Genomic DNA, 72,089 nt, shown 5'->3' on the forward strand with positions numbered 1-72,089 from the left:
TGGAGAATGTTGGTCGGTGGTCTATGCTCGATTAGGAGTAACAGGCGTAAGTAAGTAACTCTGTAATGTTATGCTAAATATAATTCAGTTGTCCTCAACTGTGTTCTCCTTCAGTACAATATCATATTTAATGACAAACAAAAACAAATTACCGCAACGATTAGTCCATTTCAATGTAATCTAAACACATATCAAAACTTCCATTTGAAATACTAATAAACAGAAAACGGATTTATTATTTTAATTAACCATTCTGAATATAAAATTCCTCTCTTTTTTGGTCCTTTTTCAATTAAAATTCTATAAACTTACTTTTGACGTTTAAATATATTTCTATGACATGAGTGTTGGTATGAAATCCATTGGAAAACAAAACACTAACATACTTACTTACTTACGCCTGTTATTCCTCGTGGAGGAACATAGACCGTCCACCAGCAACTAGCATTCACACATACACACACACAAATGCTCAGTAATAAAAATTCAACCTAAATAATGATCCAGATCATTGGATTTGTAGTTTGTAAACAAAATTGAACAGATTGTTTTTAAATAGGAATCAGTTTGTTGTTGTTGTTTAATGAATATATTCACAAACTAATTATTTGAACAAAAACAAAGGATTGCTCAAGATTATGGTTCAATTGAAGTTAGACATTAACACCGTTGAGAGTTGGTTTATTGGTCTAGAGGTTAAGTGTTTGCACGCGAAACTGATCGGTTCTGGGTTCGAGTTCTTCGCGTGAGATCATAGAAGTGTACTACTGTGTAGTCCGATACTAGGACAAAACGGCCGTTCAGTGCATTCGTGTTTGTAATGATGGTTTAGCTTTAATCGATTAATGGATTCAACTAATTACAATACAATTTATTGATTCGTAAAAAAAATGTTATTTATTAAATTCAGCAACACAATCTGTCTAAAATCGATTCGAAATGAAAAATTGTTATGTTACTAACTAAGGGATTTACTTCCACAATTATAAAACAATTAATGAAGCTGAACTATGCATTTCTTAACACATATGTTTGTTTAGTATATACAGTTACTAGACTTACACAATTTGTTATAGTGATAAAAAGGTTCTGCATTTCAAGTGAATCTTCTTAATTGCTTTAAGAAGTTAGTTCATTAGGTGATACCGAGTTTATATTATGCTGATAGATGTTTACAGTATCAATATATTGTATCAGCAATACGTGTTTTAAAAATCGTTAATTTTCTGACAGACTAATCACCAGACTTGGTCATATACAACGCGTTCCTGTTTCGAAATAAGATTTAGATATGTCTCAGTGATAATGGGACAACGTGGAGATGATAAAACGTGAAACCGCAATGCAGAAAATGAACGCAACTGAGACGGTTAGCTTAACCATGAGGGTTTAATCGTACGTGTGAACAACATGATAAACACAAACTTCAGGTAGAAATTAGGTATTCGAATCTCTCCACACATGACCACATATATCTTGCCAACCTCGATCTTGATTAGTGAAAGGTCAACATTTCGAGTCAATCTTCAACTTTTTATCAATCAAGATAGAGGTGGACAGGACAAAATGTTGATCATATGTAGAGAAATTCAAATACCAACGGTCTACCTGACGTTTGTATTGATGATGTTATTCAGATGTGAACAGAGTCAGAACTAGTATATTTTCATATGGTTCATTTATTCTTTACTTAAAAAAATGCAATTTATACACTCTATTTGGACTTACTTCACAATACTCAATTATTTATGGAAATGTGGTGCGTGCTAAAGTCATTTCATATATAGAAAGGGTTTTCAATGAAAAAAACTACACATAAAATGCTCTGGATTTTTTTTTATTTTTCAAACGACAATGTTTATCAATCAAAGAATACCATTTTATTCATCAGGTGAATAACGTCATAGATCCAGAAACATAAAACTCTATTAAATCTATGTGAATAACAAAACAGAATATCAGTATTCATTTGGTCTTGTTTGTTTGAGTTTTCCCACTTCATGTTTGTGAGTAAAATTGATCAATCTAACGAGTACCAAATAGGACGTAATGTACATCCTCGATTTCAGTCCTAGCAACTATTTATTACTTATCCTTATTAGATATTGGTAATAAACTGAATACCGAGATTCACCATGCAAATATATAACAGAAAGAGGTTTTATGGAGATTGTAGTAATTTTAATAATTGAGATCATGAGTCAATTGAAACTAGACCACCATAGAAAACCTGGAAGCATTGGATGGCCGTTTTGTTCCAGTGTGGGACTCCTCAGCAGTGCGCGAGATTAAACCCAGATCCTAGGTTTTCTATGTAAAAAATTTTAGACATTTATCATTGAAGAAAAAAACTATTTACAGTCTGTCTTGGTTTCATGTTTTACTTAAGTGTTTCATAAAATAAATACATTTTGAAAATAATCTGATGAATGAATTTACTGAATAGTTCCAGTGTGAATCAGAGTGAATCGTTATAACGGTTGATTTAATGTTTATACTTTCAAACATTCTTGTTCTATTGTTTTGTTCTGACAGTGTAAATTAAAACTTAGATACCTTGATGTTTGGCATGTTTCTTTTTTAGAATAAATGGTATAATCAACTAGTGTTGGGGACGTTAGATCCCCAGAACTCACTTGAGAAAGGACCTAATTTAGCAATTTAATTAGAAAATTTAAATTTCTATGCTTTCGCGCCAAAGGCGCTCTTGTCACCTTCATGTCGTATTTCCTGCTGCGAAATATTTTAAATGCTATTGGTCCGTTGCGTCTTTTAGTATGCTATTTGGTAACTTTCCCGAAGGACGTTTTCGCACTGTATATATACGTTTTGAATTGTGTTTGTTCTTATCGCTCGTTCCTGGCTGTTTGAAGAATACACTCCCATTCCAGACTTGGACTTCTCCCTCTAGTTAGCGGGGCTTGGATGTAACAATAGCTAGCTTACTGGCCTTGGTCACTGAGTCTTTGTTCTCGTTCGCAGATCAAGTGAACTCGTTATAGCTTCAAACCTAGCAAGCCTATCGAGTATCTGAATCCTTGATTCTTTGTTCCGTTGCGAGTAAGACGGATCAGTGGTAGCAATCAAGTTAGCGAACATAACAAATGAGAAACTGTAATAAATTGATTAGTTACTTGCTTACTTCTGTTACTCCTTGTGGAGGAGTATGGGAGAACCACGCAACAGTACTCTCCATTCAACATTATCCTGGGAAATTTGTTTAAAACACAAAAAAGATTAAACAGATAAATTGATTAATAGCATAGAGATTCAGAATTGTAAAATAATCTGAAAGCGTTTAATAAATCTAGGCAAACAATCAAAGACATTGAAATGTTCCATTTCTCATATATTATCATTCAGTTGACTGATATCTCAAGAGGATTAAATATTCATGTTTGGAATCGCAAAATGGTTAAATATTAAAGTAAACAGTTTATTCACAGAAATGTCGGTTTAACACGTTAGTATATTAAATTACAATTTGAAATGGGATATAGACGAAGATGGATAGTGGCTAGCAGTGGAATCCAGGACGAGCATTTCGTCCCATTTGAGACTCGTCATCTGGATGTAGCTGCATCTCACAGTTGATGTTCACTCTGAGACTCAAACCCATTACTGTTCGCTTCAAGCGCCATCACGTTGAGGCAATATCAAGGCAATACGTAAGGTATACAAACACGTTCATTAGAGAATAATCAATTGCAGTCCTAAACATCATTCGGAAGATTCAAGTAATTTTGTGATGAAAACTCTGCATTTATTTCCCGACCCTACTCATCAACTGTAAATCATAATCCTTATTCTTAGCACAAGGTTATAACCTTTATTAGCCCTAGTAAGTGGGTGGACAGTTCCAAGGTCACTAGGTTGTCACGTAAAGGTTGTCCATATATTTTAGTCACACAGTAAACTGCTTAGGAAATAAAAATAGGGTTGTGAAGATTGTGGAGTTTTGATTGAAATCATGAAATGATCAATGTTAGACCACCATTACAAACCTTGAAGCACTAATATGTCATTTCATCCTAGTATGCGATTACTCAGTAATGAGCATACACTTGCATGAAGTATCGTAGATGCTTACTGCCAAGGAGTTTCGTACCAAGACGAAAAGGTGGTCAAGTGTGCTCTCAGATTTTCACTGGTGATCTAACATGGTTCGATTCATGATCTGTAATAAAACTGACATTTTAATCGAATTAACAGCTCAATTCTAAAACATTAAATAAATTCTGTTTATATGGTTTTGTAAAGTTAAACAAGTTGAGTAAATGCGACAAAACAAAAGAGAATATGGATCACAAACATTTAAACAAAACTTCTAGAAATTCACCAAACCAGTTATATACGCTTTCATCTTGTCTAACTTTAAAGCTTGTCAAAATCATACTAGAAAAAAGTTGCACTACTCAAGTTTATTTAAACTTGACGATTTAATAATGGTCAATTCTTTCATAGGATTAAAGAGATTTAACAATTTATCGTTTGTCAATGATCAAAAATGGGATCAAGAAGGCCTGCCAACATTTGAGTTTAGATTCTTTGATCGAATGCATCTATATCCTAAGGTTTACATTCAAGTTTTATTGATTTCGATGTTCATTAACAAGTATAGTAAGGTCCAAATATTTTAAAATAAAGAACCCTGATTAGAACGAATAGGACTTATTAGTTTGCCTGCCTATTTCTTTCAAAATATATTCAATTACTTATCATAGACAGTTATGAGGCAATTATTGAAGTAGTACATTGATTATAATAAATGAATGGATTTTGATTCAGATTATCAACCATGAGAAATTCAAATCTCCTCCCCTGAATGTACATCATTAAATATTGATATTTGATCAAGTCGTTTGTATCACGAATGTTCAGTATATATGCCAAATTAGGTCATAAAACTGTATTCTACCACAACATGGTCATTCTAATGATGTATTATAATTACAGTTTAAACAAACTTCTTAACTGTATAGTTCCCATGAATAATTTTCAAGGTTCTATGAATTTTCTACTTAATATTTCGTATAATATTTCATCTAAAATTTATAAATAAGATTCATCCATATAATCACAATTGATTAATCACTGGGTGGCGATCAATGTCACGTGTGTCAAGTCCTTCTTAGTGCAGATCGGATGCTATCGATCATGTGGCAATGTGGTCACCAGTCTAGGTGACTCGACACTGGGTGCACTATATATTGAGATTAGATGGTGGTTGGAGGTAGTCGACAAGAAACCCTAGACCCGGGTTTCGTGCCACTTGACACTCATCAGCAAGGTGTACCTGTAATTTTGCGGGAACTGGTGCTCCCTGACGGATTCGATCCCGTGTCCCCCAGCTTCAAATTCAGCGACGCGTCCCGGATATTTCAGTGGTAACGTCTCTGACTGCGAAGCTGGGTGACACGAGATCGAATCCACCAGGAAGCGCCAGTTCCCTTAAAATCACAGGTACACCTTGCTGATGAGTGCCAAGTAGCACGAAACCCGTGTCCAGGATTTCTTGTCGACTACCTCTAACCATCATCTATTCATCCATATAGTAAGTATACATTGACATTATAATATGCCATATACAATTCGTAAAAAACGATTCTTTACCACTTATATCAGTACACAAATATGAAAAATAAAGTAAATGTAAAATTGTTTCACATATGTTGATAGTATTAATATAGTGTGTACTACTGATGTCGACAGATATAAGTAGTATTTATCATTAATCGAAATGTGAAATGTCTGACAGTAGAAGGTTAAGAAAATCAAAGAAAAGAGAGTGATTTTATTTAGAAACAAAGGAACAATCAAGTTTCAGACAAATAATTGACAATTTACAAATAAAGTATTCATCATATAGTTCTCGGATTCTATTAAGTGATTCTATAATTTTGTATTGAAATACGTTTGATTGTCCTCATCTGTATGTTCTCGTTCACTACACTAACATGTTTTAATTCATCACTATTCCATTAACATTTAATGATATAAAAAACAACATACTGACTTCGATTACTTTATCATAAGTTGAAGAAAGGAAGAAACAAACAAACAAAAGGAGAACAAAAATGGGACATAGAATTTATTATGTCACCAATACATGTCATCTTTAAAACCTTTTTCTCTTCTTTTCTTTTCTTTTTTCTTTTTTGTTGTTGAGGTATTATACATATGAAAAGGAGAAAAGATTTCTTCTCCCAAAATCTTTGAAACTTAAACAGAATAGTTACATTCTTCATACATGAGATACATTTTCATATTAGTTATGTAATAGTTGAATAAGTTTATATTATAAATAGTTAAAGTATATTATTCAATTGTGAAAATTGAAAAGATTATTGTTATTTCTTATAAAACTATTTAGATTTTAAAGGATTGCACCCCTCTTTTTGTTTTAAATTTTAAATTATTCTGTGAAGGATAGAATCGATTATAATGTAATAATGATTACATAAGTGACTGATTTCAAGAGATACTCCTGGAGTTCTAGTGAGAATACGTTACCAATGGAGTTCAACTAGGTCTGTTGTGAGATATCAACTCACTGAAGACAATGGTGTATAGTGGCGCAACTTCGTGGATTGGTTGAAGTTAGACATTAACACCGTTGGATGCCGGCTCAGTGGTCTAGTTGGTTAAGCGCCTGGCGCGAGAGTGGTAGGTCCTAGGTGCGAGTCTCGCGACGGGTGGGATCGTGGACGCGCACTGTTGAAGAGTCCCAAAATAGGACGAAACGGTCGTTCAGTGCTCCCAGGTTTTCCATGGTGGTCTAGCTTCAATTGACTCATGATTTTAACCAGTGAAATTTCTAAAATCTCCACAAAACCCCTTCTGATTACATAAGTATTTGTTGTGTAATTATTGATCTTTCTGTGGAAAAAAAATGCAATATGTATTTGATTTTCTCTTTGATGTTTATAGATTATGTCAAGTATTTAGAATGAAATTGTTCCATTCAGTTCAAAGTTATGTTTCAAATGGAATGAGTGGATTGAGTGTTTGGTTGAGAGCTATTAGCATTACATATATAAATAGCCTTGATTAGTTTTAAGCATATTTTTAGTCATATCATGTATATGCAACGTTGTGTTAAAAGACCTATATGAAATATGTTGAGGATAAAATTTACTTGGTGTTGTTTGTTTGAATCGTTAGATTGATGTTTAGGACTGCAATTGATCAGTTTTATGTTGGCATATGTGCATCCTGTACTAATTGTCTTGAAATAGTCTTGAGTCACAAGCTTTTAAAAAAACATCAAGTGAATTTTGATGTCACTCCATTGCACAAGCAGGTGGCTATCAAAACGCAGTAGCTAAGTGGACAACGTGATGGCGTTCGAGTGCCGAAGTGAACATGAACTCTGGGATACAGGTACATCCAGCTGACGAGTCCTAAATAGGACGAAACGCGCGTCTTAGATTCCACTGCTAGCTACTATTCATTTTTACTTAAAAAGCATATGTTGAGGATAGGTTTTTTTCAAGCTAACATATTATCAGACAGACTGAGAAACCAAATACATTATTGAATTCGTCATAGAAATTGGCATACTATCCAAAGTGATTAAGCTAAGGCATAACTCAGCTCACTTACAAAGACAATGACAAGCACACATTATTCAGAATAGTATAACATGCCATCAAGTACAATAGACCTAACTATGATGACAATACGGAAACTTATTTTCATAGAAACTTACAAAGTATGATGTGTCGTAAGAATTGCTACAAACGTAAGAATCAAATGGTTAACAAAGTTACATTTCGTCACTTTAACCTGCGAGATCCAACTAGTAGTTGTAGTCATGTTGTTCTCTATGCCATATGTTGAAGAAAACATCAAGGGCAATATTATTACATAAGAATGAGTATACTAGAAATGATTATTTCGACATGCTTTACGTAGATGTGACATGATTCAATGCCTATATGGTACATATTAGATGTAATTTATTTATTTATATTATAAGAAAAGGGAAGAGTAAAATTGAGTTGAATTAGATTTAAATACAATTAGACTAAATCTGATCAAAAGCAGATGGTCTTACGTTATTTGTTGTGACTTGTAGTAACTGAGATTGTTTGTAAACAAGCAAACATTTTATTTTATGTAATTAGATTTTAAATACATGTTTTGACCATTATAATTTATGGACGAGCCAATCAGAAGCGTTTGGGGGTGGCTCAAGTTCACGGCGCCCATTTCAGTACCTGATACTCACATATGATCAGTTCACAGCTGATTTCAGAGAAGACGTTATCATTACGCAACTATAATAAATGGGACTACTAAGAAGTTTCTCTCAAACAAATTTAATAAACATTCATATTTGCTTCAGCAATATTGATAATCATAATAATAACAGGGAGTTTGATCAACAGACATTTCGTCAAAACAAGTAGTGAAACACTGAAATCAAACCAGTTGTCAAAAGCTAAATACAAACCCTTGAATAAACTTAATATAAGTAATAAGAAAAAAAACCTGTCAACCTCTCCATGCCCTTCAGTAAATGACATTTCGAGACAATAAATTGCCGTAAACATCCACGTATTTATTTGAAAATTACCTTAGTCAAACAACTAAATGAATAATGAGAAGCTCTAAATAGTAAAGAATAATATGAACTTAGTTTCAGTCATGAGTCTTTACAACTGATTGATCACTGGGTGGTGATCAGTGTCATGTATATCAGACCCTTCTTAGTGCAAATCGATTCCTATCGACCGAATCGCAATGTGGCCACTAGTCTAGGTGATTGTATATTGCGTTGATAAAATTCGATCTGCACTAAGAAGGACTTGACATGCATAACATTAATCATCACCTAGTGATCAGTCGATTGTAAATGCATCACAGTTCTACAGGAGGTTGTTTACGGACCGGATAGCTTAGTGGCAACGTCTCTGACTGTGGAGCTGGCTGACGCGGGGTCGAATACATCAGGGAACATCAGTTCTCCCAAGGTTACAATTGCACGTTGCTGACGAGTGTCATGTACAATGAAACCTAGGTTCAGGGTTTTCCTGTTGACTATCTCCAACCGCCATCTTATGTCATGAGTCACCTCAGAACTTTTGCGGTGCGAATGAGAAGAAGAGGACTGTAAAGTGTGACCTCTGACTTCGGTGGATGACAGTCAAACGGTGTTAGGAATCAACTAGCTATTTAAGTGGTCCTCTCACTTTGAGATCTGAAAGGCTTGAGTCTAGGCGCGTAGTAGGAGAGAATTATGTTGATAATAATAATAATATAATTATGTGAATAAAATATTTAATAATCCAAATGTAGTTGGGATAATAATTTGATTTTACTAAGAGAAATAAATTTGCGAATCGAAGAAGAGACCGCAGAGATAGGAAGATTTTGAGTAAATAGTACAAGTCTTTATTAAGTCTTAATATGAGATGAAGCAATGCTAAGTCACGGAAAGCAGAGTGGTTAAATATATCTTTGGTGAATACATACATTCAGCTTTTAAGTTAATCCCCATGGCTTGTAATTTGTAGAGAAACTGTAACCTTGTTCCTATAGATGAAGCGTTCGCAACCTGATTTAGAATCGAGAATGCCTAAAGTGTTTGATATTATGTTCGTTATCGACCAAGGGAGAAACGACAGCATCGTTGATTGACTTGGTGAAAACTTTTCCTGACCACGTTGATACATATTCACCAGCACGTACGATCTTCATAACTAGCTTTCTTAATGAGGTACAAATGGTATTCACAGGTGAATGAGTTCATCAACAATTCGCTATTATTGCTTCTTTGCTTAAGTAATGGCTTAACTGAGAACACATAAAAGTTGAAAGTCTATTCAATAATTCCTATAAGTTGACATGCTAAGAAATTACTAGTTAAATCCCTTAAAACCTAAATCTTAGGTGAAAAGTTTTTTTTTACTGACTGTGTCAGCCTTTATCCTACTGTTAGTTCAGACACACGTATCGACGAAATCAGCTCAACAGCCGTTGTCTCGTAATAGATTCTTTCATGTGCTTATTTCTTTATCTATACTATACTCAGAGTACAATAAAGTGATTAGGTTTATGTTTTACTGAAGGAATATGAAGCTTTCAAAATTCGTATATAGATATCATCATGTATTCTTTCTGAATATATTCATTTATATGAACACATCCATTATTCTGTAAATAAGGGAACATACAAATGTTATGCTATCTTCATATATCTCTTCAAAAGTGAATTTATTAACTGGATGAACATAATTGAAACTGCTTAGCAGCTCTCATTTATCAACAGTATGTCATTTGTACATGGAGAGTGACCATGGTAACACGATTATTATGAAATTTTTTTGTTGACTGTAGAACGTGTCGATGAATTTAACGAAAATTATTAGATGGTCAAATATTCTTTTTTGTTTTTGAATAATAATTCTGTTGTGTTTATTTTATATACACAAGTATTCAAAAGATAAGATAGAAAATTCATGGAAGTCTATTCTGTAGTAAGAAACGATACTTGCAAAACATGTTTTGTAGAAAACAAGAATCAAGGTAGAGAAACCAATTTGAAGTTAGGCAATAACACGGCTGGATGCCGGCTCAGTGGTCTAGAGGATAAGTGTTGGCGAGCATGACCGAAGGCCCTGGATTCGAATCCCGTGGGTGGCATTGTGGATACTTACTGCTGAGCAGTCCTACAAAAGGACGAAACGGCCGTCCGGTGCTTTCAGGTTTTCAATAGTGGTCAAACATCAGTCGGTTCATGATATCAATCAAGATTTCATAATTCATTCATAAAATGTGTAAACCATATATTAAATACTATATTTTTCATCAATTGTCTTTTACATCCCTTATGAATCGTCCATTTCTCAAATCCTCTGTTTTCTTTTTTTGTTTTTTTCAATTCAATCTTCTCAAACTTCTTTTGACAAGTATTCCATGTCTGGTTGGTGTTATATACTACTTATATTGACAGACATAAGTAGCTTACATCAAAGTAGTCTTGCGTTTCTTGAATTACACTGAATAACATTACTATAAGTTAATTAAAGGTGATTTTTACTTTACAGTTTAGTATATGCAGTAAATATTACATGAATAAGATCTGAATAGTTTATAATGGAAATTAAGCCAAACCAAAGGACACTATAATTCAGACGGAATAACATAAAATCGATTCATTTCATTTTGTTTAATCTTATCCTTCCTACTAGTTTACAGTTATCTGTCTATGCAATTTTCTTCTGATGTCAGAATTTACTTAAATACCATGGCCAAATAAAACGTTTCACATACATACACTTACTGAAAGATATGAAAGTCTCAGACTTGATCCATGACAAGGTTGTGAATGCACACTGCTAATGAATCGTACTTTATAAATATTCAGCTAATTTGTACACCCTGGTTTTAAATGTATCATTACATGGAATTAATTTATGAAGAAAACCACAGCATGTTGCATGTAGATATGGCCTTGAGGTCGAACCCCGGACTTAAGTGAGTTTATGTTTTACAATTACAATCAATTATAACATAGTTCGACGATTTTTAACTATAATTGTTTACAGCTGTCTAATTTCAGCTACGTCTGATATCTAGCGTTTATGGCTTTCCACTATAGCGTTCTATCTCTCAATGACATTCAATATCAGGTTTATGTTCACAGATATTATGTGGTTATTAATTAGAAATATAATCGTGTACTCATTAGTCGTTTACTTTATATTGATTTCCTGAAGTTCTGATGAGAACTTGTGTTTAGGTGAATTAAGTTATGTCTAGAGCAAAACAGTCACTGAGAAAGAGAGAACATTGGCCTATATAACAAATAAACTAGACTTAGAAATCTAATCCGTTGAACTAGAGATTAATGGTCTAATAGTTATATGTATGGGATTTTTTCGGGGATTGTTGAATTTTCACGATTAAATTGACTAGTCGATCTAACCTAGGACACCATTGAAAACCTAGAAACACTCGATGAACGTTTGTCGTGGTATGGGATTTTCCTACAGTGAGCTCTCACGATTCTACACATGAGACTCGAACCCCGGACCTTCGGTCTCGCGCACAAACGCTTAAATTTTTGACTATTAAGCCTGGATTCAACCGCGTAAATGTCTGACTTCAGTCGATTCATGATATTATCCAACTTTTTATTCATAGTCTCACACTACACACAGATCAGAGTTCAGTGATCACGTCTGCTCACTAGAGACACTTGTTCACCTCATACAATGGTTTAAGAATTGCATAATATCACCGGTCACCAGAATGCCAATAACAGACTCCAATATGCGAATCATTTATTTCAAACATGCTGGGTTTATATATCAACAAAACAGACCGCATCGCACCATAAAATATGGAATAACATTTACACACAATAAAGCCAAAACGTTGCTGTGAACATGGGGGACGGTAATCAAATAACTGAGTATAACTTAAAAACAGTATATCGTACAATAATAATCTGTAGTGACCGACTTTTACCAAGAGAACGCGATTGGTGTAATGGAAACAATCATTATTATAACCAATTGTACCAATGATTGTTTTACTGTGCTTGTTTGTTTAACTGTACTAAAGACATCCCTTACTCCTCCATTATTCTTCCGTTGACTGTAACCTTGTACGCTAGCACGCTCGCCCATTGATTCTATTTGTATCTCCTTTGGCACAATCTTGGTATACTTTCGATACCAAGAGATCGTCAACGAATAAACCTAGTTACAATTTCCTTTTGTCTTCCGATTTTCTGGTACGCGCTCATCTTGTAACGGTGATCATAGTCAACCTCGACTCGACACCACACTACAAATCCATAGATCAAAATGAAGTTTATAATAAGGGTAAGACAGATATACATAATCTAGTTACTGAATAGTTATACAATAAGAATGTATACAGTATATTAGTTCATTAATAGGTCTCAGAAGTTATTCGTAATTTAATCTTCATTAGGATTAACTTAATTCAGTTACACTGTAATAAATAATTTTCATTGCATGTGTGTGTGTGTGAGTGTTTCGTTTTTCTTTACATATTATCAATAGTAACTACATGAAATTCATATAAAAACGTTTAACCTAATTCTTAATGGATAAATCACAGTAAAATTAAATTCGAATTGATTTGTTGTTTTGTAGGTTGTTTGTTTCAATGTCAATGAGACTTATTCAAAGTTTAGGGAAGTGAGATCTCTCTCTCTCTCTTCATAGGATAACAATATTAGATTACATGATAATCGTATGATCTCTGTATGATCCCTAGAGAATTTCAAGTTGTCATTGTTTAGAGATACTTTTCTTCTTCTTTTTTTTGTTTTTTTCTTTAATATTTTTCTCTATTTTTTAATCTTATCATAATGAATAGAAAGTAATGTAGATAATTAATTGTTGCATATCAGTCTATTCTAATCTGTATATTAATCAAGTTATAGATGTTTGATAGTTGATGATCGATGAACGTTTCCTATAAATATGATAGTATCATCAAAGAGGGGTGTTGTGGATATTATAGTAAATTTTTTTAATAGTGAAGTTCAACTAAGTCTGTTGTGAGATAGTAACCAACTGAAGACATAGGGGGGAAGTGGTGAAAATTTGTAGATTAGTTGACGGCTTAGTGGTCTATAGATTAAGCGTTCGCGAGTGAGACCGATAAGTCATGGATTTGGGTTTTGTATGCGAGATCATGGATGCGCACTACTGAGGAGTCCTATACTAGGACGAAACGGCCATCCAGTGCTTCCAGGTTTTCTATGATAGTGTAACTTCAATTGACCCATGAATTCAACCATTAAAAAAATAAGTTATTACTTTATTTAAATTTATTAAGTTTCCTTGTATCTCTATCTTATCATTACAATGCATCCTTCTTTTTGACGATTATAATTCGTTATATATCTACTTGACTAATAATTAAACTTATGTCTGCTACATTCTCAGTTTTATAATTAGAACAACAGTTTCGTTTGTTTTTCCTATTCTATATCTGTGTTATCATGTTTAGCAAATCTGTTACTATTATAAGGCAATATCGAAGCAATACGCACAGTATGCACATATGTCATATAAGAGACTGATCAATTGCAGTCCTAAACATCAGTGGGAAGATTCAGGCAAACAATACCAAGTGAATTTAAAATTTACCTGATTGCACAAACAAGTGGCTATCAGAATTCAGTAGCTAAGTGGATTTTTTTGGCCCGTGGATTTGACTCCATTTAGATCGTACGAATGTTTGTCATCGCCTATTCTCGTATATAATCATCGGCTTTAATCTCATTAGTCAATAACGCATTCAGATAAGTCAAATAACGAGAATGGACTTTCGAATACATATATTTTGTATATGAAGTGAATGTAACAGAACAAAGCAAAATGACGCGCAGTGGAGATGACTGATAAGCCAACTCCATTTTTAGCCAGGCGTTATTCAATATTTATAGGCAGACAAAATAAACTACAGACATGTGATGAGACATGGGATATGAAGTGTACACATATATACGCTCATATAAAAACAGTCAAGACTGATAAGCGAATAATTAACAAGGTCAAAATATGACTCAAGTCAAATGAATAGATTAGGCTGTCCGAAAGTTAGAATAAAGTATATGGGCTTAACGTAATAACTGACACTACAGGATAGCTCGATAGAGTTTTGAGCGAAAATTACTAAGCTCATCAACTTTGAGATGCAGGTACATCCAGCGCGTCGTGGATTTCACTGCTAGCCACTGTTCATCTTTGCTTATAATGTTGTTATTATTATTATTATTATTATTATTATTATTATTATTATTATTATTATTATTATTATTATCGTCATTATCATGGTTAAATAAATTCGACTGTACATCTTGGGAAATGAATTCGTCAACCAGTGAAATCTTTCTTAGTTTCATTTCAAGTATTTTCTAATTAATTAGATAAATTTTAAACTTAAATTTAATTGGCAATAAGGTGATGTAAAATAGAAGCAATACCTTCATTATTTATACTTTGGAATATCTTTTATGGACAAGTACTGAATTATTGATCATGGTAGATTCCTGTAATCATATCAAATGTAATAAATGCATTTGAAACTATTGAATTCATTCAAGTATGAATCTTTTAACTACGATTGTGTCAGAGAACTAGTGAAAGTGATCATTGTGTTCGAGTTCGTGGCCTTATATCTGACTACAAGTACATCGTATGATTGATTGTTATAGAAATATGCATTTCACCAATCCTCTTATATATTCATCGACTTAACTCATACTAATGACAAGAATGAATTTCTAATACGTATATATTTTATAGATTCATTGATCTGAACAGACAATCAGAGTTATGAAGTGAATAGAAGAAAACGAAACGAAATGACGTGCAATGGAGAGGATGTGTGAGCCAACTCCATTTAATCAAGCGTTAATCAATATTTATAGCCAGATGAAAATAAGTTACGGACATGCGATGAATAAGAAAAGAAGTGAACACAGAAATACTTTCATATAATAACAGTCAGGGTTGGTAAGTGAATAATTAACAAAGTCAAAACGTTATTCAAGAAGAATGGATAAAATAGATTGTCCAGAAGCTAGAATTAGTTATATGGGCTTAACATAACAACCGACATTACATCATATTGCAATTAAAACAAAGTGTCCATTTATCAATTATTTCAATGGTTTTTATAATGTATGGTTAGTGAAAGTAAATATAATTAAGCACTGGGTGTGGATAAATAGATACTTAGATCTCAGACTATTAAATATGTGATTTTTATACCTATCATACACTTTTATTGTGGATTCATTAGGTGTTACTGTAAGTGATTGTATTCAATAAAGTTATTATCCAGCATAATCTACATCATAAATTGTTTATCTGGTATAATGTGGTCTAGTCAAAGTATATCGTATCACTAGTATAGGGGTTGTGAAAATTATTAAGTTTTTGATTGAGATCATGAACCGATTGATGTTAGACCACCTTTGGAAACCTGGAAGCACTGTACGGACGTTTCGTCCTATTGTGAGGCTCCTCAGTAGTGCGCATCCACTGTTGTAACGTGTTGAGACTGTAGATTTAGATGGAGCAACAGCGTATTCATTGATCGGATTAATGTGACACGTAAAACACGTAAGGACGACCTAGAGTCCCGATTGGTCCCGCTTCACTGTCTAGCCCAGCCAGTTGAGTCTGGAACGCAAGTCACAGCCTCTGAGTAATGAGTCGTTATATTTCAAACATACTCTGTTTATATACCGATCAAACAGCCCACATCGTACCATAAGAATAGAAAACAACATCTGTACAATATTTAACGAGTGAAATAAATAATGCCCAATAGGGAATGCCCATTTAGAGTCCAAGGACATCATTAGACTTAACATGATAGTGATTGGCACATTATTCCTCAGCATACCTAACACCCACGATCCTGCTCGCGGGCGTCGGACCCAGGGCCTTCAGCCTCGCGCGCGAACGCTTAACCTACTGGACCACTGAGCCGGCATCCAATAGTGATAGTGTCTAACATCAACCAATCTACAAAATTGCGCGACCAACTTCCATTGTACTGAGGTAGATACCTGTCTCTACCTGACATAGATTAGCTCCACTGGTCACGGCTTCTCACTAGAACTCCGAGAATTTTCTCACGAAGCTAGTCACCAGTGAGCAAATGTTGATTACTAGTTTAGGGGTTGTGGAGTTTATTAAGTTTTTGATTGAGATCATGAACCAATTGAGGTTAGACCACCTATGGAAACCTGGAAGTACTGGATGGCCGTTTCGTCCTATTGTGGGACGTCTCAGCAGTGCGCATACACGGTCGCACAATTTCGTGGATTGGTTGATGTTAGACACTATCATCATTGGATGGCGGCTCAGTATATCGTATCAATCCAATATCCAGTTTAGTATTAATAAAGTCTCAATACTAAGTACATTATAGTCGTATAACAGGGGGAAACGAAAAATATTTTTCTTCTCCCATTATATCAACCTAGTTCATACTAATATTCTTCTGTTTACTATAATGTAAAATTTACCATTGATTACAACATTTCGTGCCTCTACCTTGGATTAGATACCTAACAAATAAAAAAACATAGACATATTCATCTAATTATTGAGTAGATAATATTTCCCCCACCTCCATCCCTTCTTTTTGTAATCTACAATCTAATGTTTCTATCATCAACTAAATAACTTTCCCCTGATAGGACCGATTACTATTGACTAAATTACTAATTTACATAATAAAATGAAGTTATACATCTAAGCTACTTGATATGACGTTGAATACAATCTGCATAAGGGCATACAAGTGAAAAGAAGAAAGAAAAACAATGGTGTAATTAATGAAGTATTAACGTGTAGACTTTTATGTAAGATTAAAGAAATACCGCATTATGATTATTGTAATGATAAATATAATGTAAAATAACAAAAGTTAAATATCTGATTACAAATATACATTGTGATTATGTAATTAAAGAAATAAACAATTTTGATGGAGTTTTGTTCTCTGAGCTGGATGGGTTGGTCGTGGAGCTTTCATCGTTCTTCTGAACGACATCATCATCACAAACTTCAGATAGAAGTGAAGTGTTCGTTCAGAAGAACAATGAAAGATCCACGATCAAACCATCCTGCTCAAAGAACAAAACTCCACCAAAATCATCCACTAAGCTACAAATCTTCTCCACCATCTCGAGATAAACAATGACTGATCTAATCATAAACTTTCAGTAGATTATTTCTTTAAATTGTTTATTGTTATGTAATATGTAAGAATTCAATCATTCAATCATTACTATCATCTTTTGAATATTTTAAGAGTAGCTATAAGTGATTAGGTTCAATAAGTATGAGATGGGTTTTGTGGATATTACAGTAATTTCAATGGTTAAGATCATGATTCAGTGGATTAGTTGAAGTTAGACATTAACACCATTGGTTGCCGGCTCAGTCGTCTAGTGGCTAAGTGCTCGCGCGCGAAACCAGGAGGTCCTGGGTTTGAATCTCGCAGGGGGGGAGGTCGTGGATGCACACGGCTGAGGAGTCTCACAATAGGATGAAACAGCCGTCCAGTGTTTCCAGGTTTTCCATGGTGGTCTAGTTTCAACTGACTCATGATCTTAACCGTCGAAATTTCAATAAGTATGTTTTAAATTAACTAGAAGTAGTGTTTTGAGCTAATTATATGACATTATAATTGATTGATCACTGATTAGTGATTAATCACATATTTATCTAGATGTTCAAATGATGATCAAATGTTATCGATCAAACATAAAACCCAAGTTCAGAGATTCAAGTCCATCATATTCACCAATTAGTTTATATATCAGTATGGTGCACCTTAAGTTGAGTCACTTAAATTGATTAGAACTTTCAGAATTGCTAGACAGAATCCGATTAACAGTAAATGAATGAGATAAATATGACAGTGGGGAATACTCAGTAGTTACAACTGTTCAGTCGTAAATGTTCATTATAAAATATTTACTTTACCCTAAATGATATCGTGATTATTTTACTTTCGGTATATTTATTAATAATTGTTAGGCTTGTATAATGATAGGTGGTTGGAATTAGTCGTGAAGAATAAGTCCATAACCTTACTTTCGTGTTAGTTGACACTTGTCAACAAGATTCATCTATGTTCTTGACGGAATAAATGTTCAATGTGAAATTTCAGCATGATTGATACTCAGTGAATGTACCTTAGACTGACACCAGATCAGTTGGAGCGCTGTGACAATGTTTATCAATTAGATAACTTCATTATTTTCATACGAAAACCTAATAAATGTCACTAATATTCACTCATGATGGTACTATTAATTCTATGTCAACTAGGTACAATGGTAACTATTAATTAGTTGTTAAAAATATTCTTTCTCCTTGTCTACTCATTACCAACTATGACATTTAAGCCTTCTTTAAATAACTTCATTTTAATAATTGAATTCATGAGTTGAATAAAGCTAGACCGCCATGGAAAACCTGGAAGCACTGGGTGGCTGTTTCGTCCTAGTACGGGACTTCATTTTAAACAGTTTGACACAAATCGCTTCTGAATATTGTATTAGGATTGTTGTTCCTTCTATATGTCTCTTGTTCTTGTTCTGTGCAATTTCAAAGTCGATTTCATTGATTAAGATGTGAAAAGCTCCGTTTATCATTATATAACTAACGGTAACTGAAATAGAAAGTCTTGAAATACAATAGAATTACACTATTCGGTAAATCTTATTCGTCTTGCTTAATTTGAATTTATCAAGGTATCAAAATATATGAAATTTAGAAATGAAATCACAATTTGGAAATTAACTATTCCAAAATTCTGTAAAGAAACAGTTGTTTTCGATGAGCTTCAGTGATAATGATGGTTAATTTGATGCACAAATTTATGACATACATAACACCATTATTCATTTGGTATTGTTTAATTGTATGTTGTCATTGATGATTAAGACTGCAATTGATCAATCTCTTGTTGGCACATGTGCGTCCTGTGTGGACTGCCTCGATATTGCCTTAATTCACAAGCAATATAAACAAAGATGGATAGTAGTTGGCAGTGGATTTGTGGACGCGCGTTTCGTCCTATTCGGGACTCGTCAGCTGAATATACCTCAATCTCACATTTGATGTTCACTCTGAGACTCGAACTCAGTACTGTTCGCTTCAAAGTGTAACTATTGCTTACTTCTTTATATCATATTGGTTGGTTTTCTATTGAAATCAACTACAGTCCTAAACATCAATCGGAATATTCAAGTAAATTTCAAGTGAATTCTAGTGAACTTAGATTTCACTCCATCGCACAAGCAGGCGGCTATCAGGACTCAGTATCTAGGTAGATAAAGCCATGATGTTTAAAGTGAACGGTACAGGGTTCGAGTTCCGGGGTGAACATCAACACGAATGGAGCTACATCCAGCTGACGTGTCCCATATAGGATGAAACGCTCATTCTGGATTCTACTGCTAGCCACTATCCATCTTCGCTTATAATCCTTGTGAATTAAGGCAATTTTGAAGCAGTATGCACATATGCCAATAAAAGATTGATCGATTGCTGTTCTAAACATCAATCTAAAGGTTCAGACAAACATCACGAAGTGAATTCTAGTGAACTTAGATTTCACCCCATGGCACAATCAAGTGGCTATCAGGACGTTACGAGATTTGTGTCTCAGAGTGAACCTCAACTCTGAGATGCTGATAGAGCCTACTGACGACTCCCAAATAGGATAAAACATACGTCCTAGATTCCACTGATAACCACTATCCATCTTTGCTTATGATACTATTATCCTCATATTATTTAATGATTATTTTCAACATTAATCATGAATTCACTTGGTATTGTTTTGCTTGTATCTTACCATTGTTATTTAGGACTGCAATTGACCAGTCACTTATTGGCATATGTGCATCCTGTGCGTATTGCCTTGATATAGCCTTAAGTCATAAGCTTTCTTAAGCAAAAATGGATAGTGGCTAGCAGTGGAATCCAGGACGCGCGTTTCGTCCTATTTAGGACTGATCCCGGACTAAACAACAACTCTGGGATGCAGGAACATCCAGCTGACGTGTCCCATATAGGATGAAACGCTCATTCTGGATTCCACTGTTAGCCACTATCCATCTTTTATTAATTATGAATATCCAATATAAATTTGTTGATAGATAGATTGTTTCTTAAACGTTTTCTTTTGTCTTCACAAATATATATATGACTAAATTTTAAAATGACTTGCATTTGTATAATTCTATTGTAATTGATATTAACATTCCATCTGCACTAATAAGGACTAGACACGCATGAGATTGATCACCACCCAGTGATCAATCAATTGTAATTACATCTCAGTTCTACAGGAGGTCGTTTGCGGCTCGGATAGCTCAGTGGTAACGTCTCTGACTGTGAAGCTGGGTGACACGAGATCAAATCCGTCAGGAAGCACCAGTCCCCTCAAGATTACAGGTACACGTTGATGACGAGTGCCAAGAAACACGAAACTCGGGTCCACGATTTCCTGTCGACTACTTCCAATCACCATCTTATTTCAACATAGTGCACGCAGTATCGAGTCACCTAGACTGGTGGCCTCATTGCAACTTGATCGATAGCATTCGATCTGCATTAAGAAGGACTTGACACAAATGACATTGATCACTACCCAGTGATTGATAGGAAAAAAAAGAAAAAAAAATTTCTAAATTCCAACAATTTTATTGGTTAAAATAAGAAGCAATTTCATGAATCTTATCAACCAATCAAATCAAAGTATTCAGAAGAATAAAATCTTTTCTTTATTTCATTCATTCATTTAGGATTATCCAATTAAAATTACGAAAAAAAAGAAAAAGAAAAGGAAAAAGAAAAATTAAAGAAAAAGGAAAGAAAAAAGCAAAAATTGCAAATTCTTTTAATTATAATTCATTATTTCTGATTGAATTAATCATTATTGTTATGTTATGGATGAACCAATACATAATCATGTTATTGATGAATCAAATAATTTACCATTTACAAAAAGTGAAGTAACATTTTTAGTTATTCTATTTGCAGCAGTTATCATATTAGCTGTAGTTGGTAATACAATTGTATGCATATTATTACGTTTTCGTTATTGTAATCTATTGAAATGTTTTACAAATACATTAGGATGTAAAAAGAAATCTACATTATCTAAATCAATTCATCATCATCATCATCATAATCATAATAACAATATTGATCCATGGGTTGATGAATGTCCAAGTAGTCAACATGAATGTAGTTGTGGTAAAACATGTATTGTACAAAATACACATCGTTATGTCATATTTAAATCAATGCATAAACAACATGAACCAGGTACAAGTGGTGGAAATTATGCTGGATCTATTACTGTAGCTAATAATATATCAGTATTACCAAATGAAAAACGGACTAATTTCACAACAAAACATAAATGGAAAGCTGATAATTATTTAAGAGGAATGCGTACATCAAGTATAACAAGTTTATTTTTATTTAATCTTAGTTTAGCTGATATACTTATGGCTGTATTATGTATACCAATGAATGTTATTACAGAAATTGTTTATTTATGGTGGCCACTTGGTGAACCATTATGTAAAATTGTACCATATGCACAAGGTGTCAGTGTATTTGTTAGTGCATTAACACATGTACTTATTTCATGGGATAGATTTGTATTAGTATTTTTTCCATTACAACCAAGAATGACACAACGTAAAGCGATTTATTTATTACTTAGTGTATGGATATTAGCCTTAATTATACCATTACCAGTACCTATTGTAAATAGAACAATAAAACGTGATAATGAAACATTTTGTATAGAAGATTGGAGTTTATTATTATCATCTATTAAAACAATTAATATGGATAATTTTACAAATCTAGAACAAATTAAAAATGAAATTACAATACAAATTAATGATAAATCAATGATATTACAAATTGATGTTATCTATACAATATTATTAATGATATTACAATATTTTTTACCATTAGGTATGATATGTGGAACATATATAGCTATAGGTATTAAAGTTATACGTTTACAAACACCTGGTGAACGGGATAGTGCAAGAGATCAAAAATTAACTAGAGCTAAACGAAAGGTAAGTATAAACACATAATATATATAGAATACATTGATCTCCCATAATTTAATCCTTTGTAATAAAACACTATTCAGTTTAGATTGAAATAACTTATCTAATGAGAGGGGCTTTAATCAGTATATAACCGTATTTTTCGCTAAACTTTATTAAGTTTAAATGACTGATTACCAACATGTAACTTATAGAAATAACTATTTCATACATATATGAGTTGATCTAAACTAGATCACTATTGGAAACCTTGATAAAAGGTCATACAAGATCATAGATCGATTGAAGCTGGACATTACCATGGTTGCATACTGACTCAGTGAATAAGACAGAAGGTTCTGAATCCGAGTCTCGCCCGTAAATTCTGGATGCGCACTGCTGAGGAGTCCTGTACTAGGATGAAACAGTGGTTCATAGTCTCCAGGTTTTCAATTTTGGTCTAGCTTATATCAATTCATGAATTCAACTGTAACAAAACCACTATCTTCACAAGTTCTCATATTGCTATAAATAGTGATTATAGTCCTCACTTATTTCTTATTTTTTTTAATAAACCAGATAATTTCTGAAACAACTGTTGTCATTATTATTTAAATGAAAATAATCTGTCAAAGAGCAGAAAACTAAACTTTATATTTCAAACAGTCTACTCATTTTGATGTTATTTATTCAACAGACTGAAAAGTATTAATTAGTATTCTATAGTTGTAATATGTAAGGAGACTGTAATTAGACGATTGGTATCGAAAAACTGGTGGAAAATAGTGTTAGCTAATTGAAGTTCCAACTCTAGACAAGTGTACAATGAAACGGTCATACGTTGTAACATAAATCAAACAGTTTATGCTTCTGTACTAGAACGTAACTAATTCTTTCGGTGAGACTATAATTTATGAACGAACCAATCACTTATTCATTTGAATCAATAAAGTTTTGGAAATATAGCTGATGTTAGTTCATGATCATCAACTGTAAATCATAATTGTAATACTTCAAACACAGCTTTGTAACCCTCATTTGGTTCTAGTTATTAGGTGTACACTCTCAAGGTCAGTCTAGCGTTGCTCAAAAGTCATTTATTCTTTCAACTATTGTATGGTTATTTCATTAAAATCACTTTTTGACATGAATGTTTTTGCTAATACATTATTTTATTTGGTTTTTGTAACTGTGGTAAAAAAGTAAGTTGGGAAAAGAATTACTTGATGCTTCAGAAACATGATGATTTGTCCTGAAAAACAAACAAAAAATTCTGAGCACTTCAGTTTGTCCTTAATCTTTATCAAACAAAATTCTGAAATTTATTTCAATGTCTACGCCCTTCCATTTTTTGGCATATATACATATATATATTTATATACAATCGGCTCTGTTGTGAGATAGTAACTCACTTAAGACAATAGTGGACAGTGGCTTAGTGGCCTAAAGGTTAAGCGTTTGTGGGTTCGAATCTCGTGTCGCGGATCGTGGATGTGCACTGCTGACGAGTACCATACTAGGATGAAATGGCCATCCAATGCTTCCTGGTTTTCTATGGTGGTATAGCTTTAATTGACTCATGAATTCAATTATAAAAATACTCTTTAAATGAATTTATTAATAGTTGTATTAGATAGTTAGATCTAATAAGCAGAAAGGCTTAAATCGGTAGATTGAATAGACACAGCTTTAATAAGGAATTATTGATGAAACGGGATAAATATTTCGGCCAATCGCTGTCTAAATATCTTACTGATAACATCTATGATAATGATACTAAGCGATTTCGGTTTAAATTTAACTGTGAAAATTGTTTTCACTAAGACATCAGATACAACATTCAGTGGTTATTTATTCTCACAAAATTTAAGGTGTACATTGTTGACTAATGTCAATTAATATAAGACTAAGAAGTAAGGTTGCCTTCTGATAGTCTACAATCACCAATTATAAAAGCATACTGTATGCAATATTGAATATTCGCTATACCTCATATACAGAAATAAATTAACACTGCAGGCCAAGAAAAACATGACATCAGCCAATACACAGTAATACATTGATTCAGCCTACTTATGTTATCTGGTAGTAAGTGTTTAAAGTAGTTTGTACTTTTATGTAAGTAAGAAACCAATGACTTATATAAGCTAAATGTATGTATGCAAACAAAAATATTCATTTGCAAACTCATCGAATAATTCTATTTGTATGTCAGTTCAAATACTCATACAGAGACTTTCGACTAGTACACGTTGTTTTATAATCTAGTATTTTGTAACTAGGATGATTGGTTTTTAAATGTAGACACCAACAATGAGGGGTACTTATATACGATTGATGAGTTTTAAGTAGAATGACAAATGCTTCACTGATTTTACTGAAAACTGCATTTGGTTATGTAGCCTACATGGCAACTTTAACAGACCACTACAACCCAGAATATCATTAAAGGGATAATAAGAATATGTACAGTTTACCATAATTACGTCATATGTAATTTCATCAAAATTAACAGGGTGGAATTCTGGTATTTAGATTGGTTCATGCTTACATACTTACTTACTTAATTACCTATGCCTGTCACTACTCGTGGAGGAGCATAGTCCGCTCAACAACACTCTCCATCCAACCATGTCATGGTCAATCCTTTCCAGTTCTTTCCAGTTGTTATTCATCCTCTTTGTATCTGCTTCCAATTCCCGATATAGTGTCTTCTTCGGCCATCCCTTCAGGATTACAAGTTATGACTTGCCTCATGATTCAGTTTAATGATTTCCTCAATGTATATCTTATTCACATCCAACGTCTTTTCCTAACTTCTTCTTCAGTCGGAAGCTGGTTTATCCTCTCATATAGTTAGCTGTAGTTCAAGTTACGAACAATGTACATTCCCATAAATCTCCAAGTATTCGATCATCCAGAACTTTTCATTTTTTTCTATAGATATCAGGATTATAATTTATAAAATAAAACATTTTGAAACTTACAATTATGATCAATGGATAACTATTGAGTAGTTGATCATTATATTCCATGTTAAGACTTATCCATATGTTATGAATGTAACTGTCAATGTATTATACTCATTAAATATCTAAAAATATATCCAACTAGTCTGAAGTATGTTGCTGATTAAGTAACTGACTTGATGAAGCAATAGATGATCTGAAAAGTAGTTGGAAGCTTTTGTTTGTTATAATGTTTCAGTAGAATAAAATCTATACCAGAAATGTATAAAAAAGATATTGATTATGATTTGACAATCAGTGTTAATATAAACATTCTTTGAGACGTTTATTTGGAATAAACAACATAATTTTAATAATCAGAGAGGTTTTTTTGGATAATATAGTAATTTAATAGTTGAAGTCATGAGTCAATTGATGCTAGACCACTATGGAAAAGTTGGAAGCACTGGATGAATGTTTCGTTCCAGTGTAGGGCTCCTCATCAGTGTGCATCGACAATCTCTCCTCGTGAGATTCGAACCTAGGAACCAACTTCGTGTATTGGTTGAAGTTAGGTATTAACACCATTGGATGCCGGCCGACTCATTGGTGTAGAGGTTAAGCGCTCGCACACAAGACTGATAGGTCCTGGGTTCGAACCTCGTGAGGCGGGATCATGGATGCGCATTGCTGAAGAGTCACATACTAGGACGAAACGTTCATACGGTACTTCTAGTTTTTCCATGGTGGTTTAGCTTTAATTAACTCATGGATTCAACTATTAAAATAATGAGAATAGTTTAATCTTCAATCTTTGGTAACCAATAGAATATCCCTTCGCCGACATATTTGCATTTAAGAATATTTATTTTAGTTATCTCTTAGATGTCATATTTCATTAAACTTTGAGTCTCGAAAATGTACTACAAGAAATTATATATATACATGCATACTTCTAATAAAGTTGGTTTTTGGCTATATCAGTGGGAGTTTATTTGTATTTTGTATCAGTCAGCTCGATTTTATTCCAAACTAGTATTGATGTTCACAGTGATATTCAAACACGAAACGTATCCCGTACATATTTGTGATGAAGCTCAGTGAGTAACGCGTTGATATTTGCAGTTGTAGATAAGGTATTCGAATCTCAATGTAAATATAGGATTCTGAACTGAAAATAGATACTTGAGTTTTAGTGAAGCATTTGATTAGTTTTATCATTTAGTCCGAGCGTCTAATATGTCGTTTAGATTATCTATCTAGTTCTGATAATGTCCTGCTAACCAGTGACACGATAATAGTGTGATAACATTCATGAGTAAAATCTAACAACTATCAATCCATAATGGATCACTCTTACGCTTATCTTCACAATAACCAAAATAGAGTTCAACACAGTAAGTAGATGAGATAATTATATAGTCCAATTTTATAATCGTAATAAATTTAAAGTAAGTGATTCACAAAAGTTTGAAAACTTTTAGATCATGAAATATTTCACAAGTAGGGGAATATATGGATAGAAGCACTTAGTTATTAGACAACAAATTTATAAAGAATGATATCAGGAAATAGAGTTATGAATCTTCAGGTTTGCTTAATATTTACCTTATTATATAAGAGTACTAACATTATAATTCGTTATAGATCAAGCTGATGAGTTTCATTTTAAACATGCATTTATGATACTCTTGCTAGACACAATACAACTTTAGGTCGACTTGTGACTAAATGATCACTTTACTGTCGAACATCCCAATATTCTGAATGAAGAAAGTATATAAAATGATATAATATAAACAATGAATATTGAAATGTAGTTGCGTTACAAATTCACGGATACGTCTATTCTCTAAATCCATCTAATTGTAAAATAGAACGCAGCCTTCTCCACAATATTTCAACTAAATTGTGTTAGACCTAGAGCTTAATTCGAATCCCTCTTTTTCTTTACATTTCATGATAAGTAAACAATTAAACGAACCATTACCAACTGTTAGATTACGTACCAAATGATATCAATGGTAGTGTAGTCGAACATGCAAGTGAAGACAACCATATATGTTTGAACACAAAATTACAGAACATCTTAGTCAAATCTGAGATCCATACATTAAATTCTTCATTTGTAAAATGTCAATCGATTGTCTCAAACTTGACTATTCTTTCGTTTACATATCAATCATTCACTGTTCTCGTTCTCTTCTCTTCGATCTTCTTAACCCTCTAACTGTCAGACATATCACTTTCGTTTAATGATACATACTACTTATATCAGTCGACATCAATAGTAATAAAAGTATGCTGTAAAGTTGCTTATTTGTAAACAATCTATTTACAAATCAAAATGTATAATAGATTGATATTAAACAAATTGACAGACATCTTTTGATAGAGATCATGAACCGATTGATGTTAGACCATCGTTGGAAACCTGGAAGCACTGGACGGCTGTTTCGTCCTATTGTGGGACTACTCAGCAGTGCCCATCCACGATCCCGCCCGCGGGATTCAAACTCAGGGCCTTCATTCTTCCACGCGAACGCTTTATCTACTGCACCACTGAACCGGCTGGCATCCAACGGTGTTAATGTTTAACCTCAACCGATCCGCGAAATTGTGCGACCATTTTCCATTGTACTAAGTTAGATACCTGCCTCTACCCAACACGGATTACACAGATATTTGTTTATACTTAAGTTAAAAGTAATAAGAACCAGATAATTGAAAACATCAGTAAATTAAATGGCTCAGATCAATTTATCTTCCAACGTTTTTTTTTCTTTTTTCGTATACAGTACAAAAAATGGTATCTTAATTTATTAAAATTAACCTCTAGGAAAAAAAAAGAAGAAAAAAGATGTGGAATTTTAGATGGTAACTTATCAATCATTCAGTTAGATACACAAAAGTACACTCATCCATTTTGTATCATTATGGTATTCGAATGATATTAGTTTAGTATTATAAATTTCAACCTAAATCTTATCTACATTGATTTATGTATAATATTACTGTAACCAAGTATAAATAAAGAAAAGGAAAAAAAATCGTAACTTTACATTTTGTATACCGTTTCCTGATATTATCATTATACAATGCAATTGGATACAATTTATTCGAATACGGTTGTAGTAGATAAAATCTATCAGTGATATGCTGTCATTGTTAAATCCTTCAGAGAATTATTAAGATTTATGTGTGTGTGTGTGCATGTGTGTGTATATGTACTTACTATGTGGTGTTGCTTTCAGAAAAGTTGATTGTTTGAAAAATGTATGAGTTCATTGTTTATTTATTTATTTGAACACATAAATATTGGTAGAAAGAAGCATTGAATACATATACGCCACAAAAGTCACTTGATTTGTGTATAAGTTGTTATACTGACCCGGTGCTCAAAACGAAGCAGCCTTCGTCCTAAAGTTCTAACCCACAAGGCAGTAGAGCAACGTTAGGAGGTGCAGTTCGAATGTAGCCGGTGACTAACTATTGGTCCATACAACATTTGTTCCCTCCGATTGCCCCCAAATGCCCTGGTACGGCACGGAGTGGGGAGAGTCCACTTTCCCTCGCCAAATGCTCTCAAATGGACACGCGTATTTAGCCTCTGCCAGGGAAGTCCTATTCGTTGCCTTCTTAGTGGCACTGGTGATGTTTACGAAAATGCGATGACAAGAAGAGAATGTCCGACGCTTTAACCGGGCCGATGGACATGGAGAGTCCACCTAGGGGAGTTGGAACATATGATTCCAAATCAATCGTGCACATGAGCTCCAGTATCCTGAAGAAACAAATGGCGTATGAACCAAACGTTGGTCACCGGCTACCATGGGACTGCATCTCCTTACGATGCTCCACAGCCTTGTGGATCAGACCTTCAGGTCGAAGGCTTGGGGTGTGGCCCTCTAGGAAAACCACCTGCTTCGGTTTTGGCACCCAGGCAGTATCACAGCCCTCACACATATCAGATGAGATTTGTGTGGCGCATATCTATTTGGTGCCTCGTTGTACCAATATCTATGTGTTAAAATAAAATGATAATAATCATGATCCTGTAACCCATGTGCACCATTTGTTTGGAATCAAGGTTTTCCAACTCTCCTAGGTTGACCCTCCTTATCCATCAACTCGGTTAAACCTTCAGACATTCGCTTTTTATCCTCTCATTTTCGTAAACAACACCTCTATTGCAAGAAAGCAGTGAGTAAGACTTTCCTGACAGTGGCTGTATACGCGTGGCTATACGAGGGCATTTCGAGAGATAGAGTCGGCTGGCTTCACCCCCAGCCGTACCAGTGCATTTGGGGGCACTTTATTGTCTGATAGTGTATGAATTGTTATTTAATTAATTAAATTTGTGAAATAAGAAATTAGCCATCAGTGGAATTCAGAAGGCAAAATCCGTCCTACTGACAACTTGTCAATTGGATATACTTATATTTTAGTGTTGATGGTAACACGGAAACTACAACGCAACATCTTTTAATTCAAACGTTTTAGACGGTAACGTTATTAAGAAACTTGTGACCTGGAGACGATATCATGATAAACAACTCTTAATGCATATATATCAACGAAGATTGATCAGTCGCACTCCTTATCATCAACAGTAGATGGTCCAATCCCATACGGCCATGTAATACACGTGATACATATATGAGCATATATGAACAAACTACTAAAAATTTACATATACTAATGAAGACTGATCAGTCACAGTCCGTATCATCAACAACAGATGGTCTAATCCCATATAGCTATACAATGTACGTGGCGAATACTTGAAAAACATTTTATGCAAAAAATATGTTATCTAAAAACTCGCTGAATAGATATACATCTCAAAATTCAATGTTATTCGTTTTCTGTAATGGTAGTGTACATATCCGTTGTTTTAAGGATAGACATGTGTGAAACAAAAGGTTTACAATTTTAACAACACTGATACATTTTAATCTTATGTAGATATTGCTTGAGAATAATACACCTTTGTATGAGAAAAGAACAATCAAACGTTTTTTTTGCACACTGTTTGCAAAACAACTGTCCAATTTAATAATCTAAGTATAATGAAATGATCAGTATAGAGATTGTGGAGATTATTAAGTTTTTGATTGAGATCATGAACTGATTGGTGTTAGACCACTGTTTGAAACCTGGAGGCACTGGACGGTTGTTTCGTCTTACTGTGGGACTCCTCAGCAGTGTGCAAATACTACCCCACTCGCGGGATTCGAACCCAGAGCCTTCAGTCTCGTGCGCGGACGGAAGGAAATAGATCAAATCCAATCAAGTATGCGTCTATATGATATTAATGACAATTATATCATGAGGCCAACTAAATGTTGTATACTGATCAAGATCTCCATATAAACATAGTCTTATCTTCATATTTGTTATACCTAAAGGTATGTTCTCTAGAATAAGATGCTTGACAACTTCTAATATGATTACAATTTTAATCATAATGAAACGTATCAGGTAATTCAATAGATTCTTAAAATACTGGTATCTGTGAAAAAGTCACAAAATAAGGACCGATGCAATGTCATAGTTTATTCACTTCCAAATTTTTTCCAAACTACTCTTAGTTCCGGAATTATCCCATTTTTAGGTGGACGAACTTTAAGCTACATGGGCAGTTAATTATCCTTATCAAACACAACATCTATGATGAAATTAAAGTAGATGCATGAAAATTGGCGATTCTAATGACTATAAGCAAAGTTTTATAATGTCTAAATTATTTAGTCAAATCCCCTAGCCCAGTCAATAGTATCCCTGTTAACAAACTTCCCTATGTTTATAAATTCTCTCGAAACACTTTGGTCTAAATCATCTATGAACTAGTCAGTAATGAGCATAGGATTAGTTTAACTTGATCCTAGTTTTTAAAAAATTATCAACGTTGGCAGTGAGAGATATGATCAGTTGTACCAAATGATATTCAAACTTTATTAGGAATTGGCTTTAACAAGAAATTTGGGCGATTGAATTTTGGTGATTTGAGTAGTGTTTTTTTATTGTTTGTCACTCAACTTCAATCTTTCATGTTGTCTCAAGTGTTCAATGTTGTAGGATAATGCAAAACAACAAAACGGTAATTCAATCACTGACATTAAAATCTTTTAAATTAAACAAGTTACAACATATCATATAGCTAACTTCAAAATTAGGTAGGGTGACTGAGAAAATTGTAAACTTTATTCACTTGGTATTATATGCTTGAATTTTCCGATTGTTGTTAAGTACTGTAATAGATCAGTCTCTTGTTGGCATATGTATATCCTGTGTGTACCTCCTGGATATTGCCTTCAGTCACAAGGATTATAAGTAAAGATGGATGCATATATACCATCAAGAGTTTGATCAATTGCAGTCCTTAACAACAATGGAAAGATACAAAAAAATAATACCAAGTAAATATAAATTCACCCTGTTGCACACGCAAGTGTCTATCAGGACTCAGTGGCTAATTGGATAACACGATAGCATTTGAAGCGAACGATATTGAATTCGAGTCCTGATGTGAACATCAACTTTGGGATGTAGGTACATCCAGCTGACGAGTTCAAAATAGAACGAAACACGCGTCCTAGAGTCCACTGCTAGACACCGTCAATCTTTGCTTCTAATTTTGTTTTAAACACAATATAAAAATTGAGTTTATCATATTCATAGTGCCATTATTTCATTTAATTATTAAATGATCTCTACTTTTCCATTTACTTGAAATTCATATCGTTATAAACAGACTAAAACTTCTGATTGACCAAATTCATAGAATGATCGATATCCTGATTACTGTTTAATCATTTTACAATAAATAGTCCTTATCAAACCTTGAAAACGTAATATCTTCCAGTTATAATTTCCTTCAGGTAAACTAAATACGAACTCCGCCTCGAAACTCTCGAGGTTTACTGCCGGTCGCAAGCTTGGATAAAAGTGGGGGTTGTGCATGAGTTTAGCAACCCCATTCCGTAAAAATCTAACTTGCTAAAAAATCACTAACCATAAAAAATAATTCAAACCATTTGGACTCTGTACTAGAAATTAGAAATTCTTCATTTAGAAGAGTTATGTTGAAAGCCAGGTTCCTTCGGAAGTCACGATGCTGATGCCCCATTCTGAAAACCAGAATAATCATTAATTTAGGTAGATAGAATACTAGTACAATGTGGGAGATAGAGAGAGTCATCCAAGTTACTGCAGAAATGAGAAGATACAACCTAGAGTTGTTTGAAATCACTGAAACATATTTGATGCAGCTTGGACAACAAAGAGCAGCTTCAGGGGAGCTATTGTTATACTCCGACCATGAAGAAAAAAATGCTACACATACACAAAAAGTTGCAATGATGCTAAATAAACTAAATACAAAAAAAAACTGATCAACACAGGATTAATTATTTTAAAAGCCACAATTATTCCTATATGAAAAACTAATTCATTTAGCAACTGTTTCCCAGTGTTCAATTCATTATAATTAGTAACTAAGGGAGCCACAAAATAATTTAGTCGTCAACTAAGATTGATGAGGATGTTTAGTTGAAGACTGTTATTGCAATTTCATTTGGATTACATAACAGTTTATCTGAGAAATAGGTAGGATTCTATCATAAGTATCAACATGTAATATATATATATCAATAAAAGTAGATTAAACAGGCCATTTATCAAGATCTTTTTATAGTAATCATGATTTTTATATAAGAGAGGGGGGGTGTTCATAGCATTTTCTTTACTCATGGCTAATAAGTAATATTGTTTTATTCACAGAAATATACAAAACATTGAATATCCATTAAACTGATATGATATTTGGTTTATACAGTAATTTACTGTTATCAAAGCTGTTAAACAATTTGTTAACAAAAAATACATAATCATGTTACAAGATGTTATAACAGACTGACACTATAACCTAGTTATTATCATGTTAGCAATCTTTAAGCTTAATAAAAATGAAGGTTTTCACCGGATTCATTTAAGATATTATTTAAAGCAATTAGTCCTTTTCAGAAATTTCGATAGAAGACGGAGTTGATCTGAAAAATGTGATATGTTTGTGCTATATATCTATTGAAGTTTATTGAGGCCTTGGCTATTCGTAAATTTACCCCCCCCCCAATTATGTGTGCAAAAACAATTTGTCGTAATCTTGAATTTACCTTGGTAATAATTCTAGTCATTCTATGTCCTAAGATAATGCGACAATTTCTTTTAATTTCTATACAATGTAAAATTGTTTCTCTCCCCTTTTTGATTGAGTTCATGAACCGATTGATGTTAGATCACCTTTGGAAACCTGGAAGCACTGGAAGGCCGTTTCGTCCTATTGTGGGACTACTCAGCAGTGCGCATCCACGATCCCGCTCGCGGGATTCCAACCCAGGGCATTCGACCTCGCGTGCAAACGCTTAACCTACTGGACCACTGAGCCGGCATCCAATGTTGATAGTGTCTAACATCAACCAATCCACGAAATTTTGCGACCATCTTCCATTGTGCTGAGGTAGATACCTGTCTCTACCTGACATGGATTAGCTCCGCTGGTCATGGCTTCTCACTAGAACTCCGAGAATTCCCTCTCCCTTTTGCTACTTTTTTTTACTTGAACTTTCATTTAATTGACCTATATTTAGTTTCATATAAAATGCTCCGACAAATATATGTGTGACCAGATTGTTCGAAATGTATAACGCAAATACATCACATTTTTTAGATGAACTCCGTCTTCTCATTGTTCTATCGTAAGATGTTATTACGAACTAGTCATTCTAATCCAGATTGTCAACTTATTAAATAAAGCATAAGCTACTGAATAAACTCAATCCATTCTAATATATTTATAGTGATAAATACTACACATTATGCCATATCAACTACATTTAAATGGTAAACCAGTTCCCAGTTACTTTTTTGTAGAAATGAATGTACCAAATGAGTTTTAATAGCACCAATATATTAAAATGGGTTTATTTACACAAATCCGCTAGTTTTAATATTATAAACAAGTAAGTGGCTTATATTGTAAGATAGTTACATTTGACGACTATTACTTCTGATATCTTATTGCTACTTATTCATTCCTTGATAGATTTTATTAAAACACTACCTTAATACATTGTCGAGTATTATTGGTTTGATGATATAAACTTTCTGTATTCACTACATCGGTTTATTGTTCCCTTCCATTATATCAATGTTTTATTATTATCATTATGCGAATCTAGTCATGATACAAATCTATCTAATTGGTGGAACTGTAATGGTCAATCTTTATTAATAAGACATCTGATGATGAATAGATTAGATCTATTCACTAATCAGGTTAATTATACTTAGACTCTTCATATTTATAGCTCATTGACTACTTTTCAGAAGAATGATTACCTGTAGACATTTCAATGATTCGTTAGAAAACAAAATACTATTTGGCACAAGTGTACTTAAGCCAAAATTATCACAAATTACAAACAGTTGAGAAAAAATTGTGTCACTGAATTAGGCTACTTTAATTAAACGGTCCAACCTGTGTTTTTATGATAAAATGATATTTTTTCTTGTTAAGTTAAAAAATGAGATGTTGAATAAATAATTTTAATAGTTGAATCCATGCGTCAATCGAAGCTAGACCATCATGGAACACGTGAAAGCACTGGATCGCTGTTTCGTTCTAGTATGGGACTCCACAGCAGTGAAAATCCACAATCCCACACACGGGACTCGAACGGTTAACCCATAGACCACTTAGCCAGCTCTCAATGGTGTTACTGTCCAACTTCCATCGATTCATGAATTGCTGAGCAACCTTTCATCCAGTTTCTGAGGTAGATACCTGTTTCCACTCGACAAAGATCATTTTTTTCAAGATAATACACGACATGCACTAATAAACAAACATAAGGTTTACATATTTTTCCACGTATATTATATTCAGGAAATAAAGTTGGAGGCTAGGCTGTTAGATGTAGGCAACAGTAAATGTAACTTGTTAAAATACTCGAATGGATTGTTGAAAAATGTATTGATAAATGTCCTTTGCTTGATTGCGGCAGAATACGGTATGCAACTAACGGTATTCAAAGATGTCGAGTCCTACAGTCGTAAAATCAAATGACGAAAGAAGCAGGTGAAGTGATTATTAGATAGGTATCAAACATGCACAGAAAAACATAGGTATTCATGGTTATTAGTATTTGCGATAGAATCATTATAATTCAGATAAACCTCAAAGAGACAAATTATACAGTAGTTCAATCTTACCATACCACGTCAATATTTTATTAGGTGGTATCAGTTTCTGATTTGACAGCATCTCTTCGGCTTCTTTAGAGCTTCTGTAGGCTTCATTATGCTTTTCGGAGCCATCCCGACTATTAGTCATGATTTCATTCTTTTCATAAATTCATTTTTATTATAAATCTCTTCATTACTGTACATATTACATAAACTGACGTTGTTACTGAAATATTCATAATAATAATGAAAACAGTAATAATAAAGGCTTCACTGATAGTGTTGATTGATTACAAAAAGAAAGAATAAGGAACTTGTAGCACACTTATCTTTTATCAGAAAGGGTTTGTGGAGATTTAAGAAATTTCACAAATTGAAATCATGAGTCAACTGAAGCTAGACAATCATGGAAAACTTAGAATCACTGGACGACCGTTTCGTCTCATCGTGGGACTCCTCAGCATATTGGATGGAAAATAATGATGATAATAATAATGGATATTTTCATCACAATATTTAATTAGTTTAAATGAAAATTAATTATAATTTAATATGATTGATTGGTTGAAGTAAGACATTAACAGCGTTGGATGCTGACTAGTTTAGTGGTGGAATGGCTAAGCGCTCGCGCTCGAGACTGATAGGTCCTGTGTTCAAATTCCGTGGGAGGCGGGATGTTGGATGCGCACTGCTGAGGAGTCCCATACTAGGACGAAACGGCTGTCCAATGCTTCTAAGTTTTCCATGGTGGTCTAGCTTCAACTGACTCAAATTTATCTTTTAACAGTGATTACTTTCATTCAGTCAAAACAGTAGACAATTTAGCTATAATATTCTTAATTTATCATATAATTTTTTAAATATAAAGGTGTACAGAAAGAAAATAAACTTTCTCTCTAATAAACGTGTTTCGTCTCATTTTGGACTCGTCAGCTAGATGTACCTCTATCCTAAAGTTAATGTTCACAATCAAACAATAGTAAATGAATTTCATTCTCATATTTTATATTAATTATGATATAAATGTTGTTAATCGACAAATCTAATTAATTAGTTAATGGTGGCGTGCTTGAACATCTGGGCTGCCTTTTCATTTCATTTAAATTATCCTTTTCCCTGTTTGTTTTAACACATCATTTTGTCTACTAATCGTATAACCTATTCAAGTGCCTTTCTGAAAAGTGTACAATCTTTTGTTGTACATATTACAAAAGAGCCCAATCAGAGATATTGTGGCTGCTGGCAATATGCAAAGAAATGAATGTACATTATTTGGATATCGATTTACTGGACTGTCAACTTCTAACTAGTGATCAATCAATAGTGTCCACAAAACCCATCTGATACTAATCAACATATGCTCACTAGTGATTGACTTCACGAGGTATAATACTGGAGTTCTAGTGAGAAGTAGTGAACAGTGAAGTTCAACCAGGTCTGTTGTGAGATATTGACTCACTGAAGACAATGGTGTACGGTGGCTCAGCTTCGTGGATTGGTTGAAGTTAGACATTAACACCATTGGATGCTGGCCAGCTCAGTGGTCTAGTGGTTAACTGCTTGCGCGCGAGACCAGTAGATCCTGTGTTTGAATCTCGCAGGGGGCGAGGTCGTGGATGCGCACTGCTGAGGAGTCACCCAATAGGACGAAACGGTCGTCCAGTGCTTCCAGGTTTTCCATGGTGGTCTAGCTTCAACTGACTCATGATCTTAACCACTGCAATCAATAGTTATCGTCAGGATCGACCAAGAAATAAGAAACAGAAACTCACTGATATACTTAGTGTCAAGAGTTATTCTATATTTTACCAAAAGATATAATATTGAATAAAGCCACTAATAATAATAAATAACAAACATGTGTAGAATGAAATAAACTATTTCAATACCTCTATTTTTAAAGCATATATATGTTGAATAGTCGATCAGGTCATCATATCTTTATACGTTATTATATTACTATTAAGAATAATGAATTCCATAAGGAAATAACTATAACATCATATACATATAATACAATTCATAGACTTAATTATTTCAATAAACCGACAGAGTAAAACCGATAGTGTCATTATATATTTCTAACCTTTGTCATTAAATATAATGATTTCAAAAACAGTAAAAGGATGCAGGTACGTCCAGCTGACGAGTCCCAAATAAGGCGATACACTTGTCCGAGATTCCTCTGCTAACCACTATGCATCTTTATTTAAAAAAGCTTGTGACTTAAGGCTATATCGAGGCAATCCGCACAGGATGCACATATGCCAACATCAATTGAAGTCCTAAATAACAATGGGAACATACAATAAAAACAACATCAAGTGAATTTGAAAGCATCTTTGTTTTTTTTATTACTTTATATCTGTTAAAAAAGAAATATACAGTAGCTATTCACCGACCTGATTAGATTATAGCCTATTCATGGTTGAATGCTAACAGTCTGATAACATTCTACTTGATATTAGTTCATATGTAACAAATGAAGCAAATAATCAATAATTGAAACATATATGCTGTTCTGTTATTTATATTCAATAATTATTAAATTAAGTAAGAAAGATAGATTGATTCAACGAAGAGTACTCTTCTACTATGTTCATAAAGTTTTTTTAATTTTCTTTTCTTTTTTTTCCTTCTTCATATGTTTCTTTTATTTTACAGCTATCTGCTTCCATTTCCATTTTCTCCATAGATCGTCTACCCCCTCCCCCTAACTAGTGTATTTCTGTATTTATGATCTTCCTGATTACATTTTATCTTATTGTAATGATTCATCTATCCCCAATTATAATTTCTCTATTTATCCTCATGATGAATATTCAAGACTTGACCATAGAAACTGTTATTAGTATCCGTGACTGAAATTGTTTTTAATATCTTTGTTTATTCTACCACATTGTTATCATGTTTAAGAGAAAGTTTATTATCATTATTACTGTAATTATTATTGGTCTGAAAACTAAGTATATACTTTTGCGATTGTACAGCACTGAAAGTAAATTCGCCGTGAAAGAGAACTCTTCACTGAGCCAATCTTTATTTAATGTCTTAGTAGAAATATTTCGTTTACTTAAAAATATTATAGTTGAATTCATGAGTCAATTAAAGCTAGATCAGCATGGAAAACCTGGAAGCATTGGATAGTAACGCGCTGAAGACAACGATGAACGGTGGAGTAATTTCGTGGATTAGTTGAAGTTAGACCTTAACACAGTTGGATGCCGGCCCAGTAGTTTAAAGGTTAAGCGTTCGCGCGCAAGACCGATAGTTCCTGAATTCGAATCTCTCGAGCAGGATACTAAGACAAAACGGCCATCTAGTGCTTCCAGGTTTCTATGGTGGCCTAGCTATAATTCACTCATGATTTCAACTAAAAAATTACTAAAATATCCATAAAATCTCCCTTCTGATATTAAAGATATTAAATTATGAATACTGAAGTATATTGAGTCGCTTCACATAATCAGAGAACATACTTGCCATATTTCCTACTTTTAAAAGTTGTTTATTATAACTTTAATCAATATATTTTATAATGTAAGTTGTAACATGTTCTAACAACATACAGGTAATAAGTAATATAAGTAGTATAAGCTTAATTATCAAATATGAAAAAACGTTTTCGTTATTTAAAGCTATTTTAAATGTATATTTGATGACCATAGTGTAAAATTTCTATTCTGTTTCGGTAGTATTTATGAACTGCAATGTGTTTTAATACTTTTATTTGATAACTGCGTTTCATCTGATATGGTTGAAAACATCTGGTTACGTATTCCAGTTAGAACTCCAGTTTCAATCGCCTAGTGTTGGTTGCATAGTTCTGAGTAGTTTCATATGATGTAAGAAACAGTCGTGAATTACATCATAGTATGTAATGTGAAGTATAAGTTTGTGTGTAAATTGACGAGTATATTTCTCCTACAATGTATAACAAAATTCTATATAACTATTTGACTGATTCATAAAATTATCTATGGCTGTCACTAGTCCAAATACTATGATTTTGTTCAATAGGTGAAATCATGAGTCAATTGAAGCTAGACCACCATGGAAAACTTAGAAGCATTGGACAGCCGTTTCGTCCTAGTATGGGACTCCTCAGCAGTGCGCATCCAACATCCCGCCTCCCACGGAATTTGAACACAGGACCTATCAGTCTCGAGCGCGAGCGCTTAGCCATTCCACCACTAAACTAGTCAGCATCCAACGCTGTTAATGTCTTACTTCAACCAATCAATCATATTAAATTATAATTAATTTTCATTTAAACTAATTAAATATTGTGATGAAAATATCCATTATTATTATCATCATTATTTTCCATCCAATATGCTGAGGAGTCCCACGATGAGACGAAACGGTCGTCCAGTGATTCTAAGTTTTCCATGATTGTCTAGCTTCAGTTGACTCATGATTTCAACTAACGAACTTACTAAAATCTCCATAAAACCCCTTCCTATTCATATTAGATATTTAAATATAAAAATTACGTCAAATAGGTTAATTGATTACATATCTTCATTATTAAAGCTAAGTTGTTTTACCCAACTCCATAGACCATGATTAAAGCTTAACGGAAATACGTTAATGGCTTGAGTTTGTATACAATTAAAAGAAATAAAGGAAACATAAAGTATTTTAACTTTGTTATGTTACTACTTCTTCTTCTTCTTGTTCTTTTCGTTTTACTCTAAATGTGTAAATAAGGACATTAAGTAAATAAACAAATGAATTGGTGATGGGATATCTAATATCTCGGATTGTTGTTAATTCTTCTTTTTATCTGTGTCCCGTAACAGTTGCTTATTTTCACCAGGACCCATCAGATTATTCATCTGAATCAGATATGTGATTGATATGTTTGTTATGAGTAAAAATTGTTGTCCTTAATAATTTCTTTAAACTGATAATTATTCCCTCAGATCATATTAAAATATATCTTCAAAGATAAAAAAGATGAATATTGAGATCATGAACCGATTGATGTTAGGCAACCATTGAAAACTTGAAAGCACTGGATTGCTGTTACGCCCTATTGTAGAACTCCACAGCAGTGCGCATCCACGATTGCACTCGCAGAATTTGAACCCAGGGCCGTGATCAGTGGAACTAATCCGTGTTGGGTAGAGACAGGTATCTACCACAGTATAATGGAAGATGATCGCGCTATTTCGTGAATTGATTGAGGTTGAACCGTTGGATGCTGGCCGGCTCAGTGTTTTAGTGGTTAAACGCTCGCGCACGAAATCGAAGGCACTGGATTCGAATTACGTAGGCGGAATCGTGGATGCGCATTGCTGAGCAGTCAAACAATAGGACGAAACGGCCGTCTAGTGCTTCCATGTTTTCAATGGCGGTCTAACATCAATCAGTTCATGATCTCAGTCAAAAACTTAATAATCTCCACAACCGCATATTGATAACTATGAATATATTGAACTATCTTTCCTCCGATTGTTTAGTACAGTGAAACTCAAATGAGAATGTAAGTCTAACTATATACGTAAATCAAAACATTCAATTAGTGACATAGATTTTATTTTTGTTCATCCATTCAGTACAAGAGTTTCTTTGGCTATAAGTCTATTCAAAGGAGCTTCCAAGATCATCACTTTAATAGAAATTAAACTAAGGAAAAAAAACACCATAATAAATGGTAAATACTTTCGTTCACAATAAAAGTAGAAGGCCTGACTATTCATCTAACTTGGACTGTTTATGCACATGACCATATTTTACTGAATTCGCACAAAATTCAAAACATGCGCTCAAATCTCAACACTACTAAATAATAAAAATTACATATTTTTCATACACACATGTACACACAGTAATGTCTCAAATAGAATTCACTTGATCAAACGAGTTAACATGACATCGGCATACCCAAACCTCTTTTGATTTTGATTAAACTAACTAACTATAATCATTTTGAAATTATTGATAAGTAATGATCTTTTTTCCCTTTGACTTCAGAAGTAAACTATATCATCACTGTAGAACATAATTTTCTCACATCAAAGTATATTCAATTTCAATGGATAGAACATTTATTACTAGTCACCCTTAGCATTAAGCATGTTATAAGCCTAACCAGATATTTCTTTTGCTACCAAAGGATAAAAAATAACTCCGTACTAAAGAGGAGTAGATATTATCTTCATTTATAGCTTAGCAATACATTTTATATTGCTGAGTGGATTTAGACAAGAATAGAAATATCGAAATTGTGATCACCCTGTCGTAGCGAGTTTTAAGCAGTATGATACATATAATAAAAATACTTTCACCCTTTGTCAACAGCTAATTAAAGGAGACAACTTACTCTATTGAATAAAGTAATACATTTATCTAGTTATATCCAATAGTTGAAAAATATATTCAAATTATAAAAAAGATGGATGGTTGCTAGAAGTGGATTGCAGGACACGCATTTTTTCTAATGAGGACTCGTCAGCTGGATGTACATGTATTTCAGAGTTGATGTTCACTTCAGAATTCCAGTCCAGTACCGTTCACTTCAAACGTCATTTCATCATCCATTTAATTAATGAGTCCTGATAGCCACTTGCTTGTGCAATGAAGTGAAGTTTTAAATCATATTATATTTTTTGTTTGAATGTTCCAATTGATGTTTAGTACTGCAATTGACCAGTCTGTTATTGACATATGTGCACCATGTGCGTATTCCCTTAAATCGCATGCATTATAAGTAGGAATGAATGGTGGTTAACAATGAAATTCAGGACATGCTTCTAAAAGTAAACTGTCCAACATGTTACATAATTTTGTAAACTCATTTAAACTCATTATATATAATCAATATATGAGATTATATTCAATTAGAAAATAAATTTAAAGTTTAACATAGTTAAGGAGTGAGAAAAGAGAGCAATTAAAATGCGTTCATACGTTTGCGTTTTGTAGTGAATGTGATATTCCAATAAAATTGTTATTTTATTTCGATCAATGTACTAGCGTTAGGAGTAAATATTGAAATGAGAAGAAACCTTATTTATGGTCAGGTATTCAATTGTAAAATTGATTAATTCACTCAATGTTTAATATTTAGTGAGGCCCTTTATTTTGTCATCATTTAGATAGGATGATTTTGTCGACGGGCTCTCCACTTTAGTGGCTCGAGATCTGACTCGAATTAGATCATATGAATGTTTGTTGTCGAAATATATATGTCTTGACTATTCTCGTATATCTATATCGACTTAATCAGCGTTGAGTGATTAACGGAATTAAATAAGTCATAAACGAGAATGGACTTGTGAATACATATATTTTTATATATAAAGCGAATGGAATAGAGTGCAGCGAAACGACGCGCAGTAGAGACGGCGGGTAAACCAACTCCATTTAACCAAATGTTAATCAATATTTATACTTACACAAAAATAAGTTACAGACATATGATGAGTAATGGGATATGAAGTGTACACGCACCTACGCGCTCATAGAAATAGTCAAGATTGATAAGCGAATAATTAACAAGGTCAAAATGTGACTCAAGCAGAATGAATAGATTGGCCTGTCCGAAAGCTAGAATAAGGTATATGTGCTTAGCATGCCAATCAACACTACAATTATAATACCTTTTGTACATGTATATTTTTATAGTTTAAATTATGAACTTGTCGTAGCTAAACTATCGTTGAAAACATGAATGTATTGCACGGATGTTTCATCCATTTATAAGACATTAGGATCTTTGTTCCCACATGAAAACGCTTTACTCTCAAACTACTAAACTGATATGTAACGATGTTAATATCTAACTCTTGATAATGAACTACCATCTCTCATTGCATGCAGCAAATAACTGTCTCACAACCAACATGGGTGTACTGTAATAGCTGTGGCTTTTCATCTGAACTCCATGAGTTGTATCCCGAAATAGTCATCATTGAGTGCAGAGATTGTAAAGCTTTCATAGTTTAAACCCTATTTTCAGACGTTCGGTCATGGATGAACAATGGTGAGGAGTTCTGTACTTAGATGAAACTCCCATCTAGTGCATTAAGGTTTCAATGATGGTCTAACTAAAATCAGTTCATAATTTAAACTATGAAAATGTTACAATCGCCAAGAATTTCCATGTCTTAAATATCAGTTTGTAAACATCGGACTCATAAAATGACTTTGAAAAAAAACCAGATTAGAGGTTTAAATTAGAAAATAATCTGGATAAGATCGACAGTTTATTTATGAAAGAATAACTATTACGCAACTAATTTATCTTTTTATTTAAACATTAACCATTGAAGCACTGATTATAACTTGTAAGGCTTCCTAAGGACATTTTTATGCTGTATATATACACTTGATTTGTGCCTGTCGTGGTTGTCCATGCTTCTGGCTGCTTGAGGAATGTATTTCCCTCTGCCAAACTTCAACTTCTCTCTCTCTAGTTACCTGGACTGGTACGTGTTGGAATAGCCAGCTTATGTATAAATTGCGGCACAAAGTTTTCGTTCCGTTCTCAGATTAGATGAACTCATAATCTCTTCAAACAAAGCAGTTACAACATCGACTTATATGGCCTTGTCACCGTAATAAACTAATAACACATCAACTGGCAAGAGCAACCTTGAGTCAACTCTGAATTCTTATCGTTCCTCTGTAATATAGCTTCTTGCCTAACTTAGCCGGTTCATACCAGAGCACATATCAGCCTCCACTTCATGAATCATATATTTCAGACATACATGGTTTATAGACAAACAGACCAGACCTCATCACATCATAAAAGGAAAAATAATATTTATACAAGAACAAGACCAAAAATGGCTTTAAGTGTGAGAGATTATAACTAATAGATTGGGAATAACTTCAGAATAGTAAATCGTATAATAGTAGCTAACAGCTCAAATGAAATCTTATAATAAGATATATATATGTATATAACCATAACCTATAAAGAAAAATGGTAGGTGTAGGATAAATTAATGTGAATGACTTAGTTTTATCTGTTAATTGATCGTCATCAAGTATTTACAATAGAACGGAGCGGCTTATTGTTTTTGTCATACCAACTGTGAATGGTAGTGCTCATTGACGCAGTGACTAAGTTGCAAGGTTATAAGCTCGATAAGGCTGTAATTTCCAGAGCAGCTGAAATTTCGGACACAAGTGGATAGAACAAAAGGAGGTAAATAAATTGTCTCTCTGAAAGTGAGTGATATTCCATAAATGTTCAATTCATAGTAGCTAAATAGTAGTTCTCATATGCTGCTTACCTCTGTTGAAATATTTCATGATGAATAACAAGTTTCTAATATTTGTACATTGTATAAAGTAACAAATGTCCTCGCAAAATCGCTATATGGCATAATGTATAGTTCAATAGAATAGTCTTATAACTAGAATAATGAAAGTTTATTACACCTGTTTCATAATTTGTCATAAGGTTAAAGGAGTACGAACTTTACTCAAAACATCGTGAATAACAATATCGGTGAGACTTTGATTTATGAATGACCTTTAAGCAACGCCTTAGTGACCTTGAAAGTATACGTCTACTTATCAGTGTTAAATTAGGGTGATAAACCAGTGTAAGTAATTAAAATTATGATTTACAGTTGATGGTTAAGGTTAAGAATTAGATTTAGGGTTTTCATCATGAACTGACATCAGTTAAATTGCCAAAATTCTATTTAGCCAAATGAATGAATAAGTGAATTTCACGCAAAAACCCAAGACCTTTTATCTTAAATCTGATTGTTTCGTCTATAAATTATAGTCTCGCCTCAGATATCCATTAAAAACACGAACCCCATTTTATTGTCTGTACCATTATGTAATACTGATTAGGAAGATATGTGATCATTTTAAAAATGGAATCATAATTTTATTGAGATATTTTCTTACATACTAGATGATAAGTACTTCGGATACCGTTTTCGAAATACAATAAGTAAGAATGTTCAGTAGCCTAAAAATGAATTGAATAACAGTCTACAAGAGTTGTTTTGAAATGCTCATAATCTTTATTAGATACTGGAATAAGGTCACATGTCTAACGAATGAGGATTTTAAACTGGATTACAGCGCTAATTTCGTTAGTGAAAGTTGACGTACTACAAAATTCAGGACCAAGAGATAATGATTGTAGCTGAATAGTCAATCATGTCATACCAGAGCAATTGAAAATAGATTTCTCTTGCGATTACGGAAAAGTAGCTTCAGTCTTGATCTTCCGTATGATTTTTGCCAACAATATCAATTGTAATCTTTGAATTTGAGACGTTGATCATCTGTCAAATCATAGAATGTATGTGAACGTAATGAAATATTCTGTTCCAATTCTGGTATTCTAGACTTAATTTCATCCACATAATTCAGGATAAGACATTTCAAATAACCATGATTTGGATGGATATGCTTCCGCCGTAATGATTTGAAAAATGGTCTTGGATATTCACGTTTATCTATACAACTTTTCGGAAAATTGATTCTGCCATTCGCTATGGCAAGCTTGACAGAAAACCTAAGAAGTCAACTGAGTTCCTTTACTGTCATAGCATCCATGCAACTGATCAGATAATTAAAACAACCTATACTATCTTTGAATACGAAAAAGATATTGGAATATTTCATTACGTTCACATACATTCTATGATTTGACAGATGATCAACGTCTCAAATTCAAAGATTACAATTGATATTGTTGGCAAAAATCATACGGAAGATCAAGACTGAAGCTACTTTTCCGTAATCGCAAGAGAAATCTATTTTCAATTACTCCAGTATAACATTATTGACTATTCAGCTACAATCATTATCTCTTGGTCTTAAATTTTGTAGTACGTCAACTTTCGCTAACGAAATCAGAGCTAGAATTGAATAAAGCTAAAACATAGGATAATTGGTATGTATTTAAAGATCAATACAAGTAGCATCGAATTATAGAATGATATCAAATAGAGAGTTATTAAGTGACAATGTGTGGTGAACAGAATAAAGAAATATGCTGACCATGATATGTGATTATTATTGATTCGATTACATACAAATTTATTGTTGCCAAGTAAAATGAAAAAGTCTAACATTAAAGTTATGTAAACCATTGTATCATATAAAGTATTAGTTTACTAAATTAGCTACATACTGAGTGTATACATCTAAGTCAACATTGAATATCAGCTTGAAGCTTGATAACTAAATATGTAGATATATACTACTTAAATAAATAACAATGTCACATTTTCAAATAGATGTAAACAATGAACGAAGAAACGACGATTCAGCATACCTTTGAAATATTTTTTGGCAACTGAACTATAATTCAAACTTATATCTCCAGGGGATAACAGTATTAATATTATATTAAATGAATGTCATGAAATGACATATTTACGCTATCATTAATATCAGTCGGTGTCAAGGCTAAATCGATTAGCAAATAGCATTTAACTATTAAGAAACTGGTTGATAATTTCACAAAATTATCAGTGCATATTTTACTTATGAACATAGATGGATGGTGGCTAGAAGTGGATTGCAGGACACGCATTTTTTCTAATGAGGACTCGTCAGCTGGATGTACATGTATTTCAGAGTTGATGTTCACTCCAGGATTCCAGTCCAGTACCGTTCACTTCAAACGTCATTTCATCATCCATTTAATTAATGAGTCCTGATAGCCACTTGCTTGTGCAATGAAGTGAAGTTTTAAATCATTTTGTATTATTTGTTTGAATGTTCCGATTGATGTTTAGTACTGTAATTGATCAGTCTGTTATTGACATATGTGCCTTGTGTGCCGATTGCCTCGACATTACCTAAGTCACTAAACGTGCGTCCTGGATTCCATGGCTACCCACCACCCATCTTTGCTTATAATCCTTGTGACTTCAGGCAATCTCAAGGCAATCCGTACAGGATGCACATGGGTCGATAAGAAACTGGTCAGTTAAAGTTTTAAACATCAATGTGAACATTCAAACAAACAATGCAAAATGCATGTTTTATTGTTTTTATATGACAAATGTTGCAAAAGAAGACTTTTCCAAATGGATTTCATCAAATATAAGTTGAACTGAGACGTTTAGTTGGTTGTTGTGAAGTGATGATTATTAAATAATAATGTTATAAAACAATGCTAATAGGAAACGAGATTCAGTTATAAGTCATAATGTTATTCATAAACTTTGAATTTGTAAACAGTTGAGATTCCTAAGTTAATTTACTTTGGTTAGCTTGCAATTATAATTTTGATACAATTGTCAAGCAATGTCTGCATCAACCAGGTATTGGTGTTGGTGAAAAAATGTATAATAGCACAATAATTCTTTGTTTGAAACGCAACTGTTTGTATTTCTTTGTGTCTAAGAAACGGAAAAATACATTCAGTCCAAAGTTAAAATAATAAATTAGCGTAATTTAATGACTGAATTCATGAGTTGATCTCATCTAGACCGCCATTGAATACCTGGAAGCACTGAACGACTGTTTCTTCCTAGTATGAGACTCCTCAGCAGTGCGCATACACGATCTCGCAAGTGGAGCTCGAACCCAGGACCTTCGGTCTCGTTCGCGAATGGCTAACCTCTATATCACGGAGCTGGCATCCAACGGTGTTAATGTCTAACTCCAACCAATCCAAGAATAAATTGGTGAATGTTTTGTAGAAAACAATTGCTAAAGATCTAGGCAAAACGTTCAGTAGCTGGAGAGTTTTACGTTTTCTTGATATAGTTATTGTTAAGAATGTGACTACTACTGAATTAAATCACATCACTCTTAATAGTAACTTGAATACCTTAGATGATAGGATTCTGATTAGTTCAACTCCTATAACCTGTCCTTGTCGTAGTATATAATATTTGTTAGACGCATCAATGTGAAATTGTTGTGCTCCTTGTGTACTTCATTTGTATATGTGAATTATTCTTTCAGAATGTATCCGAAGAAAATGATATGAATGAACTGAATGGTTTGTATTTGTTGAAAAGGTATTGGTCAGTTATTTGGAGAACTTCAAATATCTATCTAAACTCATATCCATAAAGATATAAGAAAATTATAAACCTACCTTATTACCTATGAGACACAGCGAAACTATGAAACATATTTAAATTACTTCATTATTTTATTGGTTATTTGAATCGTCCCTATGAAGTTTAGGACTTCAGTTGACCAGTCACATATTGACATATGTTCACTTTATACGTATTGCCTCTATATTCTCATAATTCACGAGCATTTCAAGCAAAGATGGGTGGTGGATACCAGTGGAATCCAGGATACGTGTTTCTTTTTATTTGGGATTATCTGACTATCAGGACTCAAAAGCTCGGTGGATAACGCGATGAAATCTGAAGAGAACGGTACTGGATCAGAGTGAATGTGGACTCTAAGATACCGGTATATCTAGCCAACGAGTCCCAACTAGGACGAAATATGTGTCCTGAATTCAACTGCTAGCCAATATCCATATCCGCTTATATTTAAATTACGGTCATATTGTTTACATTTATATCTCTTGTTGTTCTTATGTAATTTCTATGTATAATTTACATTTCTACTTGGCTAAAATATGGAACAAAATCATATTGTCAGAATTTTATCATTTTAATGAATAAAATGCTTTATCTTCCATGCGGAAGTATTTAAATGTATCGTAACATGTCAGAAAAAAAATCAATGCTGTACCTAATCATGCTGTAACAAAAATTGAACTATAATTTAAAGTATCGATCATTCCATAAATGCCTGGAGATCTCATACTTACTTTTTATGTACGTGACCTGAATGTCTCATGTATTCAGATCAAGACAAGGTTTTGAGCGATCACTGTAAAACTAGTTTGAAACCAGAATAAAATAATTTCTAAAGTTATCTAGCCAATGATAACACAGTAAATAACTAACATCAAAGAATCTATTGTCACAAACAATTTGATGTGATCAGTAATGGGGTTGTGAAGATTGTTGAGTTTTTGAGTGAGATGACGAGTCGATCAATGTTAAACCATCACTAAAAACTTGCAAGAACTGGATGGCCATTACGTTCTAGTAGGGGAATTCTACGATACCGCACACAGAATTCGAATTCAGGACCTTCGGTTTCGCGTTTGAACGCTTAACCTCTAGACCACTGAGCCGGTGTTCAATGGTGTTAATGCCTGACTTCAGATAATCCACGACATTACGCTACTGTCTTTCATTGTCTGAGGTAGATACCTGTCTCTATCCGACACAGACTATCTCCACTGGTCACGGTTTCTCACTAGAACTCTAAGAATTACCTCTCTAACATTGATTAGTTCATGATCTCAATCAAAAATGTTTTGATATAAGGTGAAACAGATTTGATCATCAGAATGAGATACATGTAACGCATAAAAGTAGATGTATATTTCATCTTTATTATTTTTAAGACATTTAATCCCTCATCAAAGTTTCTACATCATAAACTGCTTTCAGTTAATGAGCTTGAAGTAACCTTTATAAAGTAAACGTTCCTTAAAGTCAGAAAAACTTCGAATAGAATTATAGTTATGTATAGCATACGATAAATAGTTTGTTTAGGACAATATTGTGGTCTGGCAACTCGAACTGATGTACGTACGAACGTACGAAGTTCTACGTTGTTACTGACTGACTAAGACAATATTATAAACATGCGTATTTATTAATTCGCGTTAATTTTAGTAACTTAATCGATAATCATATACGAGATTGTCCCACTACTTTTGCATCTATAAACGTATATCTGTTAATGTCAGTTGACATACTGTTCAAGAATTCAATTACGTAATTATTTAATCATAACTATTGCAGCTTTAGATAAAACATGTTTGTATATATTAAAGTATTCTTTCGACGGATTGATTTACCATCTTTTGTGCACAAGATAATTTTCAAAAGAGGGTGTAAATCTTTAAACAAATGTCCGTCTTGTAAAAAACTATAGATAGAAAGACAAATTTGTTTGTGTTTTGTTGCTGATTTTTATTTAGTTAAATACATAAACATTGGTACAAGAAGGCACCAAACAGATATGCGCCATATAAATCATTCGATTTATGTAATGGTTTGGATACTGCCTGGATTCCCAAACCGAAGCAGGTGGCTTTCAGAGGGGGCTACACCACTAGCCTTTGATTTAAAGGTCTGACCCATAAGGCAGTCTTAAGGTAGCCAGTGGCCGACAATTGGCTCATACAACATTAGTTTCCTTAGGATCATGGAACCCATGTACACTGTTGGTTTGGAATCAGGATTTTCCCACTCCCTCTCTACATACCTACCCGGTTAAGGCGTCGGACATTCACTTTTTGTCCTCACATTTTTGTAAACAACACCCCCGTCGCAAGAACTCAGTGAGTAGGACTTCCCTGCCAGTGGTTGTATGCACGTGGGCAATTGACAGCATTTCAAGAGGGAAAGCTGACTCTACTCTCGGTCTTACCAGAGCATTTGGGGATGAGATTATATCATGAGATTATCTCATGTAAAGTTACTATTGGCAATTGGATAAATACTTGTACAGTTGAATTCGCAAGCCAATCTAAGCTAGACCACTACTGATAACCTGGAAGCACTGAACGGTCGTTTTTGTCCTATTATGCGACTTCTAAACGATGCACATCCAAGATTGCGCATGCAGGACTCAAACCCGGAAACTTTGGTTTCGCTCACGAACCTCTAACCTCTAGATCACTGGGCCGTTATCCAACGATATTAATGTCTAACTTTAATCGATCCATGATCTTTTGTAACCATTCATTATCTGAAGCGAATAACTATCTTCATCCCATATAGATTGGACTCCACTGGTCCTGGCCGTCCAGTGCCTCAAGGTTTACAATGTTAGTCCGATTTAAATTGACTCGTGAATTCACAAATCCCCATACTAATTCGTTATATGATTACTCAATGATTATTGAACAGTTTAGACTAAAACCTAATAATCTCTGTAGATACAAACGTGATGTTTGCCAAAAAAACTTTTGTTAAAGAAAAAGTGACTGTCTGAAGTAGTACTTAAGCTAAACAAGATTATGATTAAAACGAGTTAATAGCTATACACTAGCTCAGAAATATTTTTCTCAATAGATAGTAACTATTATTTATTTTTATTTATTTATTTTAAGACATAGACATTGGTACAAGGAAAACTTTTTTTGTATTTGTTAGTGTTTATTTTTGTTGTTGCCTAAGTAACTTGTTGAAATACCCTGTGCTGAGAATTATATATTGTACTAAAATATAATATTGGATAAAGCCATTAATAATAATAATAATAATAATAATAATAATCCGCCACACAAATCTCATTTGATATGTGTGAGGGCCTGGGTGCCCACACCGAAGCAGATGGTTTTCTTAAGGGCCCACACTTGGAACCTTCGACCTGAAAGTCTGATCCACAAGGCAGTGGAGATTCCCAAGGAGATGCAGTCCCATGGTAGCCAGTCACCAACGATTAGTTCATACGAAGTTTGTTCCTTCAGGATACTGGAGCTCATGTGCACCATTGGTTTGGAATCACGGTTTTCCAACTCCCTTAGATGGACTCACCGTCTCGACCGGCCCGGTTAAAGCGTCGGACATTCGCTTTTCGTCGTCTCATTTTCGTAAACAGCACCAGTGCCACTAAGAAGGCAATGAGTAGGACTTCCCTGACAGAGGCTATATACACGTGTCCATGTGAGAGCATTTGGAGAGGGAGAGCGGACTCTCCCCGCTCTCGGCCGTACCAGGGCATTTAGGAGCTTTCACTGTTAAATAGAATGACTATACACAATTCATGCAACCTTTTTGTTTTCAATGTATACGATTATATAATGTATTTATTCATTTCAGATGGTGAAAATGTTAACATTAGTAGCATTAATGTATGGTTTATCACAATTACCAAGGCATACAATCTATTTACATGGATTAATTAATCGTGACTTTTGGTTTAAATCTTATTCAATTAAAGCATGGGCTGCAGCAAATTTCGCTCGTGATTCATCCACATGTTATAATCCATTTATATATGCATGGATAAATAAAAATTTTCGACAAGATATTTATCATTTATTTTATTCATGCTTTTTATCATGTTTTAAAATACGTTTACCTAAATTAACACGTTCATCAAATAAAACAAATTTGTTAACACGTAGCAACAATAATAATATACAATTGCCAATGATTCGTATGAATCAACCATCATCTATAAATGAAGGGAATTCAAATTCTATTCATTATTTCCCAATCAATCATTCAACTACTCATAGTGAATTACATGATAAATCAAATGTAAATCGTATTTCAGATGCTTAAAACAAAACAAGACACTAATAACAATAACCACCAACACCACCACCAGCACCACCACCACTACAACAACAACAACACATTCAAGATACTTAAGTGGTGTTAATAATGTAAAACTATCTAGATAGATTATGTTTTAATCTATACTGTTTATTTTAAACAGAAGTAAAAAGAAGTTAAAATGTATTTTGTATACATTTACACGTACCATTATTACTATGTATTGGTTCAGTATAATAATATCATGATAACATTGTGAAAGATTTATGATTATGATTATATAGAAATGTCATTTATTTCATGACAAATGTTAATATTCTGTATTATTTTCTATTTTAAAATATATAAATATACTTTATTATGGTTATTAATATTGATAAAAGTGCTAAAGTCAACGAGAACATATAAGTTGGGGATAATGAAATGTACTTGGATACAAAATTATAGAATGTCTTAGTGAAATGTAAGAACTATATAGTAAATATTTCATTTGTGAAATGTTAATCAATTATTTCAGATTTGTATTATTCCTTCATTTTGTTCTGTTTGATCTTCTTAACTGTTTGCTATCAGGTATTCTACTCTCGATTGGTGATACATACTATTTATATCTGTTGACATCAGTAGTACACACTACAGTACGTGTGTTAATCGTTGTACAGAGGATTTCTTGCTAGAAGCTAGTCAATGAAGTATATCTATCGCTTTTTTTAAACTCATTATAGGGAAACATTGTTAAAGATTAGAAATTTATTTAAAGTTACGTATGGTCCTAAGTTTAAACAGTTTACTTTCAGATCGATATGTTCTACTATTATGAGTTTAATAGAGTTCTTAAAATGTGATCTGAGTTTCAGTCACTTATTTTACATAGCTGAAGTTTATTATGATACCATTTGATTTGATTGTTAAGATTTGAGGGGATAAAATCAATGTTTCAACATATTTTCACAGTAAACTGATCTGTTTTAGCAAATAACAATTATGAAATGTGAAAGAAGAGACCGAAAATTAATATTAAGATCACTTGATCGGAAGTTAACGTCCATCAATAATGTCTTAATACAAATGGTTACCGTAAAAACAATGATCTACAGTACAACGTTTAGTAATACTCAGCTGTCTCGCTTAGAGTTCACATGGATATATATACATATATATACTATACAAGAAGTAGTAATGTATCATTTTCGATTTTGGGTTGTGGAAAATATTGAATTTCATTGAGATCATGAACCGATCGATGTTAGACTATCATTGAAAACCTAAAAACCCTCAGTGGCTGAACCTTAGACATTAACAATGTGGAGTCCTGATTCAGTGGTGTACAGGTGTTATATCCCGATAAGCATAATGAATGGTAACTTTTGGGATCCATTTATGAACCAATACTATGCGTATATTTTTATCGTATAATTGTCAAATAACTAGACTATACATATTCACGTCCAACTTATTATGAGCTTTATTTTAACCTATGAGCTATTATAATACGATCTAACATTCTTGAATTATGCCCTGTCTATTAATTACTACCTCTATCATTCACATCCATATTTGGTTAAATCTTGTACAAATGTTGTTTCCTATTTCATGGTACGATGTAGCCTGTTTGGTTGGTATATAAACCGAGTATGTTTGACATAAACGATTCATATTGCAGAGGCTGCGATTAGTGTTCTGGACTTAACCGGCTGGGCCAGGCAGGAAGCAGGATTGATAAGTACTCTAGACTGCTTGCACGGGTTTTATGCGTCATCAGTCCGATCGATAAATCACTGCTCTCTAATTGGAGGTATCATTACGTATACATCAACAGGGCACTCAGGACACAAGTTATAACAACAGGTTAGACATTCGGGCATGTGACAGAACGTCCTCGTTTCTGATCCCGCGTTCTGGATCTTGCATGCTTGCTTCTGAGTTTATAAATGACTTTTTCACTACTTTTACGGATATTTTCTATTCTATAAATCTATCTGGCGATTGATTTGTGATGATAGATATATGGCCCCAGAAAAAATTAAAATATTACTTAATTCATAGTAACTGATACTTTTCATGACCAATATCTTCAATGTTGACAACCACAACTCGAGCCGGTGATCTAAACCAGATTATTCAGTTTTCGATGTATAAGTTTATCATTGGAATCACTGGATCGGCGTTATGAGATATAGTTTCAATTTTGCTTAGTTTATAATTTAAGTAAACGAACACTAATGAAAATATTTCATCTTAGAAACTAAATCTTTATACTTATAAAAATGTCATTTCAACGCTTATAACTATTACATAAACATAACAACTGACATTGTAGGCAGGAGTTTGTTTTAAGGAAAAAACAAACAAATTTCTGTCACCTAAAGGCACCATTATGAATACTAAAATACCTCTACTTAGAAGCATGTTTTGTTTTCTTAATTCTACTAAACTTATCAAAGGAATAAAAAAAGTAAACAAAACTGATGTCGAATTTTTCCTGGTTACTTGGTAATTTTAAGTACAATTATTGATTATTGCGGTGGATATAAAAAGGGATAGAATAATGACCGACAAACAAACGATATCATTAAATGATATCGTTTCTATCATACAGAATATTTAAAATGTGGTATTACAATAAAAAAATAATAACAATCATCATCATCATTTGTAGTTAGGTAATGTACAATAATTCATGTTGAAGTACCTTATATACTTGAAAAACCATGGTAATAAAGCATAACGTCAAATCTAGTGTAAAGTATGTTTTAAAATGGATTGTCTTTGTGAAAACTATAAATCTAGTTATATATTAATGACTCTTGTATGATATTTGAAATAAACTGAAAAGTTGTAATCGGAAACGTCATTATTGTTTAAGTATATACCTTTAAACAACTAAATACCTACCTACCTACCTACCTACCTACCTACCTACATACATACATACATACATACATACATACATACATACATACATACATACATACATACATACATACATACATACATACATCGACTGATAGTTTCTTGTAATTTCGAACTACATAGAATAATCTAATACGAATTTCATTTCCGTTGCATAGGGTAATAAATATTAAATAAAGAGTTATTATGTTAGATGTATTATTTTCAACAATTAGTTCATTAACGTAATGATAAGTTCTAAGAATAGAACTGTGACATTTTCTTTTGTTAATTTCACTAACTTTATGATGCTGTTTATTATGACGTGATTAGATCACCAATTAGAACATCGACTTGTATGAAATTGGTCAACTAATGACATGTTGTCCAGCGTAAGAAACCTGGAATCTATTTTCAATCTGTATTGGTTATTCTTGTCTGATGGAATCCAGAACACAATCTTAGTTTCTTTTATATAAATAATGTATTTTAGATATATACGCAGTTTATATATATATATATATATATATATATATATATATATATATATATATATATATATATATATATATATATATATATATATATATATATATAAGTAAATCAGACCGCTTTATATCATAAAATAGAAAATAACAATTATACAAGTTCAGGCCAAAAGTGGTTGTGAACGTGAGATACTATAAATAATAAATTGGGAATAATATAATATAATTCTATTACTATTAATATAATAATCTCCACAACCCCTATACTAGTAAATAACATGTGCTCACTGGTGACTAGCTTCATGAGGGTATTCTAGGAGTTCTAATGAGAAGCCATGACCAGTGGAGCTAATCCATGTCGAGTAGAGACAGGTATCTACCTCAGTACAATGGAAAATGGTTGCGCAATTACGTGGATTGGTTGGTGTTAGACACTATCAACATTGGATGCCGGCTCAGTGGTCCAGCAGGTTAAGCGTTCATGCGCGAGACAGAAGACCCTGGTTTCGTATCCCGCAAGCGGGTTGCACACTGCTGAGTAGTCCCACAATAGAACGAAACGGCCGTCCAGTGCTTCCAGGTTTTCAGTGGTGTTCTAACATCAATCGGTTCATGATCTCAATCAGAAAATATAAGAATCGTCGTATAATAGTAGCCGATAATCCAAATGAAATCTTATAATAAGTGATATATATATATATTTCAAATGAATGTGATAATGAAAGTATATAATTATTATTAGTTAAATTTAACTCAAATAAACTGTGTTAGATAAAGCTGTCAAGGTAACAGTACAATTTTTGAACTTTGCCAGGAGTATGAAATAAACTCTTCAATTACTCAAGGCTAATATTTCACACCAGCAGATAATGTCTGGTTGTAATTCTCAAATGAAGCATAAATACAAACTAACATGATATTACTATACATTAGCATAAAACTTCTTGAGAACATTGTTACCAGTTCAGTCTTTAATATGTCTTTATGGTTCATGCTTGAAGTACGGTTGTGACATTTAAATTTTGATAGTTGAATTCATGTACTGATTTAAGCTAGATCACTATTGAATACCTGGAAGCACTGAATGACCGTTTTATCCTAGTATGCGACTTTTCAACAGTTCGCATCAATAATATCTTATACAGGACTCTAACCCAGGACTTTTGGTCTCGCGAGCAAACACTTGAACTCTAGATCACTAAACTGGTATCCACTAGTGTTAATGTCTAATTTCAATCAAACCATGATCTTTCACAACCCTTCATCTCCATCTAATACATTTAAATTTGCTAACAGATTATAGTAAGAATCAACTACTTAACTGTTTCAAATATGTTGAATAGTCTTTGATATTCATACCGATTTTAATGGTCAACATAAATAATTTTCAAAATAAATAATGTCACAGGGAGGTAAATTGATGAATCTAATTTAGAGAAAACAACACTGAATTAGATTAATGGGCAAATAATAAATAACAAACGGAAACACATACAAACATAACAGTATAGCTTTTAATGAATTCCCTTTCATGAATAAAAGCTTTGTAGTTACTTTATTAATTTGGTTCATGACCAACTAATTTGTCCTGAACATTTTACTTAGTTCATTTTGGAAAGAATAACAAAAGTGGAAACTATTGTCTAAACACAGAAAACAATCCATTGTATTCAACAATTATAGTGAGTTGAAATGTAATCTTTGAATGATGCATTGTTCAAATACAATTTTCCACCAATGTCACATGAAATAAGTTAATGAATGATACGTTGAAGAAAACACTTGAAAAAGAAAGAAGAAACAACTATACCATATACTTCTTTTGTTAGTTTTTTATTGAGAGCATCAACCAAACAATGTTAGATCACTATTGATAACCTAGAAGCACTGGATGCCCTTTTGGTTCTAGTTTGGGACTCCTTAGTAATGTGCATCCACAATCCCTTACCTAGGATCTTCGATCTCGTGAGGGCAATTGACCTCTAAACTATTGAGCTGGTATTTAACGGTATTAATGTCTAACTTCATTTAATCTACGATATGAAACGACTATCTTTAACTGTCTCACATCCGACACAGTTGACCTCTCCTCTGACTAGAACTCCATAAAATCACCTCTTAAAGCTAGTCACCAATAAACAAGTGATAATGTTAACATTATGTTGTATGATCTACAGGTAGGTTTACCAGTGTGAAGTTATTTCCTTAGATTCAAAGATCATTTTTTTAGATATACTACTTTTGTTACTATGTATTTCATTTAGAATCAATTTGTCTACTCTGTTTACAAAAGTTCCACAGATCTTTAATATCTAAAATATTTATAGTTGTATTCTTTACATCAACAAATTACATATTTACATTTCTTCATTTAAAATTGTTATTTCTTGATGGGAGAGGGGAGGGGAGAGGAGGAGAAGTGGGGGGGAATATTCTAATGACAAGAATATTCTATTCTGTTACTTTCACTATTCAGTTCATAACAAAATTTGCATATTCATTTTTGATTAAGTAACTAATTTCTTAATTAGAATTAAGGATTTAGTAAAGCAAAACAAAAAGGTAAATTAAGAAGGTAAATTAAGCTTAGAATATATATATATATATATATCTTATTCTTTAAGAATACATACTGTTTTCAACTTTAATATTGAAGTTATGAATAACTAAAGAGGTTGAAAATGGGTTCATTCTGTTACGTTAAGGTCTCATCAGTTGATTAAACCTTATTTACAACAGTTGAGATCATGAGTCAATTGAAGCTAGACCACCATGGAAAACCTGAAAGCACTGGATGGCCGTTTCGTCCTAGTGTGGAACTCCTCAGCAGTGCACATCCACGACTCGAGCTTGCGGGATTCGAACCCAGGACCTGTGAGTCCCAACAACTAGACCACCGAGCCGGCATTCAACGGTGTTAATGTCTAACTTCAACTAATCCACGAAATTGAGCGACACATCTACCATTGTCATCAGTGAGTTACTACCTCACAACTGACCCGGTTGAACTCCACTGGCCACTGCTTCTCACTAGAAGTCCATCATACATCTCTTGAAGCCAGTCACTAGTGAGCAAATGCTGATTAGTATCAGAAGGGGTTTTGTGGAGTCGTGGATGCGCACTGCTGAGGAGTCCCACAATAGGACGAAACGGACGTCCAGTGATTCCAGGTTTTCCATAGTGGTCTAGCTTCAATTGACTCATGACCTCAATTGTTGACATTACAATCTCCACAAAACCCCTTCTGATATACAACTTATTTAATGTTTTGATATCAAAGTAGTAGTAGTAGTATTAGTAGTAGTAGTAGTAGTAGTAGTAGTAGTAGTAGTAGTAGTAGTAGTAGTAGTAGTAGTAGTAGTAGTAGTAGTAGTAGTAGTATTAGCGTTATTCAGTATTATATGTTTGGTACAATATAGAATAATTCTCACAACAAAGTATTTCAATGAGTTTTTATTCCTTATTTCTTGATTGATATTGACGATAAATATTGATTGATCGTCGATTAGATGTTAGCATTTCAGAAGTCGCCATCTGAACAATAATCATTCATGATCGTAAACTTTTGATTAACTCACCTGGATGGGTTATGCAATCAATAGACATAATGATGTGTTAAAACAAACAAGGGAACACATAACGTGTTGAAATATTTAGATGGCAGGAACAGGTAGTCAAGATATTCGAGCAGACCGCCCGACGTACTTGTAAATACTAAGGTGATTAGAGATGAATATGTATATCATGTTGTAACAATAATTTTAGTAAAGTTAATAAAGTAAATAAATAAAGTTTAGTATAAACTCATCTTTATGCCAAATTATTCTATCCAAAATTTGCTAACATGTAATTGGCTTCCTCTTAAATCTGATATTCTTCTTCTACTACCATAGTTGATCAATTTTCTATATATCATGAAATATTTGATGGTATTCTAATCATTTATCGATTACATCACAGACTGATCTTAGACAATAAAAAAACTTCCAGAAAGGATCGTATAGCTATTTACATCCCAGGATGTATCTCCTCAGTAATACTCATTCACAATTCTTACGATGTGCTCAGTGAAACCAACTTAGACATGTAGAGAATTAGATGTTAGCTCAGGAAGACTGAAGGTCACGAGATAAATCTACAGTGAGATCAAACATGTAAAATGCCAGTACTTCCTGGTTTTCAGCGTTTATTTAACTAAGATTAATCCGTAATGTTATTTATGAAACTCTAGTGGATACTAACCAATTGTGGTGTGTGCTACTGATGTCGACCGATATAAATAGTACGTACCATCAGTGGAAAGTGAAATACCTGACAGCAAAAAGTTAAGAAGCTCGAAGAGAAGAAAACGAAGACAGAGAGTAATTGGTATGGAAATGAAAGGACCATCAAATCTGAGACGACTGATCGATATTTCGGAAATGCAGTATTTACTGTATGGTTCTAAGACTTAACTAAGATATTCTGTTATTTTGTATTCAAATAAATTTGATTGTCCCCAATTGTGTTCTCGTTCACTACGATATAATTATTACAAAATATAGGCATTATTACCAATTAGTGTTTGGTTTGATAAGTACTCTATAAAATATACTTTCGTTATGTGTTATGATTGATTTGAAAAATTAATCCTTGTACTACCACACAATATGGATTTGGATATTTTTTGATTGAGATCATGAACCGATTGATGTTTGACCACCACTGAAAACCTGGAAGCACTGGACGACCGTTTCGTTCTATTGTGGGACTACTCAGCAGTGTTCATCCATGATTCCGCTTGCGGGATACGAAACCGGGGTCTTCTGTCTCGCGCGTGAAAGCATAACCTGCCGGACCGCTGAGCCGGCATCCAATGTTGATAGTGTCTAACACCAACCAATCCACGTAATTGCGCAACCATTTTCCATTTTACTGTGGTAGATACCTGTCTCTACTCGACATGGATTAGCTCCACTGGTCATGGCTTCTCATTAGAACTCCTAGAATACCCTCACGAAGCTAATCACTAGTGACCACATGATAATTGTTAGTATTGGATTGTGGAGTTTATTAAGTGTGTGATTGAGATCATGAACTGTTTGATGTTAGACCACCATTGAAAACCTGGAAGCACTGGATTACAATAGCATGAAGTAGTATTCTATGAATGTTTTACTGTATAAAATTCAGATTTTATTCATTGAATAATTCAGTCAGAGTATATTATATACAACCGTATCGAACAAATACACTGAATGAATATAAATTTCTATTATATGATTCTCAATTGCTTATTGTGCATTATTGTTAATTAAAATAAATCATTGTGTCATTGAATAAAGAGAATTCAGGGAGGAGAATTTTCTTTTCTTTTTGCCGCTTGATTATTGCCTAGCCTCATTTGATAATAAGAGTCTCAAACCAATTTATGATGCAATCTTTTCTGTCTGTCTATAGACATATAATTCCATAATATACGAACATACAGCCTGAGTATAGTACTGTCTTTGTTGGTTAATCATTCGAATCTGAAGGAATCATTTCTTTTTTCAGAATGATATTGATTTGATAGGCAATCCGAATTAAAACCTTTAATAAGTGGATAGATGTTGTAACAAAACTTATTTATTTTAAGGTAGAGAAAATTGATTATAAACGTTTTTTACTACATATAGGCTATAATATAAATTTAGATTGTAGTGTGGTGCGTGCTACTTATATTAATATAAGTAGTATATAACTCGAGTCAGGAATGTAATGTCTGGCAGCAGAAGATTGGGAAGATCAAGTAAGGAAGAGCGAGAATAGAAAGCAATTAGTATGGAAATGCAAGAACAATGGAGTTCGAGACAATTATTGAACATTTTGCAAATTAGGTATTATAGTATGGTTATTCTATTTTACCAAGTAACTGTAATTGTATACTACATATAATTCGGTTGTCCTCGTCTGTGTTCTCCTTCACTACAGAAGTACATTTGACAAGCATACTCTTAGGTTTTGTTTTATCTGTCTATTCACTCATTAACTAACATATTTCATAAAAGTCTCGGAGTCATTTAAACCGTCACAAAACATTGTAAAGTTAATTATTAATGTAATATTTACCTTTATTATCATCGGATCGAATGAAAATAACCTATGATCATTGCTTAAAATTGACTAATCACTGATGAGTGGACAGCATCATGTTTTTTCCAGTTGTTTTATTGCCGTCTAAACTCTGTCGACGAAGTTGAAATGTGGCAGCTATTCTACGTGACTCAGTAATGTGTATGTAAAGCCGGTTCCTGTGTCAGGCCCACATAATTGATTCTAGCTTCCGGACAGGTGAATTTATTCATTCTTCTTGTGTTACACTTTGACCTTGTTACTTATTCCCTTATCAACCTTGACTGTTTTTACGTGAGTGTATGTGAGTACATTCTTTATCCTACTCATTGCATATCTGTAGCTTATTTTTGTAAATATTAAGTAACGCTTAATTAAAGTGAGTAGTCTCACATTACCTTCTCCGGTCCGTTTCGCTTTACTCCTTATGCTCTCTTTCACTCACTTCCCTCTGTGCTCAGTTTCTATGTTACTTGCTGATTTTGTCAATTAATAACAACATATTATCCCTACAACTGGTGTTCTACCTTTCGGATAATCTCGAGTAAATTCATAATACCACTAGGAGATTTGGCCTGTTTAAATTCTCAGTTAACGGAATATTATTCATTGAAGTCAGATATAAAAAAAAAACTTCTGAATATGTACACTGTTGAGATAACGTTTGTTACTACGCAGTTATTAATCAATCTGTATATTCTATTCGCAGAGCAGGATAGTCATAGCTCCTATATGTTGTTGGTAATGCCTCAGATCGTGAAGGTAGATGAAGTGGGTTAGAATCGCACAAGAAACATCAGTTATCTGAAGATTACAGGTAATTTTGGCAAACAAGTGTAAATTAGCAACAAACAAACTCATAGGTTCTCGCTGTCAAACCTTTCAACCATTTAATCTGTTTATTAAAACAGCTTAATCAAGAGAGTTGGATTGTCTTAAAAAAAGAAAACATGTTAATCAACTGCAAACTAATTGCGAACTGATCACCTTCTGAGAGTATCTGATCTTCATGGTAATATGTTAAGATGCATTTTGTGTAAACCTGACAACAATTGACAACAAAACTCACAATATCGTTGAAAATTTATTCTCAGAAAGAGTTTTGTGCAGATTTTAGAAATTCCACTAGTCGAAATCATGAGTCAATTGAAGCTAGACCATCATGGAAAACCTGAAGGCTTTTCTTTAATGACCAGATGTTGTAATTCTCAAAGTTGATCAGGATTCCGGTGTAGTTATTTTGGATGATGAAAATAAGTTCAAGAAGTACGTTTCATTAAATACTGTTAGGAAACTAACAACTGGAGTGAATTTCAGCTTAGTGAAAACTTCCTTCATAAATTATAATACCAAAGAGGAGTTGAACATTCTAATGTCTATTTAATTTTACCTTGTGCAGATTGCCTAATGCACACAACCCCCAAAATATATCAAGACTAAAATTATTTATGAGCTACTCACCCATATATGAATAAGGAAAATAATTAGGGAAACTTTCAGATTCAATATACAACGGATTCTGTATATTTCCATCTAATGATTTGTTTGAATTAATTTACCTTCTTAATGACATCAGTACCAAGTCCTCATTTATTAATGTACCATAAGTTAAAACTGTTATTATCCTTTATCATCGCACAACTGAAAGAGTTACTCTTTTCATAAACTGACAAAGTTCAATTCAATTTTGAACGTAACTAACTTTGACATGTGGATCGATAGTGTAGCTATGAGACATCTATCAGTTAATACAGATATGTCATCAATTAAATATGTGCTAAGTGAGCTCATCATCAAGGGGATTTTGTTAATGAGCTACGTGAATGAAATATTTTCTATATGTTATAAAGATTTTTTCTTATTAAATAAACCTAATCACATATCGAAGAGGAAACAAATACTGAAGACAATGTATTATGTTCGCAAAATATCACAAAGTGATTTCATTAGGATTTGCATACCAATTCACTTCAGGTATCATATCAAAAGGTATAGTGGTCTCGTAAGCGATGAGACGGTTTGAGTTCCTCACTGGATGCTGGACCATGGATACCCACTGCTTTTAGGTACCGATCCCTATCTGACTTTGATCATTTCGTGGTATTAATAGTATTCAGTAAACTACACAATGTCATAGTAATTATACGAATAAATTGGCGTTTTATTTAATTATTGTCTATATATATATATATATATATATATATATATATATATATATATACTCCTGTTTTACAACACAGAGGAGAAAAGGCCACTCACAAGCACTCTCCACTCAACCCTGTCCTGGGCAATCCTTTCCAGTAGACAATTGTTTATAAATACTTGTACTATTTTGATGGTGGTCATAGTACTTCTTGAAGTTTCAGCTCCGTACAGTAGAACTATCTTCACGTTCGTATTGAAGATTGTGCTTTTGATATTAGTTGGCAGTTATTTTCGGTTCCATATTTTCTTCAACTGTAGGAATGCTGCTGCTATTTTGCCAATCCTCGTTTTTTACGTCTGCATCAGATCCTCACTGTTCATAGACGATACTTCCCAGGTACATGTAAGCCTTTGTGGTTCAGCTTGGATCCAATGAGTTTCGCTGATCCCGATTACTGCCAAGTTGTATCCCCTCGTTTCCACAACTAGTTGACTAGTCTTCCCGGTCTCCCAAATTGTCCAGACATTCCATATACCTATAAAAATTATTGCTCAAATTGTTATATAGGACATTAACAATTCTTCCTTCAAATCCCCGAGCAGAGTTTAAATAGTTTAATTTGTTTAATCTGGTTGGCATTTTATTCACAAGATTCTTTTCTACGTTATAGGGGATGTCAACCGTATGCCCGATCCTCCTTCTTTACCCGATCTTGGGACCGGCAGTAACTCTAGTAGAGCTATTCATATATTCAGAGTAAATACATCACACTCATTTTTCAAATCAACTTTTTCATTTCATTACACTGTCACAATATATTCTTACAAGGTGTTTTTGTTTTTGTATAAAAATCATTTTTAATGATTCATTTATTTTACACATTTTCTTTATTTGGTCGCCTGTCAAAATTCAATATTATTTTTCTTTTCTCTCCATGCCACAGAAATATCTAATTAAATCAAACATTTCAAATAACAACTAACGTCATAACAACAAAATTAAAAAAAAACATTTTTCGCATAGAAACAAAACATCGTAGGATAAATAGTAACTATGAGTTGTCTGTTTTACTTTTTTTAAAAAAAGGAAACAAACCAATGTTCATATAAACCAGATACTTTGAGAAATGACTTTCATAAATGGAGAACAAATGAAGATAGTGTTTTTTTTTAAATATTTTTTTCTTACTCAATAAAGAACAACATAACTGATGCGTAATCCCTTGGAAAAAAACAGGAATCTCTATCAATCTGTAATTGAAATCCCATCGTCTTAAATGAAATACAACAAGAAGGAACAAATAACTATCTTAGAAAAAAAAGGGGGGTTCTGTGAATATTATAGTGATTTAATGGTTGAGCTCATATGCCAATTGAATCAATGGATTATCTCTTTATTTTGATTATACTCAATCAACATTATAAAAATGTTATAGAGTAATCATATATGGGAATTACTTATGAAACATACTAGGAAGTGAAATGTAAAGAAGAAAAAACGACTACAGAAAGAATTATTTCTGTAGATAGACACTTCTTCAACAGATCAGTTTGATTGATTACGTAACAGATACATGTAATTTAGTGTCTTGATATAAGTATTGTTTACAAGGAATAATAAACGTACTTGTTTGTAGTTTAATTATTACTGAATAATGATCGGTGTCTTGTTGGACTTGTCATTGTATGTTGGTCAAAATCTGAAGATTAGTCTACAATGGCAGATGGTAGATTGGACCTCAACTGCACTACGTTGAGATATGAGTACATGTTGGTAATGTGTATTTGTAATCTTCACGGATAGGATGCCCCGGAAAGCTTAGTGATTTAGTGGCTCGAGATCTGACTGCAGTTAGATCGGGTGAATTATTGTTATTGAGTGATTGCTGTCGAAATATACATCCTGATTACCGTCGTATATAATCATCGACTTAACTCGCGTTAGTGAATAACGAAATAAATAAGTCAAATACAAGAACGGAGTTTCCAGAACGTATATTTCTTACAATAGTTGAGCAGAAAGCGAAGCAAAACAAAATGATGCGCAGTGGAGAAGGTGAGTGAGACAACTTATTTTTATCAAGCGTGACTCAATATTTGTAGTCAGAACAAAAATAAGCTACAGACATGTAACGAGAAGGGTACGTAACTAGTAAGGATTAATAAGCGAATAAGTGACAGGGTAAAAATGTGGCTTAAGAACAACCAATAGATTGGCCTTTCCAGAGTCTAGAATAAACTATGGCATAGTGCCAGTGTTACTGTTTCAGACTTCAAGGTCGAGTTCAGATGCACTATTGAGCATCAATTCCCACAAGATCAAGGAAATATCTGACTGATGAAATCTAAATAACACGGAACTTACGATCTAGACTTCCTATTAACTACCAGCAAACATCTAACAAACTGTCATACTTATCTAAATGACTGGACAATAAACATCAATAAACAGCTTGATAACAAAAATAATACGTATTATATTTCAATCGCAAAGAATTAATAATGATCAATGATAGTAACAACGACTACTGGTAAATTCTGATGTAATCACTCAAAATGCAAACGGCGGTATTTTTATCATTATCCTTATCCCACAAAATCATCTCCAGTTTCAGAAGGAGGTTTTGTGTAGATTTTACTAATTTGATAGTTGAATTCATCAGTCAAATAAAGCTAAACCACCATGAAAAACCTGGGTGGGCGTTCCGTCCTAGTATGGGACTCAACAGTGCGCACCCACGATTCCGCTCGCGGGATTCGAACCCAGGGTCTATCGGTCTAGCGCGCGAACCCATAACCTCTAGACTCCTAGAGCCGGCATCCAACGGTGTCAAACAATTGTGATTTCTCGTTGAACTGGAACTTATAAACTAATATTAATTATACATTGTGCATCCCATTAATAACATGAAATTTGTTTATTACAGTCGAAATGTATGTTGCTTATCTTCAGTAACAAGAAATATGTTTCACTAACATAAAACAGTACAGATCCCTGTTTCAGATTGCTACTCTTGACATTGTGAATTAAAAATCACAGATTTTTGCATGATTAAAAGTATAATGCATTACATTTCCTATAAAATTCTTTACCTAGAATGACAGTGAATAATTTCATTAGTTGAAATCATGAGTCGATTGGAGCTAGTCCACCATTGGAAACCTTAAACCACTGGACGGCCGTTTCGTCTTATTGTAAGACTCCTCAACAGTGCGCATCCACGATCTCACCTCGTGGGATTCGAACCCTGGACCTACCAGTCTCGCACGAGAGCGCTTAACCATTGGCCACTAAGCTGGCCGGCATTCAATGATGTTAATGTATAACTTTAACTAATCCACGAAACTGAGCGACACATCTACCATCATCATCAATGAGTTACTATCTCACATTGAATATCTAGAGCATCAATTTTATACATTTATGTATATTTACTAGTGTTTATTTATTGTCAGTCTACAACTCTATGGATATAAGTAAAGATTTACTTATCAATCAAGTTATGGCAATTGAATATATTTACACATATATAATTTGTTTGTGATTGATGAAACTCACCTGTTACCAAGTTACAAAGTACAATAAACAAAATTGATAGACATACACGTGATCATCAACAACATTTGATAGTTTACAGACAATAAGTTGTCTACTATGTATAATACAAGATGAATTGATGTGATTAATTAACAAATTTATGCAATATTCATGAAAAAGATCTTAAGAAATTTATCAAGAATCAAAGAAACTATCAAAAGAGATAATGTGCAATCTGCTATGTAGTTGAAATATAATGGTTCATTTAAAATGTTAACGAAACTGAATACATATAATACATGGGTGGCCTGCTTGAATATCTAAGCTACATGTTCCTGTCATCTAGATATTTTAAAAAGTGATCTGTTTCGTTGTTTGTCTTAACACACCATTATGTCAATTAATTGTATAATCTATTCAGATGAGTTTGTCAAAAGTATACGACATTTTGCTGTACAAGTTACAAAAAGGTACAATCGGAAATATCGTGATTTGTATTGAATAGAATGTACATTATTTAGATATCGATTACTAAACTGCTAACATCTAATTAGCAATCACTGATTATTTATCGTCACGATTGATCTAAAAATTAAGAAACGGAAACTCACTGAAATACTTTGTCCTGAGAATTCTACATTGTCAGAAAGGTTTGTGGAGATTTTAGAAATTTCACTAGTTGAAATCATGAGTCAATTGAAGTTAGACCACCATGGAAAACCTGAAAGCACTGAACGGCCGTTTCGTTCTAGTATGAGATTTCTCAGCAGCGCACATCCACGATCCCGCACCCCGCGAGATTCGATTCCAGGACCTACTGATTTCGTGGTCAAGCACTTTAACACCGTTGGATGCCGGCTTAGTGGTATAGTTGGTTATGTCTAACTTCAACTAATCCACGAAATTGAGCGACATATCCACCATTGTCTACAGTGAGTTATTATCTCACAACAGACCTGGTATTGTTTGAAACGAAAGTCATTGAGTTCAAATCTCGAAATAAATATGAACTATGGGAATCAGGTAAATCTAATTGAGGAATTTGAAATAGAACAAAACAATTGCCTTGAATTCTACTTCTAGCCACAACTGTTAGCTACAAATTTATATAAATAAAGAATAAAAGTCTTTGATGTTGTACAATATTTCAAGTTGTCTAAATCTTTTAATCATATAATAAAAGTGTAGATTATTTCCTCTTGTTCTTTGTCTGATCTTTGTGTAATTACTTTTTTTTGTTGTTGGAACAATTAATAGTTTGGAATGTGAAAGAGACAGAAATACCAAAGTGAATTGATAAACTTTCATTCTTTGCTATATATGAAACAAAAAACAACTTTATATTATAACTAAACTTAGACTTGATAGATGCCTGGAAACAAAAATGCATTTAATATCAGATGCGTCTTGTGGATATTATAGTAATTTCAATGGTTAAGATCATGAGTCAGTTGAAGCTAGACTGCCATGGAAAACCTGGAAGAACTGGACGACCGTTTCGTTCAATTGTGAGTTCAACCAGATCTGTTGTGAGATAGTAACTCACTGTAGACAATGGTGGATGTGTTGCTCAATTTCGTGGATTAGTTCAAGTTAGACATTAACGCCGGTGGATCCTGGCTCAGTGGTCTAATTGGTTAAGTGCTCGCGCGCGAAACCAGTAGGTCCTGGGTTCAAATCTCACAGGGGGCGAGGTCGTGGATGCGCACCTATGAGGAGTCCCATTGAAAAACGCATTTGTTGATATTTTGTTGGTGTTCATGTTTGCAATTTAGAATAGTTGCTTTTGAATATATAATTTTATATAAGATGGTGAAGTATAAAGTATACTATGAGTTAAATTACAGTTATCTCAGTTAATGAGTAAACAATAGAATGTATATTATCTAGACATTTGTCTCTTAAATGAATTGCAACCATGCATGTATTTTTCCTTAATTCATTCAAAATAGTTATTAGATTGACTAAGTTAACTTGTCAAATATTGTTGTTTTGTGGAACTATTTTACTTTAATTCAGAGAATTTTTCACTTTAGGTAGAAATGTTCCATCTGATGTAAACAATTACATTTAACGTCTAAAAACGAACATGAACGGTTTAAATATAAGCTTTTGTAGACTACAGCAACGATGAGTATATTTACCGCAGAAACTGCATACGAGCTCTCAGGAGTTTATCAGAAAAGATAATGTACAACCTCTTTTTCAACTGAATTATAATGGTCTGTTTAAAGTCGTTACGAGGACTGATTAAACGGTTACTGTAGAAAATGCCGAAAAAACAAACGTAATCATCATCGACTGAGTTAAATCAGTTTTCAATGCTAATGATAATCATCCACTTGTATCTTCCTATTGTTATTTAGGACTGCTTAGTAAGCTTGTGACTCATGGCTAGATCAAGGCAATCCACACAGGATGTACATATGTCAGCATGAGACTGACCAGTTGCCGTCCTAAATAGCAATGGAAAGATAAATGTAAAACAACACCAAGTGAATTAAAACTTCACCCCATTGCACAAGCAGGTGGCTATCAGGACTTAATAGCTAAGTGGATAAGGTGATGGCGTTCGCAGCGGACGGTACTGGGTTCGAGTTCCACTAGAATCCACTGCTAGCCACTATCCATCTTATTCATAATAGGCTGAAAGTTTTTGATCCTTCAAAACCCATCGCATCACTGAAATGAGAGTCTCAGTCATCTATGGCGGGGATGAAGAAAAGAGAGTTAAATGGCTTCAAGAATATTTGGTTAGATTTTGAATACAACTTCTTTTCTTCCTCATCGTTTTGTACGTGGACATCATTCAGTTTACATTATCTATTGCGAAATTCGACACATGTTGTAGATCTTCATGCCTATATGTGTAATCTCTTAAAAACGATATCGTACACTTATGATCTTGTATCATTTTTTTATCTGTCTCACGGACGTACACAAACTTAGATGTGCATAGAGAAGTAAGAGTTTGCACAGTAGCTTCATCTTACACTTATTATTGTATAATTTGAAATTTTCTGATTATCATAGGTGTTCTGTGTAGTTTATCAATTTTTCTGTAAACACAGACAGATTTTTACAGTCGTTTATTCACAGCAGTTAGTTATTTTATCACACTACTTACACTTATGTTTGTTCACGTTTAGATTTGTCAATCCCTTCAGTTAGCTTATTTAACAGTTTTATTAGAACAGTAACAATTTGTATATATTCGTTTTATTATCATATATGTGAGAGCATGTAAGCTTGGTCACATGTCACAACGTACGTACATATTCCTCTTTCTAGCTTATATGTTAGTGCTTAAATTGTCGAATGAGTCTTTCACCTTCCCATATATATGTGCTTCAACGTTATCAATTCATTTGACCTTTCATTCGATTCCTTTTTCAACTCTTAATTCTCCTCTGTATTCTCTCGCTTGCATTGGAATTGCTGCTCGAATTTTCGATAAGAATATAACTTATGGACGACCTTTGGGTGACGCTAAAGTGATCGTGGATATTTGCACCTAATTACTACGGTTAAATGAGGATGATAAACCAGTGTGAGGAATTAGGTCTACGACTTACAGTCGATGGTTAGGGTTAGGAATTACACTTAGAGTTCTCATCACGAACTGATATTAGCTAAAATCCCAAAACACTATTTAGACAAATAGATGAATGAAATTCGCACCGAAATCGAGACTCGTTATTCTACATCTGGTTGGTTCGTCCATAAATTATAGTCTCGCCAAACTTGCTTACAACAAACTGTAGTCGGTGATTCACATTGTTTATCAGAACGATTGATATACGGAGTGTTAGGAATTATCTCGAAGATAA

General features: G+C 33.4%; 1 protein-coding gene across 1 annotated transcript; it reads left to right on the forward strand.

Annotated features, from left to right (window-relative positions):
- Positions 1-11,311: 11,311 nt before the first annotated feature.
- On the forward strand, positions 11,312-53,460 carry MS3_00009204 (uncharacterized protein). Its single transcript, XM_035733270.2, has 3 exons — positions 11,312-11,484; positions 21,341-22,642; positions 52,641-53,460. Exons 2-3 carry the CDS (start codon positions 21,485-21,487, stop codon positions 53,106-53,108), a joined length of 1,626 nt encoding a protein of 541 aa, XP_035587592.1. The 5' UTR covers positions 11,312-11,484; positions 21,341-21,484; the 3' UTR covers positions 53,109-53,460.
- The last annotated feature ends 18,629 nt before the right edge of the window (positions 53,461-72,089 follow it).

The sequence above is a fragment of the Schistosoma haematobium genome, chromosome 5 (assembly GCF_000699445.3).
Source record: "Schistosoma haematobium chromosome 5, whole genome shotgun sequence".
Classification (NCBI taxonomy): domain Eukaryota; kingdom Metazoa; phylum Platyhelminthes; class Trematoda; order Strigeidida; family Schistosomatidae; genus Schistosoma; species Schistosoma haematobium.

Excerpts from the sequence above, each read along its gene's own strand:
- MS3_00009204 (XM_035733270.2), top strand. The coding sequence starts at position 21,485 with ATGGATGAACCAATACATAATCATGTTATTGATGAATCAAATAATTTA. Across the intron at positions 22,643-52,640 it reads TAACTAGAGCTAAACGAAAG|ATGGTGAAAATGTTAACATT; the intron begins GTAAGTATAAAC and ends TATTCATTTCAG.